This window comes from Rhamphochromis sp. 'chilingali' (genome assembly GCF_963969265.1).
Source record: "Rhamphochromis sp. 'chilingali' genome assembly, chromosome: 1".
Taxonomy (NCBI): domain Eukaryota; kingdom Metazoa; phylum Chordata; class Actinopteri; order Cichliformes; family Cichlidae; genus Rhamphochromis; species Rhamphochromis sp. 'chilingali'.
The window spans coordinates 52,940,223-53,012,311 of record NC_137929.1 but is presented as its reverse complement, the minus strand read 5'-3'; the positions used below and the strand labels follow the sequence as shown (position 1 = coordinate 53,012,311).

At 39.9% G+C, this 72,089-nt stretch overlaps 3 protein-coding genes and 2 long non-coding RNA genes across 6 annotated transcripts in view; 1 reads left to right on the top strand and 4 right to left on the bottom strand.

Moving 5' to 3' along the window:
* LOC308408641 (Fc receptor-like protein 5) overlaps window positions 1–20,626 on the bottom strand; it is a gene marked incomplete at its 5' end in the record, with an annotated part of 26,392 nt that extends 5,766 nt beyond the window's left edge. The window contains 9 exons of the mRNA XM_080901008.1: window positions 677–925; window positions 1,094–1,348; window positions 2,036–2,098; window positions 2,488–2,603; window positions 8,043–8,232; window positions 14,727–15,002; window positions 17,359–17,403; window positions 19,568–19,810; window positions 20,524–20,626. Coding sequence (XP_080757134.1) covers window positions 677–925; window positions 1,094–1,348; window positions 2,036–2,098; window positions 2,488–2,603; window positions 8,043–8,232; window positions 14,727–15,002; window positions 17,359–17,403; window positions 19,568–19,810; window positions 20,524–20,626 — 1,540 coding nt within the window. The remainder of the gene's footprint in view (window positions 1–676; window positions 926–1,093; window positions 1,349–2,035; window positions 2,099–2,487; window positions 2,604–8,042; window positions 8,233–14,726; window positions 15,003–17,358; window positions 17,404–19,567; window positions 19,811–20,523) is intronic.
* A 5,401-nt stretch (window positions 20,627–26,027) lies between these two features.
* LOC308411696 (uncharacterized protein) lies at window positions 26,028–60,357 on the bottom strand. 2 transcript variants are annotated; one of them, XR_013974442.1, is made up of 5 exons: window positions 60,221–60,357; window positions 37,161–37,334; window positions 35,574–35,911; window positions 29,058–29,117; window positions 26,028–28,126 (listed from the first exon to the last, which is right to left on the bottom strand). XR_013974442.1 is itself a non-coding variant. In XM_080905680.1 (3 exons), the coding sequence occupies exons 2-3, from the start codon at window positions 37,236–37,238 to the stop codon at window positions 35,588–35,590; spliced, it is 402 nt and encodes a 133-aa protein (XP_080761806.1). In that variant the 5' UTR covers window positions 37,239–37,334; window positions 60,221–60,357; the 3' UTR covers window positions 31,011–35,587. The 2 variants fall into 2 exon arrangements, 1 of the variants encoding a protein (XP_080761806.1); XM_080905680.1 differs by lacking the exons at window positions 26,028–28,126; window positions 29,058–29,117 and having other exon boundaries at window positions 31,011–35,911.
* Window positions 49,705–53,260, bottom strand: LOC308407373. The gene is made up of 8 exons (XR_013973664.1): window positions 52,963–53,260; window positions 52,447–52,486; window positions 52,255–52,301; window positions 51,898–51,942; window positions 51,023–51,052; window positions 50,493–50,561; window positions 50,212–50,286; window positions 49,705–49,832 (listed from the first exon to the last, which is right to left on the bottom strand). It is a non-coding gene; the product is annotated as an uncharacterized lncRNA (long non-coding RNA).
* On the top strand, window positions 53,261–55,000 carry LOC308407376. The gene is made up of 2 exons (XR_013973665.1): window positions 53,261–53,840; window positions 54,468–55,000. It is a non-coding gene; the product is annotated as an uncharacterized lncRNA (long non-coding RNA).
* Window positions 60,358–69,222: 8,865 nt separating the features above from the next.
* LOC308408634 (caspase-8-like) lies at window positions 69,223–70,362 on the bottom strand (the record flags this gene model as incomplete). Its single annotated transcript, XM_080900995.1, has 1 exon — window positions 69,223–70,362. The coding sequence occupies one exon, from the start codon at window positions 70,360–70,362 to the stop codon at window positions 69,223–69,225; it is 1,140 nt and encodes a 379-aa protein (XP_080757121.1).
* Between the last annotated feature and the right edge of the window lie 1,727 nt (window positions 70,363–72,089).

Genomic DNA, 72,089 nt, shown 5'->3' with positions numbered 1-72,089 from the left:
GTTTAGGTTGGGGAGACAGCCTCTCTACTTTTAAGATTAGACTTAAGATTTGGGCTGGATCAGTTGCTCCTGAATCCACCTTTATTTACACTACAATAGGTCTACACTACTGGGGGATTCCCATGATGCATTGAGTATTTCTTCTTTACTCACCTTTTCCACCCTCTATGTGCTAAATACACCTTTCTTCGAGTTAACATTGTCCTGGTTACATTAGTTATCTAACTTATGTTAAAAAAAATAATAATAATGATGAAATATTATCTCCACTTACTCAATCATAATCTATGCTAAATCTGAACATTATATAGTAGGACATGAAAGAGTGAAAATTATAATTATGGTTGAAGGCTGATGTTGATGTTGCACAAAGCAACACTGTGCCTTACAAAACTAGAGCTTTACAAACCCCAAAGTGTGGCTTTATTCTTGAATAAAATTCAGTTCAAGCATTTCCTTAGTATGCCTGATATTTTATATTCTTACATGCAAGCAGAGACTGCAGAGACCTGTTTTAAAACTTTAATTTTCTTCTAGCACCACTACACAAAGTTTAGAATATAGCAAAGAGACTATTGCGTGTATATTTGTGCATTGCATTTGCTCAAATGCAGAACTGTATAGTTTATTTGAAAATATTATGCATCCATTGTGCTAAAAAAATGTCATAGCTCACCTGTCACAGCCATCCAACTCTCTGGTGATTTCCCTTGAGATTCAGAAAAGCTGCACTTGTACAGTCCTTCATTAGACTTGGAAACATGGGGAATGGTTATCTTTCCTGCATATCCAGTTTCCAAGTAGTGACCGTCCTTGTAAAAATCAGGTGGAAGACTGGAAGGCATTCCTTTTTTTCTACAGCCCAAAGTGACAAAATCTCCCTCCATAAAAGGAAAAGCGGGAATCTCCAGGATCACATCTCCTCCTCAAAAAACAAGAAGATTTATAATAAAAATGAATACATTGACATCCCCCCTGACTAAAGTTAAGATGGCTGTAAAAACACATTTAACTCAAGTCCATCTTGATTTTTGAGTCTTAGTAGCATGTTGAAATTTTGGAAAAATGTGAAGTTAGTGGTTAGTAAACATACCAGTGATGGTGATGCTGACAGTCATGCTTTTCTCTCCATCTTCATTTTCACACCAGTATTCTCCACCGTGTGACTTAAAGGCAGGTTTAATGTACAAGAATTTTTTTGATGTTTCCCACTGAGTAGAATTTAAGCCAAGCTTTTTGATCACTCTCCATTCTGCTGGGCCATGAAACCCTGAGCAGTTTAATGAGATGGAGTCATATTCAAAGAACTGCAGTCTATTTGGATGAACATGAAGATAAGCTCCTTCTGCTGCACACACACAAAAATAAGTAAATGGATAAAATTAAATAAAAAAATGACTAGATGAAGAGATTGATATCTACTCTGCAAAAAAAGTGAATTTAATAGGGACCACCCACTTGCAAGTACAGTACAATAAAAGTACAATATACTTTTTTTTTCCAAATCATTTTCTTAGGAAATAGAAAGATAAGCCATGTCTAGTATTTGTAATTGTTATATACACTAACCGGTCACTTTATTAGGGACATATGTTCAACTGCTCTTTAACAAAATGGCTAATCAGTCAAATCAACAATTAGAATAGAAAACAAAATGATCTGAGAGACTTTGAATGTGGCATGGTGCCAAATGGGTTGTTGTGAGTCACAGATTTATCATAGATAGACATTTTTTTCAAGCACCCCTTGATTTCATGATAGCACCCTTAAAGTAACAATACAAATAGTATAATAGCAATTTATGTTGGTATTGTTTTTCTGACCGTTACATTTTCCCAGCTTGAAGGGAGTAAAGGTTGGAATGAAAATCGGGTTTAATGTGCAGTGTCATGATGGCACTCACACCGAGGCATCACTGATTCAACAACAGGTTTGTCATTACATTCAACCAGGCACAAGCAAAGTGTACCTAATAAAGTCACCAGTAAGTGTATTCTTACAGACATTTGTCTCTGTTAACAAAAGTTTGTCTTACATTCTTTAGCATACATACAATATTTATGGTCTTGAGCTATAAGCAGCAACAGCATTTTCACCACTGTAGAGACAAAAAAAATGACACATTACAGATGTCTTTATATGTAAGACATGGAATCTCAACAGCAAAAAATACTAATACTACTGCTGCTAATAATAATAGCAATAATACTAGTCTGGCTTTTATATACTTTTAGTTCAGTGTCCAGCTGACAGCGATCAGCAGAAGCAATTTAAAGTTACCAAATGATCTGGTTTCTTTAAGGCAACAGAATTAACACTTGCATCATATAAAAATCGTATTAATCACTCAGTTTAAATTCACATGCACTGTGCTTTATAAATAAATGTGACTTCTGAAAAAAGCATTAACAAACCGCTTAATAGACACACACATCCATGGATTTTATTTGAATGTTGATTCAGATGCAAATGAGGATCAGTACTCACTCAGTTTGATGCAGAGCTCCATATTGTACCTCACATGGGCCTCACTATTTAACTGAATACAAGTAAAACGTGACAGGGTAGTACTTCCCTTTTTCTGTGCAGCATAGAAGCCACAGCTACATGTGGGGGATTTTGTTTTTTGTCAACCTATCTCTTGAACTGTCAGAAGGAAGAGCCACTGTTACTTCACACAAGACATACAACAACAACAATCTTTATTTATAGAGCACATTTAAAAACCAGCGGTATACCAAAGTGCTTAACATAAGAGACAGAGCAGTAACATGAGTATTATAAGGCCTTAGCAAAGTCACCTCTAGACTTCAGCTGAGATCTAAGCTGCACCAAGAGTAACTGAGTAGATGATCTTAATGCTCTGGCAGGAACATACGATTTAAGGAGTTCCTTAAGGTGGCTCGGTGCTGTGTTGTTGGTAATTTTAAACGTAAGCAGCAGTATTTTAAATTGGATGCGGTATTTTATGGGTAGCCAATGCAGGTCAGCTAGAACAGGAGTGATACAGGCAAACTTCCCAGTTCTGGTCAGAATGCGTGCTGCAGCATTTTGGACTGTCTGCAGTCTATGAAGGAGGGCAGAATGAAGACCAAAATAAAGTGAGTTGCAGTAATCCAGCCTTGAGGTCACAAAGGCGTGGATGAGCTTTTCCAGGTCCTTATGCAGAACATACTGCCTAGCCTTAGAGATGAGACGGAGTTGGTAGAAACTAGATCTAACTACAGCAGACACTTGTTTATCGAGTTTGAACGAGCTGTCAAGCAACACGCCCAGATTGCTAACAGTGTCAGAAAGGGAGCTGGTAAGGGAACCAAAGGCATCACGAAGTTAGCCACGAGGAATGTTGCTGCCAAATACCACGATTTCAGTTTTCTTATCATTTAGGATAAGAGAGTTTCCTAGGAGCCATTCTTTGACCTCGCGCATGCACTCCATAATGCGGCAAATCTCCGTTAACGAGCTACCGCGGATCGCCCCGTGCGTGGGGCTGGACAGCGTCAACACGTTAACGAGCAAACTGTGCTAACGCACTAGTTCCCACCAATGTAATTGAGCATCGCGTGGCACATCTGATATACTGTTTTACTTTTTTCCATGACGCGCTTACCTTCAGGGTCATACGTCACATGAAAACCAAAATAGTTCCAAACGCCAGATCTGAATGAGGGTGGGGGAGGTTCAATTTCGGGTAGCGTTGAGGCAGTTGCCATGTTGCAACGAGCTTAACTTCTGTCTTGCTAGCTTGCGCTGCGCTCAGTGGATCTGCGCTCGACAGTGCAGGCTAGGCGGAGTAGTCGAACGCAGATCCACTGAGCTCTCAACACAGACAGCATCGTCAGAATAAAAGTTGATAAAATAAATTAAAAAATTTTGTATTGTTCGATACATATGCGTACCGAACCGAAAGCACTGTATTGAACAGCTCAATACCGATACATGTATTGTTGCACCCCTAATATATATATCTATAGATAGATAGATAGATAGATAGATAGATAGATAGATAGATAGATAGATAGATAGATAGATGTTCCTGGGATCTGCCGGAGCCACACTCACTTATATATAACGTAGGGTTGGTTAGCATGGTGGCCTAGCCTAGGGACGCTTAGTGGTGATGATGTAGTAAGTAATGATGCGAAGAATCATGAACGAATGGTTCAATACTCGAGAATCACTTTTGAATCATTCATGAGTCAGTAACTCAACTCCAACTGACTCACTGACTCATCCCTCTTGCTGTTAGTTTCATTATTAGAAATATATCTAGCTTATAATTAAAATTGTGGAGAAAAACACAACATCCAGTATCTTAACAAAAACATTTCTGCTCTGAAATGGAAGAAAAAACCCTGAGTAGAATCTCACATCAAGACAATAGCTCCTCGGTTCACAGTAGCATCGCTCTGCTAACATGCTAACAACACATTTGAGCTACTCACCCCCTCCCTTCCTGTGCTGATTTGTAGGGTACGCGAATCACTCAGGACTCACTAACTCATTCCCTTCCCGTGCTGAATCATAGTGCGAAGGAATCACTCAGGACGCGCTCACCCCCTCCCTCCTGTGCTGAATCATTGCACGAATGAATCACTCACTCACTCACCCCCTCCCTCCTGGCTCACAGCTTCTTCTTCTTCTTGGTTGGCACCAATGTTAAGGCGCATTACCGCTCCCTGGCTCACAGCTCAGTGGACATTTAGATGAGAAAATATATATTTGACACATTTAAGGAAAATACTAATAAAATAAAAATAAACAAAATAAATGTTCCCTATAGAATTTTTTTTGCTCTTTTTTGTTCTATAAAATAGTTGTTTTCTTTTAGAATCACTCATCTTAGCAGTAGGATATACATGAAAAGAGAAACAAATTAAGTTTGAGTGAAAATGTACATTTTTTGGATTCTCTGGTCAACTGACTCAGTGACTCAAAAAGTCCGATTCACTTTGGTAAGTGACTCATTAAAACCTGATTCAGTAAAAAAAAACAAATTTACCATCACTACTGGATACAGATGACTTGCTGAGGATTCAAGTATGGGTTTGACTATCTATCTATCTATCTATCTATCTATCTATATAGTTACAGTTAAAAGCTTATATACATGATCATGGGCATGAATGTATTGGTAATGTGGGTTTAAGGCTTTTAATCATAACAACTGGTCTTTTTTCAGGATGTATACAGCATAAGGCTGCAAGGGCTTTAAAAACATTTATATGGCTGATTTTTTATCTATGAGTGTAATTTCTGGTCTAGAGCTGAGTTTCCCACAGTGAAGGAGTCCCACCAAAAGCAGCAGCAGAGCCACCATCACAATAGTGAAAACAACCCTTAAGAGGAGGAGGAGATCACGAAAGTTGTCAGAAAAGAGATTAGTATCTCTGTGAAGCCCTGCAAAGAGACCAGAAATTTGCATATTAAGAAGAAACATTTGCAATTTTTCTTTTTGCATCGTCTTTCACACCATGGTGTCTCTTCTAACATCATGATACCCTAAATTTAAAAAAATATTTCTATCCCATTGTAAGATTACTTAAAAAATATATAAATAAAACCTTGCCATGCAAAATGCACTTTTTAAAAGAATCTAGTTATGTTGGTTAAATAATGGTACATAATAATATTGAATGATAAAGCGTGCTTTTCAGAATTCATGAGCATTTATCTCCGAATGTAGGTTTTGCTAATCCTTTAATTTAAAATACAACCAGCCTACGTGTTATTTTGAGCAATGCTTGGATGGCTGGACAGAACAGTGACACAGTAGTGTGTGTGAGAGCGTTTCAGTAGTGTGTGTGAGAGCATTTCAGTAGTGTGTGTGAGAGCGTTTCAGTAGTGTGTGTGAGAGCGTTTCAGTAGTGTGTGTGAGAGCATTTCAGTAGTGTGTGTGAGAGGTAAAATTTCAGTAGTGTGTGTGAGAGCGTTTCAGTAGTGTGTGTGAGAGCGTTTCAGTAGTGTGTGTGAGAGCGTTTCAGTAGTGTGTGTGAGAGGTAAAATTTCAGTAGTGTGTGTGAGAGCGTTTCAGTAGTGTGTGTGAGAGCATTTCAGTAGTGTGTGTGAGAGCGTTTCAGTAGTGTGTGTGAGAGCGTTTCAGTAGTGTGTGTGAGAGGTAAAATTTCAGTAGTGTGTGTGAGAGCGTTTCAGTAGTGTGTGTGAGAGCTAAAATTTCAGTAGTGTGTGTGAGAGCGTTTCAGTAGTGTGTGTGAGAGGTAAAATTTCAGTAGTGTGTGTGAGAGCGTTTCAGTAGTGTGTGTGAGAGCGTTTCAGTAATAATGTCCCTTACGGCATGTTGGGTCTGTGTTTCCACAAACCCCGCTAATTCTAGAGACTTATTCATCATGAAGAAAACAAGACAGTCGATCGATCCATTACTTGCACAAGGGAGGCCTCGTCTGTGTCCAGCACGACAAAGAACCCCAAAATGGTGGCCTCCTCTCGCTGCCTTTTATTGACAAACTTCAAACAATAGTTTACAAAGCACCTCCCCTTGCAACCCCCCTTTGGTTACAAAGACAAGGCACTGTATGTAAATGTGTGTGTGTGTGTGTGTGTGACCTCCTGCTGACCAAAGGGTCATAAACCCAGGAAGCTTACATCAAAAGAAACAGATCTTTCAGATAGGATGTATCTACAATAAAACCTCCCCCAGCACAGAGTGGCTGGAGAGGTGGTCAGAATCAAAGGAATGGCTTTGATCCTACTGCTTAAACTAAGACTGTACAAATTTAAGAAACACAATGGCAACATTCAACAATTAGACTTAACATTTCCCTCCTTTTTGTCATTGTTCTTAAATTTCAACTTATGCACCCTTTGTTCAGACAGTGTCAGTGTAGATTTCATTCATGCACAGTAAACTACATCCTGTACATAAGCAAATCAATGTCAACAGTTCAAAAACAGGAATTAATATTTTCAAAAGAAGATGCCACCAAGGACCAGACGGTAACCAAGCTATCCAGCCTTGTGGCGGATCTACTCCTGTCGTGCAATTCATTATGTATTTCTTCAAGTAAACAACTGAATGTCAAAGGTCAAACAAGAAGAATCATCATTCTCAAAAATCATGTGTCACTACAATCCAACTGTATATAGACATAGGTATTTAAATGCATCAGTTGACTTTATTGTTTGTCCATGTGGCTCTCAGCTAACTTCAAAGCTGCAGCAAGTCAACACCCTTCTTTATGACTCCTATCAACCCCCCAAATCTTCTCACTGTAGGCATCCTGTGGGGGTTAGAGTCAACTTGTGAATTATCTGCATTTACAACTCTTCTCCTGTCCTGTTGTCACCGCAGAAAAAGCTTTGTAAAGGAAATTGGATCAAGCTGTTTTGATCTTCTTGGCTCAAAACCTCAAGTGTTCATGATGTAAATGTAGACAAAAGGCTTCTCTGTTTACATCCTTCTTGCAGAAGACAAAAGAATAGGTGATGTTGCCATGTTCCATGGTTAATCTCCAACTTGGGCTAATCCATTGTCCTTCATACACATAGGCATTTGGCCTGTTTCCAGTTCGTTTAACTGTATAATGTCCTGCAACAAGTCATATTCTTTGAGTCAGACGAGCAGGTCTGTCCTACCAGAGCAGTTCACCTTCCCAGCTACTGGTGAATCAACCTTCCATTCAGGTTCAGAGCAGTTGAAAAGTTGGCAGTGTTCCTGGATGTGTTGCTAAAGCAACCAAACAAACTGTCTCGCTCTCAGTGATGCTACAGGGCCACAGTCCAGAAGAATGTGTAGCCAGTGGCATCACAAGCATAACCATTGGTCTCGTTGTTTATGTGAGCGGTTGTGTTCTTAAACTGCCACCAGTAGTTGTTGAAAACCCATGCGGGTACCTGGTGTGGTTCGCTCTGTCCCAGTGCGCTCCCTGTCATCCCACTCAGGGTCCACAGGCACAAGAAGATGCACAGCACATTCCCAGCCATTCTGATGAGTACCTGTGGCTCAGTTGGTTTCTTCACCGGATTGAGACGAGGGGCCCTGGAGGCTTTCCCCCCCCTTTGTTCCCGGTCTTCCTGCCACTTACTCCGAGCTGGCCTGAATGTTCGTCACCTTCTTGCAGTGCGCTTGATATATCCAAGTGTTCCTTCCAGCAATCTTCACTGCTGTGGTCGTCGTCAGCAGCATCCGATATGGACCTTCCCACCATGGACTGGACCAGCACTTCCTCTCCATGGCCTTATCATCATCCAATCTCCAGACTTCAGGCTCTGCTCCTGCGAAGAAACAGAATCATCTGGCAGATCATTTGTTCTCATGACTACTTTACTTTTAAACATTTTCAAGCATCTAATCTGCTAATATGCTCTCTCTTCTGCTTTTCTATCATCACTACAGAAGACTGGAACTCTAACTCTAAATCCTCTAACATGTGTAATCTCAAAGAGTCAGACCATTCTCTGTTGGAGTAATCCTCGTGTACTTATTCTATACAGTCTAACCATGTCCTGCCTGTCTTCCTAAATCTTAACTTTACTGTTCCATTAGTTCTCTCTGCAAAAAAGTTTTTTTTTAAAAGTATTTAATAATCCTAGAGTGAGTATAACGACTGCTCATCTCCCTCCTGTTTGAGACATGGTATAGCCAATGGCTCAAAATAGCAGCAGTCTTATACAAATTATTAGGCAGTACTGGTTTATCACACAGATAAAAAATCATCCTGCAAGCTTGCTCCCTCTGTAAGTCACAACTATTGTCCTGCAGTAGGTGAGTGGGCCTGCATGTCTGCTAATGCTGTACTGATAAAAGGTTAACACCATGTTTAACTAAAGCTGCCTCTTTTGCGATCTTATCTGCAAAAACTTTCCCTAATGCAACCGGATCTTTCCCTCACATGTGTGCTGCACATTTACAAACGGCAATTCCACTGGTTAATAACGCTGCCTCCAGCAGATTTTGCAAGAGTTTGGTGTGTTCTGCAGGTTTCCCTGTAGAGGTTGTCACCCCTCGTCTCACTCACTGCACTACAAAGAAATGTACAGTAGCAAATGTATACTGCCTATCAGTGTATATTGTCTCTCTACAGCTTTACACGCTTCCGTTAAAGCTAGCATCTCTGCTGCTCAAGCAAACATGAAACATGCTAGTTGTCCTACATAGATAACTCTCTCTCACTGTCAGCTACAGTAAAACGTGTTCTAGTCTGTCCCTCTGCTGTTGTAAAACTCAAATCATCAACAAACCAAACCTTTCCCTCAACGAGTGGCACATCTATTAAGTCATCCCTCAGCTTACACTTCTTCTCCTCGCGCTCTCTACTCTCATGAGAAGTGCCCTCCTCCGTTGGCAAAAAGGGTTTGGCAGATTCAGAATTCTGCACCACTTTATGGTAATATGTGTGGTTGTGAGAGTAACAGTAACATTAAAGACAAGTGTCTTGTAGGTGACAGAAATGTAAGTTTAGTCTGCAATAGTAAACATCTACCTCGTGTGGAACTAACAGTGTCAAAGGGTGAAATAAACTATTGAAACATTGTACAGCTTAAGCTGCTGCACATACTGGTCTCACGCATGGAGGTAAAGCACGAGCAACTAGAGCTAATCTTTTAGGATAGTAAGTTACTGGCTTCACTTGTGGAAAAAGTGCTGTTAGTTATTTTACAGTCACCTGGCATTTGTGCTGTTCACAGAACCACAAGTCCATCGCTGGACCTCCTCTGCGCTGTCACTTTTTGGAGCTTGGCACGCTCCCTCAGGTTCCATTTTGTGGGCGATCCTCTCAGTCACTCCTTCTCATCATGGCACCTCATGACATCTACAAATTGAAAAAATGACACTCCTCTCGCCACACGGCTTTCGCCATGTGTCAACTCCCCAATGAGACATGTACAAGAGTGTTGCACAGTCTCCCTAAAACAATCTCCAGGGTTTGTCCCTTGGAGCAGCTTCACTCCAAGCTGTAACCCTGTGTAAGAACATTAATCAGCACTTAAATGTTCAGCTTGTTTAACTCCCAGCTCCTGTATCACAGAAGACAAAGTCTTAAATTTAAACAACTTCACATTTGCAACCAACTGTAGATCATAAGAGTAATAAAGTATTCAGCATCACAGAGACAAGTATCATTGCGGGTTTATTCTAAACTCATTAAACTTCTACTTTTTCCCATAATTTGTTCCAAATTATTTAACATCTCAACGTCATTCCACATTATAATCAGTGAACTTCACTTATAGGCCATCAAAGCCTCATCTGAACATGGATGCACCACTTGCATAGGTTTAATACTTGTAAATAAACAGCTAATCACACAAATCACTGCAACAATAATAGTAAACATTGTTTAATATTAATTCTGGACCTCACCTCTTGACGCATGGACACTTCTCATGCGTCAACTCACCAAACCTGGATCCCTGTCTTAAAAACTGGCTCCACCAGGAGCCTGCATACACAAAATCTGGAATAAAATCAAACTTCACACGTATAAACAATTATATCAAAAAAGTAATACGCATTCAGCACGGGCGAGACAAGTGTCATGTGCAGGTTTTCTCAAATCATTAAATCACTATCATTACCATAATTCGCCTCAAACATGGATCATCCCATGTGCTCAGTTAACATTAATGTAATCGGTGACTTCTCTTAAGCAAAGTCACTCCACTCATATATTTATTATGGGTCCAAAAGTGGCCAGCAAATGAGCCCATAATAAACTATTCCATAAATATCGTAATCTCTTATTTGTTTTACTCATGTCACTTGTCCGCTTCTGCCGAATCCTCCACAGCATTCTCAGAGAAACAAACATTAGCAATACCCATTGACTGTGGTCAAACGGAGGTCAGACACAGGTCAACAGGTTCCAGAGGTGCCATAAAAACACCATAAAGTTAGCTAACCCTAGCCGTGGAAAGAATGTCATTCACATATAAACCCAGAAATCCTGTAGTGGGAAAGAACATCAACCAGTTGTCCTGGTATAAATCGCATCATCAATTCACATGAAGAACTGGCATGCTGTAAGAAAAGAAAATGCAAATATTAGCGCTGCGCAGGTGTGTGCATACTTTGTCACAGTTATCTCTGTGAGCAACACAAGCCTATGAATAACACACACATGGTAAATTCACAGACACAGAAAAATATAAACTAAAAGGTTAAATTTTCAGAGTTCACATAGTCATGTGACCCAAGTTTCCTCCTGTGGTCTCCTGCTCCTGCAACAGAGACGCACACAGAGATACATCCACACCTTTGTCAGGTGGGGGTTAACTTCACACAATGGTGTTAAGTCAGTCAGTCTTGTCAGCTTTTGTCAGTCAGTCAGTTCCCCATTTATTTTAAAATTCTTACTCATTCACTCAGTGATTCCTTCTTTTGCTAATTGTGGAAATTATCGTCGCATTCGTTTCCACGCTCAGCAAAACAACGTCATTTCAAAAAGAAAAATAATTTAGACTGGATTTCCTCGTTGAATCCTTTTGGACAGGAATTTGTTTCCTGATTGTCCCAAATAAGAGCCCATTTTAATTTTGGAGAAGCTCACTTTGCAACAGTTTTCTTGATGACGCTTCGATTCTAATCGTGCAGATCTGCTCAAACAGAGATCATCAAACAAAACTTTCAGTGCACCATGAAAGTAACAAAATAAAAGAAAGAAAATAAGAGAAATCAAAGAAAATAAAGGAAAGATAGGCCTTGTTTAAATCATGACACGTGTTCTTCATGCCAGGGGGATAAATCGTAACAACCCAATTGGCAGGTTCAACTTTAGTAATAAAAGACAAATCAAACAGCCAGTTTAATCTCAAACATTCATCCAATCAGCCATACACACAACATACAGCATAACCCTGTTGTCTTAGCACATAATAAGTTTTAGTTCTCATGTAACTAAATGTGTGCCATGGTAAAACTTCTTCACACACCAGAAACTCACAATCAGCTCACTCAACTCACTCATTTAAGACCTCTCATCAGCATTCTGTTTCCTCCTCTATGATGCAACCATCTGTCCTCCTATAATATTCAGTCCACTAGTCTATGTATCACTTTCATCTTACTAGTGACTTGGACAAGATGACAAACAGAATCTCATGCTTAAGATGCTGTCTGGTCTCATGAGTATCATTGTATGTGTATATGCATGTGGGGTTAGTATAGTTAATGCATTTTCAGTATGTTTTTGTGTTCATCTCTCACCACACTTCCATTATTCTCATCACTGCTTAAAACAACACACATCTCTCTCTGTTTTTTTTCTTTAACTGTACTTTTCTCCAAAACAGAAAATAGCATTACAGCTGTTTCAGACTGAGAAACACCAAACACTCTTCGTGCCATCATTCATCCACACAACTATTTTATTTCTTTTTGTCCACTGGGCAGGTGACCTGCAGAATCACGTCTGCCCCAGCTGGATACCTTTCACACACACCATGACGTCAGACACTCTCACACTCGCGGAATTGATCAGGAGAAAAACTTTCTTCATCTTCACTCTGTTACAGAAACACCATATGTTTTGTTTTTTTGTGTTGTGTCAGGGATGGATATGTAGTTGTAACGTTTGTGTTCACTTTCTTTCCTTTCTGTCTCCTCTCTTGCCTAGTCTGTCTTCGACTCAATGCTGCTCCTAATATGCCTCTAATCTCTCCTCCACTTCTACCTCTGCTCTCTCACGCTCTTCTCTGACTCTACTTTCTGCTAACATTCTTGCTCTTCCTAATGCTTTTCTACGGTGTTGTTCTAGAGTAGTTGCAGTGGATTGAGCTGTAGTTTCATCCTCAGGTTTCACAACTACTTCTTGCAATATTGCTCTTTTAACATTCTGTGCTTCTCTCCTCTTCTGAGCCTGCTCCAGCCACAACTTAGCAACTGCTAACTGCAATTCCTTCCTCTGCTTCGCTTTACCTGTTTTACCTGCTACACTTACAGATATTCTTTCTACCAGCATTTTACACTTAACTTCCACTAATGTCCCTTCAAATCCACATTTCTTACGCCAACAACCTACATACTGCGTGCTGCCTGGTAAAAATTTCTCCATAAATTTTACATCTCCTTCTAAGGCAGACTTACACATTTTATTCTCCATTACAAGACAACAATCAGCCACACTCACGCAGACCACGTCTGGCCCGCACACACACACAACATAGGCCTATCGCTTGCGTCTGCACGCACAGCTAGCGCTCTCTGTTGAAAACTCTCAAACGCCCCATATGGCGGAGAATTCAACCTTCGGACACTCTCTAACGCCCCAAATGGCGGAGATTCCGGACTCCTTCACGGCGGAGACGCCGAACCTAGGTTATCTCCACGCCCCAAATGGCAGAGAACTCTCTACGCCCCAAATGGCGGAGAAGCCTGCGTCTCTCTCACGCGGCTAGCGCGCTCCCGGACTCACGTTTAACGCACAGCCCGTAGCCGCTCTCTAAGGCCTTCTGTACTCACGGTTTGTTTACGTTCATGGGAAGAGCCTCTGGATCCCGTCAATCGTCATCCATCCCGAGGGGCGGTCAGGAGCAAACTTCCCGGCCTGGTGGCAAGCCAAAAACACCAGGGCTTTACGTCAATCATCCCAGACGTTGCGGTGGCGTCCTCTCCCTCTCCTCGGTGGATGCAATGTGTTAGGCTCCGGCTCCGAAGGACCAAATAAATGTTGGGTCTGTGTTTCCACAAACCCCGCTAATTCTAGAGACTTATTCATCATGAAGAAAACAAGACAGTCGATCGATCCATTACTTGCACAAGGGAGGCCTCGTCTGTGTCCAGCACGACAAAGAACCCCAAAATGGTGGCCTCCTCTCGCTGCCTTTTATTGACAAACTTCAAACAATAGTTTACAAAGCACCTCCCCTTGCAACCCCCCTTTGGTTACAAAGACAAGGCACTGTATGTAAATGTGTGTGTGTGTGTGTGTGTGACCTCCTGCTGACCAAAGGGTCATAAACCCAGGAAGCTTACATCAAAAGAAACAGATCTTTCAGATAGGATGTATCTACAATAAAACCTCCCCCAGCACAGAGTGGCTGGAGAGGTGGTCAGAATCAAAGGAATGGCTTTGATCCTACTGCTTAAACTAAGACTGTACAAATTTAAGAAACACAATGGCAACATTCAACAATTAGACTTAACACGGCACCTCATAGAAAATGCCATCCTTATAGAAGAGAGCTGGAAGGCTGGCAGACAGTGTCTTGTTTCTACAATGCAGAGTTACAGCTTCACCCTCCAGCACATGAGCAGGGCCCTCCAGGATTACTGAAACAACTAGAAAACATTTTACCACATTTTTAAAGTGTAAATGTTTACTTAATCTCTTTATCAATTTGTTGGTGATCCATCAAACTTGAGGGTAATTATTATAAACACTGAAAAAATGATTTTGCAATGCCATTTATACTCAACAGTTTCTTTTATGTCCAAGTGGAAGGAAGCCTTGGGCTGGACCCAGGACACATTAAAGAGATTATACATCTCGGCTGCCTTGGGAGGTAGGGAGAGAGGGAAGTCTGGGCATATCTGCTCATACTGCAGGCCTCAAAACCCTCATGAGTGGTCAAAAATACATGGGCAGAGTTGCATTTTTTATTTATTTTTTTGTATTTAACTTTAGGGTATTTCTATTTGTGTTGTGGCTATGCCACAAATTAATTAAATAACCTAAAAAAAAAACCCCACAATGTTCCACTGCTAAATGGTTAGATCTAACAGAGTTTCATGTATAATTTAAAGGATACATGAACTTGAAAGCAAATACCTTCTCCATTTTGATTTTCCAAACTGCTGTTTATCACCACCAGGGAGGTCTCTGGTGATTCTCCAGCTCCAGAGATTATACACTTGTAGAGTCCTTCATCAGACTTGGAAACATTGTGAAGGACCATCTTCCCAGAATAGCCAGTTCCAATTTTCAGGTCATCTTTATAGAAATCAGCTATGTGGTTTAGAAGAGCTCCTTTCTTTTTACAACGCAGGCTGATAGTTTCGCCCTCCATGACAGGGAAAGGTGGACTCTCCAGGATCACAGAACCAACTGAAACATTTAATAAATGTACAATAAAAGTTCAGTCCTGAATTCAGATTATACAAAATTGCATTTAATGTGAATTATACATAAAATATTAGATAATGATATGCCATGTGGGGGGTTACAAAAATAGTTCATACATATGGTAAGAAACAAGGGGGAGATTCAAATTCATGTGACAAACTACTTAAAAAAACACACGCACAGGAAAAACATTCCCAGACATCACTGTGGCCATATTAACCTAACATGTATTAGACAAGAAAGTGGCAAAAGATAATTCATCATCACAAATATCTAATACTACGGCTACTTGTTCAGTTATTATACACAGCAAATTCAAAAGTGTTAAATTTTTTGGTGTTAATAGTCTTCTTGCAAAAGTAGAGTTAATTTTACTCTAAGCAGAGTCACATTCTTTTAATGTAACTCTGAGGTGTAAAATGATAGTAGTTAAAATCGAGTGTTAAAAATGAGTGTTTCTCTGTCAAATCTGGAGGTGTTAAAATGGAAACATTAACTCTTGACCTCTTAACTCTGAACTCCTAGAGGGGCTATGACACCAACAGAGTAAATTCACAGACTCCGCCCCCAGCACGGCTCCAATCGAAGCTGAAGTGAAGCCGTTTCAGAACATTTTGCTCTACATATTTGAGTTGTTTGCCATGCTTGGTAAGTCATTTTTTCAAAGATTGTTTCAATTATTATTATGAGCTTTTACTTCTGTGGCTCTTTGGAGTTGAGACAAAGCTGTGTGAAAGGCATTAGCCATGTTGCTCGCTGATAGCATAATATTCTGTTTTAGCTAGCTGAAAGGTATTGTTTGCGGGCAAATACCACAGCCTTGAAAAAAAGCTTGCATGTGAATTTTCAGTCAAACTTTTGGTCAAATACACCTAAAACAATGTCTAGAATGTGAAATGTTGGTATAATGGTGCTACTTGAAGCCTGAAAACGATCGCCCATAAAAAAAAAAACAAAATAAAAAAAAAACGAGCAAACAGCAGTAGCAGACGTCCTGACTGGGTTCTACGTTAGCATAGATCCCTCCAGAGTTTTGTGCACACGGTTTAGGTAAAAATTAAAAAGGTTGAGGTTTTACATTTAGTTCAGTATTACCTGTTGCCTGTGTCTTTGTCTTTTGGGAAAATACTTTACACAAGTAATGGCTCAAAGAGGATTCCTTTTTTTTTTTTTTTTTACTGTGCTGCAATTGATTACTGGATTATTTGTGCCATTAATTAGTGTCAACTAATTTTTATTCAATCTCCACACAGGATATGCTTGTGAAGATGGAATATGGGGGAGAGCAGAAGTGCATTGAAGTTCCACAAAGGGATGAATGAAGGACATGCATATTGTATTGAAGAAATAAGTGATGAGATGCTGTTATTTGCATTTACCATGTCAGACCTTTTGATAAACACAATTCTAATGAAAGTGAGAACATGTACACTGTTACATCTTTCAGAAAATGTTTTGAAATTGTGGTGCACAGTTCAGAATAAATGTTTTTCAAAAACCATTGCATCTTTTTAGTAAATGTTTATTTCCAAAAGAAATTTCTAGAAGTTCAGAACAGTAAAATTCCCGCTTTTTAGAATGAATTAGAAGATAACTCTTACGTAGTTAAACTAAAATACTCTTTGAGAGTTAATATATAAACTCTTAACACCAAGTGTTAAATTATCAACTCCAGACAGATTTGGTGTTTAACACTAAATCAGAGTTAACGTACCAACTCTCCAAAAAGAGTTAAATTAACACTCTCTGGTGTGGACCCATATAGACACTTTAATAGTGTTGAAATCAAATCCGACAGTGTTAATTTGGACATGCTGGATTTGCTGTGTACCTGCAGTGCAGGTTATTCAGTTTTGTAACTGTACAATCGAACAATATGCTGGGTTGGCTTCCAAATGGTCTAAAAATATTAATAATACTACTATAATCAAAAGATACATTCCAAGGCTCTTGCCACAATACTACATGAAAACTACACAAACTTGCAAATTTAACAGCTACTATAGCTCCACATAGTGTAATAAACAAAGTTATATCTGTAACTGTTTAGTTAACCTAGGAAAAACTGCATTACCCTTGATGTTAGAATTAGTTTTTGTGGCCACGATAGAGTTGTTACTGTAATTGTTTTAAATTACTTGTATCAGAACCTGAGTCATACTTAACTCGAATTTCTTGGATAATGAATGTATTTAAGCACTTATAAGACATTTAACTGTATCAGGGATATTGAATGACAGACTTCCCAAAAGAGAATATTTTAGATATAATGGCATATGTATTATGTGATCATCTTCATGTAATTAAGCTATAAGGTCAACCAGACTTAAATTCTCACCTTCAGTCATAGGATGAGAAAGATGCTCCTGTGACACAGCTTCACCTGTATATAACAGAAAATATTCTGTAACCATATAATTTAGTACCGTATTTTTCGGACCATAAGGCGCACTGAATTATAAGGTGCACTGTCTGTGTTCATACATAAGGCACACCAGATTGTAAAGCGCATTACGCGGGAAACAGTCTAATAAGTCAAACTTTATTCAACTCATTCTTCTTGCTTCCTCCACTTCCATACAATTGATTCATGAATTCTCTCGCAGCTGCCCTATTCCGATGTTGTTGCAGTATATTAATGACTAACCTCGTATTGTGGATGGATTATCTCAGTTGCTCTCCTGTCTGAAGTTTGATCTATTTACAGCATCCTGCCATGCGATTGCGTTTGACCATAACCACTCGATGTGCCTCTAGCGATCACGTAGCACCAGTGTTGGGGAGTAACGGAATACATGTACCGGCGTCATGTATTTAAAATACAAAATATGAGTAACTGTATTCCGTTACAGTTACCGTTTAAAAAGGTGGTATTCAGAATACAGTTACTTTGTTGAAATAAAGGGATTACACGGCTGTAATGCCCGTGTCTCAATCTCTCCTTGTGGCCTGCATAATGATGTGACGAAATATTTATTATTGTTCAAAAAATTATTTAATATGAAGGCAATAGACAGAGTTTTACAGGCATAGCCCTAAAGAATATAGTCTCATGGGGAGTGTAGCCCAGTTGTAAGTAAGCTATTAAGACTCGACTGTATACTGTGTTCGTGTTTTCCTCCAAAACAATAAGTTCCGTTGGAGCAGCAAAGTTGACCCAGACAACAAAGTAAAGCTAGTTTTTGGTTACGAACCCAACACGGAACCCAACGCATTAGCCAGAGGTCCTTTTACTACGGTTCAGAGCCGCGGACCTGTTTCATATACGCGCGGAATAGTTTTCTATACGAGACCGCTGCAAAAATTGCAGCGTTAGGTCCAACCTACTGTTACTCATTTTATATTAAGATTTAAAATTCTAGTTGGTATCGGTATGGCGAATAGCCTTCAGTAATAGTAATAAATCACACAGCAATAGTACATTCATGTAGTTGTAAAAAGCATGATAATATATTAAGTAATCCAAAGTATTCCGTTAAGTTACTCTATTTGAGTAATGTAACGGAAAACGTTACAAAATGGATTTTGGGGCATGTGTTCTGTAATCTGTAGTGGAATACATTTTATAAGTAACCTTCCAAACACTGCGTAGCACATTATTAAATACCAGCTAGCCCAACTTCAGTAACCCTACAAACATCACTGCTGTTTAGTTTTCTGTCTTCATTTATGTTGGAAGTGATAGCAGAGCTGTACGTTTTAATTTTTTCAAAAATCTCTCAGTCAGAACATGTTATATCATGTTTGGGTGGAAACTAGCGAGCTAACTTCTAACTCTGTTAAATTTAATACATTCTGTTTTCATGGATGCCTGGATGTTAAACTTAATTATTACACCAAGTAAAGCAGCAACTCTGATCATTTTATTAAGGATGAAAGAATTTAGACCGTCTTTAACTTTCAGCATTGCGACAGTGTTTGTTTGACTTTGGGACCTGAATGAGACGGAGTATTGCACCCAGATTACTCTGCAAGGGTCCTGACTATGGTAGCCGTAATGCTACGACAATCTATTTTTTGAGAGATTTTTGAGTGCCGTGTACCACACAAAATCCGTTCGAGGTCAGTGAGCACAACCAGAATTCATACATAAGGCACACTGGATTATTGGCGATTTTTGTGAAGATTTAAGGATTTTAAATGCACCTTAGAGTGCGGAAAATACGGTAAATAAATCAAACAGTGTAAACCTGTGTTAGCTCCTCAAAGCTGAGGCAACATAGTTACTGGAAACATTCCTGGTTGCCAAAATGTGCCCCTTAATCCTTAAATTCTCCTTGATAGAGTCAAAAATACCCTAAAGTTCATCCTTGCATCCATCCTAAAGTTTGATTACTTTTGTTAAAGTGACATAAAAATAAACAACATTGAACATTTTTTTAAACTGCTGTATAAGTGCTGCAAATTTCTTGTTTGATCTTGCTAAAATTTGACACATATTTATTAAGATACGTTTTAAATCCTAGAACAACTAATTAATCTATTCTTATACACTTTTATATGTAACAAACTTGAGGCTTTTATTTTGAAATATGTTTATGTCTCACCTCTGACTGACAGCCAGTTTTCAGGGGATTCTCCAACTCCAGATATCCTGCACTTGTAGAGCCCTTCGTGAGACTTGTAAACTCTGTTGATGGTCATGTACCCTGTAGAACTGGTCCCAATGAAGATGCCATCTTTATAGAAGACAGCTGGGAGACTGGCGGACATTCTTTTTCTGCAGCACAAAGTTACGGTCTCTCCCTCCATCACAGGATGTGTAGGACTCTCTAGCATAACAGGAACAGCTGAAATAGATCATTGACATCCACATATTATCAAAAATACCTTCTGCCCCACTGAAAATCTGCATGACAATCACATCTTGATGGTTTCATTTAACAGATGAAAGATTACAGAAGCTTTGTCAAATGTATCAACCTAACTGTATATTTTGACATATAAGACAATAATTCGTATATTTTTTTTACCCCTACAGTACATCAAAAATGTATCATGCATCCTGATAAGCACACAAATCCTGATGCGCATAGGTTGGTATCCAATTTGGAACCAAGAATATTTCCAGCAGTGTTACATTACGAATGGTATGCATACACCATAAACAAAATATACAATAAAACAAAATGACGACATATCCTTTGTGCTGTGCTTACTTTTGATAGCTAGCCAGCTCTCTGGTGATTCTCCAACTCCATGTATTTTGCATTTGTAAAATCCTTTGTGAGACTTGGAAACATTTTGGACTGTCACCTCTCCTTCAAAGCTGGTGCCAATGAGTAAGTTGTCTTTGTAAAAATAAGCCGTAAAATTGGAGGAAGTCGTCTTGTTTCTACAGTACAGATTCACAACTTCTCCCTCCATCACAGGATGGACGGGACTCTCCAGTATGACAGAACCAGCTGAAAAATGTGTAGTACGTTTTTTTTCTTCTTCTGACTTTATAAAAGATGGATTGTATAATTTTCACATTTCAGATTTTAACTTTGAGAAAACATACTTGACACAGTGATATTGATGGTGTTACTTCGCTCCGTTCCACTCTCACACCAGTATTCTCCACTGTCTGATACAAAAGCATAGTCGATCGTGCAGGTCTTCATCGTAGTGTTAGTGGAACATTTCGAAACGATTTGCTCAATGTTCCTTACTTTCCATTCCGCTGAAATATTAAACCCATTACAAGTGAAATAGACTGACTCATATTCAAAGAGCTGCAGCCTCGATGGAAGGATTTGAAATGCTGAATCTGAGAAGAAAGCATGTCATAAATGTAAAATTCAGTTTAATGCAGAAATTAGGGGAAAAAAGAAGAAGGTTAAGCAAAGCCCATCAAAAGAGTGTGAAAGAAATGTGTGTGCGTGATTTTTTTTGTTAAGATTAACGTTAAGTTGACTACTACTTACCAGATACAACAAATGCAACCAGCAGCATCGACCCTTAAAAAAACAGCAAGGACAGTTTTGTATAATGTTGATTGTATAACGATATATATAAATATACACTAATTTTTATAATCTACTTTGGAGAGTGACAGAGCACCATACATATACTGTACATGCACTGCACATTAAACCATGGTTACCTGGTGATGCTGTCATAGTCTGGCTATACTCAGTATGTTTTTACTTCAAGTTCTGAAACAATTTTGTAATTTTCTTATTAGTATTGTGCTGTGTGGAAGGAGCTCCCTTTTTATTCAATCCTAATCTCAGGCTAACACGGTTCTTGCTCTTATAAATGAACAAGAGGGGTGTTGTCTAGTACTTTTGTGTCATGAATTCACAAAAAATAAATGTAAAAAAATATATAAACAATAACGGTTTAGCATATCTTATTTTATTTTCTTGAAATATTATTTTAGCTGATAGTTTATACTATGAGACTTTTCGATGTCTATTATTTTACACTTCACAATTCCGTGTTGTAGAGATTACATGAACAAATGTTAAGAACCTAAAGTAAAACTAAAACTAAAAGAAAAGTCTTGCATTTAGATGCTACTACTATGGTGTCCCATATTTGAGCATAGGCTAATAAAAAGTAAAAACATATATTGTTGATTTTAATGCCTCTTACAATATTATAAATTTTACTTGAATTATATGACTGCTCGAGGGGAGTAGGTGTTAAAACAGCAGGTAGAGTAAGATTTTAAAAAATGTCTAACAAATCAATTTTCTCAGTTATAATTAGAGTATCATCTGAAAATGATAAAACATTTAAAATAAAATCTGTATTTATGTTTTTGTTTTTATGGTTAATAAAAAAAATAGCATTTTTGTCATTTTGTGTTCATCTTAAAAAAAAGCATTTGAAATGTTTTGTTTGCCTTTTTGTGAAATTCAACTATAAACCATCAGAAATTGCCACTAACATTTGACATTTGTGACATTTTAGTTAGTCAAATCTGGGCGTCTGCAGGAGTGCTGGCCTTCTTTCCACATTTTTTACTTGCTAGCTCTAAAATCCAAATCCTGGTAAATTACAATGATAAAAAAAAAAATCACAGGAACATTTCAGGCTCCTTTCTTCAATAGTTTTTGCCTCATTTTTCAAAAAAGTGATGATTTTTCCCAAAAAAGTGTCTAAACAAATATATAAGTTAAAATTTACAGCAATCATTCTCTGTGTCCTCATTATAGACCATATAATTGTATGCAAATCAAAGACAAACAAGAAGAAGGCCCAAATAAATTTGATAGGATGAACCAATAGTAACTTACAGGTTAAAAATTACACCAGCTGATTACTTATTGATAACTTATTGGGACACACATTGCACATATTGCATTGCAAGTCTTGCGTTTAAATGTTTGACATCATCTCATTGATCATATAATAACCTGCAGAAATGTCCAATAAATAAATAAAAAAGACATTAACTTTGCATTATGCCGAAAGAAGAATGGTGGAAGTAGAATAATTTCAAAATCTTAAAACTAGCCAGTGAATGAAAAACAGCAACATAGTTTGCAACCTGTCATGCCTTACTTATGTGAAAGAAAATTTATGAGGACTACAGAATAATACACTACTCACAGATTGTGCTCCAGAAAGCTGTGACCATCATGCTGTCTTGATGTTGTCTTGGCTGTGACAATGAGACAACAATAAAGCTCGAAGTATTTGAGGTCTTGCACTTCCTTTGCTGTTTTTTTTGGTTGTTTGTGTGTTTACGCTAATATTCATGAACTAAGATACAACTTTCATTTTTAAACCGTATGACCATTTATTTCTGTGTCTAGTAGGGTGTTTCTTCTGTTTGTTGTCTTCATGTGTGGTTTGCTTTTGATATGCTGCAGCTACTAAATAAAACTTTGAAGACATGCTGTAAAAACTCAATACATGTCTCTAAATGTCTACATGTACCTTCAGACTTGGTTATTAATATTCTACAACCAGTTAACTGTCAACACAGCAGAACTAAAAAGCTTTTGATCAGTAGCACACTCAGGCCTCCATCAAGTGATAAATAGGTTGTAAAAGGTAATTTTGCAGGAATTCTTTCTTTTACTCATTTAATGTATTTCAGTGCAAATGTATTAAATTTAAGTAGTAATTTTAGATGATGTAATATGCATTTTTATTATATAACCATGATGCATTTCATGTGTGACTCTTTTCTTATACTTTTTATGTAATATTATTAAGAGAAACTTATAAAGTAAAACAGCTCCAGGTTTTAATTTATAAAGATTTCAATATGAGCCACCACTGTGGTAGTGGCAGGAATAGTTATAAGTGAGGGGCTCCTCTACTCTGATGGATGTGACTTTCAACAAGTAAAAGTCATAAACTATGTATTATTTCTTACTTTATTTCTTGTCTGACTTCTCTGTTACATTTCTCTGCAGCTTTGAGTGATGTCTGTAATCACTGCTCTTTTTTTCTTGTATTTTGCATCTAATCTTTTGCATTTTTTTCTTCCACTTTCTTCATCATTCTTACATGATTTTTTCATAGTGTTTCTCTCATTTTTCTGCTGCTCTAACTTTTAGAATAGAATAGAATTCAATTTTATTGTCATTGCACATGTCACAGGTACAGAGCAACGAAATGCAGTTTGCATCCATCCAGAAGTGCTTAAGCCATGATATAGATATATTACAATATATATTAGCAATAATATAGATATGTAAGTATATTACAGAAATGGGTCTATTGTGGTATGTAATATGTACACGGTATGTTATGAATATGCTATAACTATAAGTATGTACAGGCTGTAGTGAGTACAAGCTATGTACAGGATATAAATATGAAAAAAAAACTATACAGAATATGAAATAAAGAACTATACAGAAATATGAGATATACAGCTATACAGAAATGGGAACTATGCAAGTTAAGGGTTAAAAATTATCGTATTGTACAGAATGATTATTTACACAGAGCTATACAGTAGTGCAGTTAAGAGGCTATATAAAGTGCTAGTGGTTGTGAGTGGTGGTTCAGTCCATGTTATTATTGTGTGTTTGAGGGTACAGTTGTCCATTGTGGGTGTGTGTATGTCCAGTCCATGTGTTAATGTGGATCAGATGTCAGGAGGCAGAGTTCAGGACTCTGACAGCTGTGGGGAAGAAGCTGTTCCGGTACCTGGTGGTCTTTGTCCGGAGGCTCCTGTAGCGCCTCCCAGAGGGCAGGAGGGTGAAGAGTCCATGTGATGGGTGACTGGGGTCTTTGATGATTTTCCCAGCCCTTTTCAGACACCGCTTCCTGTAGATGTCCTTTGTGGCAGGAAGTGGTGCTCCGGCAATGCGCTGGGCAGTTTTCACGATCCTCTGCAACGCCTTCCGGTCCGAGGCAGAGCAGTGCCAGTTGGAACAAACATGGTCTAAAGTCTTGTCTCCTCTGGTGTGGCAGGAGACATGTTGGTGGAATCTGGGGAGGACTGTCTTTAAGTTGGTGTGGTTGAAGTCGCCAGCAACAATAATCTTGATCTCTTGATTTGTTGGTAAATCACACATTGTCAATCAGCAGCAATGGCAAAAACTGTTTCAGTAGTACATCTATAATATGAAGTTTAATATCATAGATGCATCTACTAATCATATTGAACAAGTTCAAATCTTGGTGAGTCAGAGATGAGGTTTTCTGAAAATTTTGTGAATGCAATGAATTGAGAAATATGTCCCAAAGGATTTTCTAAATGATACCATAGCTGCACTAAGTCTTGGACAAATAAATCCTGGTGACCTTGACCTTGAGGTTAGAGGTCAAGTTTTCTGAAAATCTTTCTGAAAATGAGTTAACTTGGGATTTGCAAATTCATACTATAAGTGCACGTTATCAAACAAATCAGGGACTGCAAAAATTCAAATTTTGTCAAACAAGAAATTCTGATGCTTACCAAATTTGTGAAGTTATTTCACATTTACTTACATAACCATAAACAAGAATTATCGTGTGGCTACATGACATTTAGTTATTTCATCCATATTTTGAAAATTTGATGTTTCCATTACAACATAATATTTTCACTATAACACTATAACACAACCATGCTCAGACAATCAAGAAAAAATTTTATAAAGAATTTTTTGGAAATTTACACACATTTAACTCAAGTCACCTTATTCCAAAAACACACACTAAAACAAAAACATTAGAAGAATATCTAATAAATGTGGCCCAATCCTAGCAAGTGAATGGGTTGGACAATCTCCTTGATTTAGCTGACATTCCTTTTAGTGATCTGTAAGGAGGGACAAGATGATTTCTCCCAGCTGTGTTTCCCTCTTGTCTCCCATTCCCTGATTACTCCAGTGTGTATTTTCTTGTGTTTTCCTTGCCCTCTGTTGCGTAGCTTTCTATTGTCGTAGTGTTTGGATTTGAGTTTGTAGTTCTATGATTTTGTTTTGTGTTCGGATTTTTTCTTTTTATCCAGCAATAAAAGCTGTGCTTTAAGGTTAACCTCCCGTCTCTGAGAGTCCTGCTTTAGAGTCCAATCCTGCCTGCCACATAGTGCATCATGACAGTAACATTGTTTTGTTTCAATCTCTACACTAAAACCCCATTCCATTTTTTAAAATATGCATTTGGCTACAAAATCAAAATTTTGGCAATTAAAGTGAGCAGGAAAATTGCTCTGTAGTTTTTGCAGCATTAACCTAGCCTGGCACATCTTTTAACTAGCTGCATAAAGCTGATACCAAGGAAAACAAACATAATCTGGACAAGTAAAACCAACAATTTATGTCAGTTTCAGGTGACATTTGACCATGTTGAAATTTGGAGTTAGTAAATAGTCTGTCTGGAACAAAAGAGAAATTGTATTTGACAATTTCTCGTATCAGTCAGCTATAATTACATTTTTAAACTTGCCTAGTCTTGTATTTAAAAATATATATATAAATAATTTAATTAAAAAAAAAAAAAAAACTTGTGAAGGAAACAGCAATGCTACCTATGCCAGAAGCCCCAAAGACAGGCTACCAAAAATCCAGTGGGTTCTTCACACTTGTGTCAAGCCAGCCTCAACTTTGTTTTGTGTTCCCTGTGTATTCCATGTACTACGGGAAGAGATGTTGAAAACTGATTTCAAAATAAAGCCTGTGAGGTAGCATAACATAAGCAGCATGGAAAGTGATAGGAAAAAAGCATCTGCAGACTGTTCAAGTTTCTTTTAATTGTCCTTTGTTTTCTGCCGTCGCCTTTCAACAATTATTTCACAAAACATCAGAACCTGGCAGTTTCATATCTCACCTGCTTTATATAGAATTCCACTCACATCTGAACCTCATTAACCTCTTCCATTGAGATAACAGGGTAGACTAAATAACACAGTATAGACAAAGAAAAAGTAAACTCAATCTTCCACTTAACAAACTCATTCACCAAGCTGAATGGTTTGAAAAGTCAATCTCTTCACAAAATCTGACTCATGAGGTTATTTTAAAGAAAATAAACAATTTTACACAAAAGAAACTTCCTTCATTTGGTTACACCCAATTGACATGATCAATGACATCATATCCTATAAAAACAGGAAGTACTGGGGCAGCCCTTCACAAATACCGGTTTCACAAATAGGACCTGCACAAAGGAACACACAATGGTAAGTATAACCAAACTGCATAAACAAATGAAAGATTCAAATCAACTAATGATGAAGTGACCTTTAGCTTTAAGAACACTTGCACAGATGTAATGAATGTAACCAATACTACCACAAACTACCACAGACCCAGGATAGTATGCAAGGTTACATGTGCTGTGTTTACATTAAAGCACTATGACTGACTATAAGATAACAGAACACAAAAGAACAATATATGCAAGTAACAAATGGTAAATTAATTCAGTCCTAGCCACTTTGTCACAAAGCCCAACCTTGGGTGAATTTAGCTTCAACATTTACCCTGATTTCAAAATAAAAGCCCACTTTGAGTGAATTAATAGACATATGTTAAGTACATAATAACAAATATAACTTAGTCCTGTTAAAAAACTAATATTAGATCCGCATGACGTACCCTTCCACCCTAGTAGCACCCTGTCAACATCAAGGCCATCTTCTTTTACATTTCAAAGGAAAAGCCTTGTGAATTTTCATTTTCTAGACTTTCAATGTATTCAGAATGCTCTTGAAAGGAAATCTCATGTTTCCGCATACTAGTTGTACATTATACAACCACACAGTGATACCATGTCAATTTCAAGTCAGTCGGATTCATCCATTCATCCATCCATCCATCCATTCGCTTCCGCTTATCCTTTTCAGGGTCGCGGGGGGTGCTGGAGCCTATCCCAGCTGTCGTAGGGCGAGAGGCGGGGTACACCCTGGACAGGTCACCAGTCTGTCGCAGGGCTAACACACAGGGACAGACAACCAGTCACACTCACATTCACACCTAGTGACAATTTGGATTTTCCAATTAACCTATCCCCACAAACTGCATGTCTTTGGACGGTGGGAGGAAGCCGGAGTACCCGGAGGGAACCCACGCAAACACGGGGAGAACATGCAAAGTCCACACAGAAAGACCCCGGCCTGATGTTGGAATTGAACTCAGGACCTTCTTGCTGTGCAGCAACAGTGCTAACTACCGTGCCGCCAGTCAGTCGGATTTTGCTTTTTAAAATAAAAGCCCTTTCCAATTGCCCATATATCGTTGTGACTTTAGAATGCTCTATAAAGGAAACTTGCCATCTCCACAGGATAATTACAGTCTATATTGACTGTAGAAAACCTCACACTTGTCAAGGGGTTTAAAACTGACTCAAGCGCAGACCAGAAATCCTTTGCAAAGAAGACAGTGCATTTATTTACAGTGGAAAACACCAGGTGATAATATATACAGAATGTGGCAGGGGAAAAGGGTCCGAGGGTCCAGGGAAAAGGGAATTAGTCCAACAGAAACTTCCTCAGCAGTTCGTTCACACACACTCATTTGGTTTACGCTGCATTGCAGTGATTCGATTTGTTACATAGAATTTTACCGCTGTCCAGCTTCTTTTTTTAAGTGCTTTTGGTGAAGCCTCAATACAGGCAACGCACTCTGACTTTCCTGGTATTTTACCAGACTCAATGAAGGACATTGGTGTCTTTTCCACAGCATTGACCTCAGCTGATGTCCAAGTCATCTTCTTTGATGTTCCTAAAATAGAAAAGAAAGTAACTTAATACAGTTCTAATAATTAATTTAAGATAAATTAACACAAACTAAAAGGGTAGAAACTGCAGTTTTAGGGTAATTGTTGGGTTTGCAAATGTAAACTTCTGCAAACTAAACCACTCAACTATGACCTTTGATAGCAACTTTATGGATGAGAAAAAGAAAACTTAATGCAAGTCAGCCAGTTCAGATACAACAGAAGCAGGAGAGGAGTCAAAGAAATCCTGCAGGTTAGGTTTACAGGGTCTGTACCCCAGTATCTGACTCCATCCTCACTCTGAAATGGAAAACCCGGATTATACCTCATCACCAAGTTAAACTCAGAATTTTATCCAAACATGTTTTCTGGCACAGAGCCCTGATTCCTGGAATCCTCTTGTCCAGAATTAAGAAAGTGTACTTTATTGATCCCCGTGGGGAAATTCCTCTCTGCATTTAACTCATTCACTCAGTGAAGCAGTGGGCGAGCCATTGGGCGCCCAGGGAGCAGTGTGTAGGGATACCTCAGGGTAGCTGTTCAGGGGAATCGAACCCCCGACCTTCCGATCATGGGGCCACCACTCTACCTACTGAGCTATCCCTGCCCACAATATAATATGAGATAAAGACTTCTGTCTGTATTCACCCACCCAAGGAGTATGACTTTGGTTGCTTCAGGTTAAAGTATTCACATACAGGAACTCTCAAAAAAGAGCTGACAGATGAAGAAGTGTTTTTCTGTTAAGTAACAAAAGTAAATTCTTTGACCAGTAACAGTCTTTTTGGACAAGAGCATAATAACCAGCTAATCAACGAGATAGTTAGCCTTAATTAAGAAATTTGGCACACATTTTATCCACTGTAACGCCTCTAAGTTTGCTTAGAGGTTAAATTAAGACAGGTATCTCAGATGTGCGGTAGGTGTGAGAAGTACCTGTTTTAGGGTCATCAATGTCAGATCCAGTCTCCATTCTTCTCTTAGGTGTTGAGGATGCTGTTTAAAAAAAAAAAAATCAAATAATGATATATATATATATATATATATATATATATATATATATATATATATATATATATTACATTTCTGTGTTTATAAAAACCACAAAAGAATAAAAACAGGTACCATCTAGTTAGTCTGCTGGATACCTGTGGGTGTTTCATCAAACTCATTGGAAGTTGGCTGGCTTTTCGATCTTTGGGATCATTTGACAAAAAAGAAAAAGTCAGTAATGGTATATGGTTGAACTCAGTGCCCATTCAGCCTTCACACTATGCAATGTATTTTTTGTTAGACGTATTAACTGTATGTAAAGATGACTGGTATGTCTCCACATCTTTGCACTATTCAAACATTAAGCCATAACAACAAGCGCAGACATCTTTTGCTTGTCGTTTGGACCAAGAGTCTGCACAATAGTGATGGGGCAATGCAGCAAGGGATGTAGTTCTTGTCCATCCACCTGCCAGAAACAAACTGAAATCAGCTGTCAATAATGACAACTCACAGCCTTTTTATAACATTGAAGTACACTTCAAACCAAACTGATAAGAAAATTTAACAACTGAACATACATTCACGTGATAAGAACTAAGTAAAAAGAGAGAAACTCTTTCGGAACAATTTATTTGGGATGCACTTTGAGGTTTTAGTTTATCCCCTTTGTTAACTAGTGATGGGATTTCCGGCTCTTTTTAGAGATCCGGCACTTTCGGTTCGGCTCACTAAAAAGAGCCGGCTCTTTCGGCTCCGAACCGGCTCTTCAGGTTGTTTTGTTGCTTTAATTAATTTATTATTAACAATAATATAAAATTATGCACAAAAGGAATTACTAACGTAAAAACAAGTGGTTTTATTTATATATGTTTATATATAAATATATGCGGTGGCCCCTAGAGACAAAACACGTACAAACTCCAAAATACATTCCTCTGTTGGTCTTCCATGGTCTCTTGTGTTCTGGGGGCCTCTGGATGTCTGGAGTTTTGATCTCCTCCATACCCGCTTCACACCCTGGAGGACGGGGCTGTGGCCCCCCCCACACTCCCTAGCAGATCATTACATGGAGAAACCTTTGGAATGCAAGCATGCTGATCCACACAGGTATGCACACATGGGTATTCACAGACGCGGACTAAAGCTTTCTTGGCTGCTGCCTCAAAGCACACTGTGCGCTGTCTATCTTGCGTGCTGCACAATATCGTTTATTACTTAGTAAATACTGATATCTATGACTAGCTAGTTTATTGTGATGGTGCTTTGTTTTCTCTATTATTATGTTGCTCTTTGTTGTTTGCTGTCTCCTCTGTTTGTTTTTGTTTGTTTGGTTTTTTTTTTTTTTTTTTTTTTCTCCATACAGGTGACCCAGGAGTTTTTTTTTTTTTTTCTCTCTCTTCCCCCCCCTTCTCACCGTCTCTTCTCCCCTTTGGTTTTCTTTCTTTCTCTCCCCCTCTCTCTCTCATTCATTCCCCCTGTCCTATTTATTAAAAAAAAAAAAAAATGACAAAGGATGAACTGAAGCTCTGCCATCACGTAATGTCGCATACTGCTGTTTCTGATGTCATTTAAAAAAACAAAAAAAAAAAACAAAAAACAAAATACATTTCTAGCATGAACTGAACTTCCAAAGCAGAGCTACTAGATCACTTAAATTACACAATTGAAAGCATGTGTGTATTGTTTGTGTATTTATACACAGGCACTCATATATATATTCAAATAATTTTAAAAAAAAAAGTTCATTTACCTGTTATTACCACACACCAAATCCGGTCGTTGGTACTTGCTGGCTTGTGTAGCCACAAGATAACAAAGGCTCAACACTGCGCCTAGCATCCTGGAGCACTTCTGTTGTCTTTTGTACGTGTTTTGGAGTTTTTACGTGTTTTGGAGTTTTTACGTGTTTTGGAGTTTGTACGTGTTTTTACGTGTTTTGGAGTTTGTACATGCTTCAGAGTTCGTACGTGATTTGAAGTTTGTATGTGCTTTGTCTCTAGGGGCCACCGTAAATATACTTTTATTTATTCACTCCACATAAAATGTAATAAATAAATCATATAATACAAAAATCAACTATTCACATTTCAAGTTTTAACTATTTAAATTTTCAGCTTTTTCCTTTTAAACCAATTTAAAGTGAAAAGAACACAAAACACTGCAAACCACAACACAATTAAATATAAATTATAATATGAAAACAAACAGAAGATGCACATTCTCTGTCATATGGACCTGCATGAATAAATTTTCTCAATCCTTTATCATCTGCAACCTAAAATAGTTGTGGATGATCACTATACCTTTCTAATGTTGTTGTCCCTGGCTCTTTCTCTCTCTCTGGCTCTGTTCCTGTGCTACTGAGTGTAACTACCGCCCCTTCCCCCCTCTGCCCAGCGTAAAGCACAGAGTGAAGCGGAAAAAAAGTGCGAGAGAGAGGCTGAGAGAAAGAAAAAAACAAACAAACAAACCACGTGACGGCTCGCGATAAGGAGCCGGCTCGCGTCGTTCACGTCTAAGAGCCGGCTCTAAGAGCCATTTCGTTCGCGAACGACCCATCACTATTGTTAACAGCCTGCCACCATAAGATTCCACATTTTAGCTACAAGTTTAAAAACTATCATGTCATCTAGTTTTATACACAGTAAGTGGCTGGATGCTAAAAACATTTAAACCTGACACCTACTCAGTGTTGAGGAACTGAAAGAAAGTCCTTTGATGCATTAGTCTCTGAAAGATCACTGTCCACATCTTCCTGCATTTTTTCTTTAAATTAATTTGGAAGTCTGATAGTCTGCCTTGTTCTAGAGCAATGAGCACTTTGGTGACTTTAGCCAACTCAAGTGTTCCTTCAGGCAGTCTATAGTACTCCCTATGAACTCTGATATCATGGCCTAGAAAATCTGCGAGGATGTCCATCTCATTGTCTCTCAGTTTTAGGACTGTGGACAGTGTGTGGACACATGCCTTCCCAACTTAGTTGAGGACAGCATTTCTGGTTGCTTCGCTCCACATTCCTTTGCAATCTGTCTGATGGTTTTCGATCCCCTGAAGTGAGTGTCTGCTTCAGGTCCAGAGAAGAAAAAGGGATTTTCATCAGACACACCACAGGCCCACCGATGTGAAACCAAGGCTTCCATTGAAGACATCGATGGCTTATTTCGATGCGCTGGAAATGCAGACAAAGTTTTGTTCACACTCTAAAAGTCCTACTGCCAAATCCGAACTCCTGAAGTGTCTCGCAGGGTGAATGCAGTTAGTGGCATTTTTGATACCTCACTTTATCTCCTGCGGTTAAACAGTATCACTTCACGAAGAGTCAAATTGGTCAGCATGGACCAGTTCTTCTTATTGAGATCACTGGCAAGTCTGGTTTGGTATTCTTTTCTGTTTTTGTCTTCATCAAAGCCAGCCACATCCTTGACTGCTTCAACCACAAAGTTGAAGTTGGAAGGTACATTGAAAAAAAAATTGAGGATTTCTGTCTCCCTGCAGAAGTAATCATGCTATGTCTCGCATTTTTTGTCCGATGTACTTATGTTTGGTCTTGTCATGTCCATGTTTTGAATACAAGTGTCCTCAGAGTCTCAAGATACTTTTCTCCTCTGATGATGTTTCTGACTTCATCCTAATACATAGCATTCACCAGTTCCCAAACCGTTCTGCTGACACAATCTAGGACAGACTGTGCAAAGTGACTGGATCCAACTTTTGCCTGGTTTTGCTGTGCTGCAATTCTGTGAAAGCTTGCATCTTGAACTATGTCTCGATAATGCCTGGCAATGTTGGGTCTACGCTTCCACAGGCCCCGCTGGTTTAGAAACGTATTCCCGTTAACGACAAGGAAGCAAGACAGTCAGCGATCGTTCGATTTTACTTGAGCAAGGGAAGCCCCGGTCGGAGTCTCAGAGGAGCACTCTGAATCCAACTGCAAAATGACTCCGACTTAGGCCTCCGCTTGCCACCTTTTATTGAAAACAATTACAGTACACACAAGCACCTCCCATTGTAAAATCCCCCTATGGTTACCAGTGATGGGAATAACGGCGTTACAAGTAACGGCGTTACTTTTTTCAGTAACGAATAATCTACCTAATTACTATTCCTGTCGTTACAACGCTGTTACAGTTACAAACAAGAAAATGCGGTCCGTTACTATTTTTCATCAAACAGACGGTTGAAGTTGTGTTCAGGTTACCGCATTTTATATTAGTTGCACGGAAGTAGCTGTAAGTAATCTGGGTGCTACAGCTTTAAGCAGCTGTGCGCGCTCCCGCGGATGGTAATCATGATTACTGTCTAGCACAACACCTGGAGCTAAGGGGGCAAAACAATCGCATGAGTGCTGCTGTTTGACTGAGGAAGAATAAAGTAGTCGTGGTAATCCAGTCACATGGCCACTTAAAGACAAAGCAACAAGGTGATATATACCAGTTTATAAATTGTGTTGATAGGCCACGTAAAACCAGAGTCATGATAAACAATATATACGCGTGTTTTTCCTCAATAGTTTCGTCACGTTTACTGTCTAAGGACAGCGCAGCAAGCACTCTCTGCTTATGGGCGCAAAATAAAAATAAAAAAAGGGAAGTTTTAGGAGTGACGGCGAGAGAGAGAGAGAGCAGAAAGAGAGAGAGAGCGAGTTTTGAGATGTGAGAGATTTGTTACATTTAGTGTGTTTGGAGTGTGTAGTTAATGTGTTGTCTTGTGTAGTGTTGTGGATAGTTTTGTGTTGTGTCAGAACAATGAGGCGACTGCTGTCTCCAGGTAGAAACAGGAGTGATACACCTGCTGCTGTCAGACCTGCAGGTATCAGGCTGTGATGTTCTCCTTTAAAGTGGACAGAAATTATTTTTTTGGAGTGGCACAAATAATTTGTGTGGCATCTTATTGAATGCAGAACAGCTGATTGTTCTGTAAATAGTTTGAAATGGTTATTTAAAAAATCAAGGTAAAAGGTAAATGGCTGCAAATAACTTTGTTGTTTGGAAAACTTGTGCATAGGATTTTAAAATTGACAATTTATATTTGCATTTAAACATGTTTGTGGTTGTTACAGTAAAAAATATAACTTTTTCGACTCTGATTTTATGTTTTGTCTGATTTTAGATCAATTGTGTTAATACAGTATGTCAAAACGAAAACATAACTGTAAATTCAGACACGTGAGGTTGTGCTGAAAAGGATGATACCAAACAAGGCAAAGTAAATAGTTTTTAAAGGTAAAATGTGGAGGGAAAATCAAGTAGTTAAAAATGGCCAATTATACCCTGGAACCCAGAGGGTTAAACTTTTTTTTAAAGTAACGCAATAGTTACTTTTCAAGTAATTAATTACTTTTAGAATATTGTAACCCAGTTACTTTTTTGAAGAAGTAACTAGTAACTGTAATTAATTACTTTTTCAAAGTAACTTACCCAACGCTGATGGTTACAAAAGACAAGGCACTATGTGTGTATGTGTGTGCACGTGTAAGTGCGTCTATGCATGTGCGAGAGTGTGTGTATGTGTTTGTGTTTGGGGGTGCGTTTGTGTGACCTCCTGCTCACCAAAGGGTCATAAAGGCAGGAAGTTTACTAAGCAACAAAACAGAACCCTCACATAGATGTCCCTATAATAAAACACTACAGCCTCCCCCACCAACAGACTGGCTGGGGAAGGAGTCAGAAACAAAGGAATGTCTTTGATCATAAATTTGTAAGTCGTGGGTCAAACTGTAAGTAACACAATGACAACACTTAACAATTCGACTCCAACAGGCAGTTTATGCAATGTAATCATTTGCCTTCACCGGTTTCTGAGTTTGCTGACTTAAAATTAGTGTCCCACAGCCAGCTTTCAGAATCTCAATATTACGTGCACGGTTCCCCTTGTTTCTAATGAAGTCAAAAAGTAGTTTTCGCTCCTTTGATTTCAAAGGAAAACTCATTGCTTCTGCTACAGCTAGTTCACTGCTGTGCTTGTGTATTAAGCAAAAAAAAACCCAAAAAAATCCCCGCTTATTTATCCCAGTTTTATTATTTCATAAGTTGACCATTTATTCATTTAAAAGTAATAAGTATTATACACGTTAATTATTTGATATTGTCTCCTTAAATGATATCAGTTGTGTAACAAAAAAAAAAAAACAAAAAAAAAATCAAAAGGAAAATAAATGAGCTCCTCTTTGCTTCATCCAGTTTGGTGAGCACGAATGCGTGATCCTGCGGCAATATATTCATGTTCCCCTTGTTTTGTATCACGGTCTTATGCAGCGTGGGTCTGCTAAGGTCCTCCAGTGGAAGGGTTTTTAGTATCTCAACAAATTCTGTCAAGCCGCCATTAACAAGGTCCACCGTGTGCCTTGTTAAGTAGCCAGGCATTTGAAAGGCTGTCTACCACCACAAGGGACTTGGGAATTACTATTACCTCTAACTTGAATCCCCTGTCCAGGTTGGCAAAATCAAAGCCTCTTACCTTGTGCAAGACCTTTAAGCCTCCACAGACAAGTTACTACGGTCAAAGTGTTTCTTGATCATATGCCAAGAGCTTTTCAGCTGGTGCATCTTGAAGGGTGCCATGTTCAACCTAGAAAAAGGTATTCTCAGGCCTTCCAAGGCTTTTAGTTCCACCACCTCTCTGTCGTAGTCAAACTCAACTGTCAGTAGTTTCCTGGTGTCCTCAACGGTCGTCACCTGCAGCGGAATGATAATGTCAGGGTCCAGGAGTAAATCTTCAATACTTTGCGATCTCGCGAAAGTGTCCGCCAATCCCTTCATGTTTTCCACACCAACGACCTCCGTGGCTGTTGTGTTCTGGAAAGAACAGAAAGTGAAATAAGGTAATTAAAAAAACCTGTCAAACGAGGAAACGCAAAAACAGTGTAATTAGGTAAGTAAAGAACAGGAAATTGCAATTTGCAACAGTTAGGGATATGCAAAAATATTACCTGTACTGTAAATACAGTCTTTAAATCCAGCAGAGAAAAAAGTTGTGCGTGTTATCCGAGATGCTGTTGTCAGAAATCCAGAGACGCTGCTCCTGTGAGTTTCAGGGCCCGAATGACTGAGCTGAGCACTCCTCCCCTTATATAGGGTCTGTTTGGTAAGTGTAAGAAATAACTTTTTAAAAAACGTGTTTTTAAAATTGTTTTAAACAGCAAGGCCTTTAGGTTTTCCAGGTAAGTATGAATGTTTTTTTTAAATGGTTTTTACACTTTGTAGGCAAGTATAAACTGCTTTTTAATTGTGTAAGTATGAATTTTATTTGGATGTTTTCTTACATTTAGTGTTAGGGGAAGGGGACTGAGCCTGCCATCTACATGAAGCAGAAAAGGGTTAGGGTCATCCCTCCGGTAGGAAACCTAACTTGCTAGTTGTTTCGGTTACGGGAAGCCCTTCGTCTTTTCCCATAAAGGACCACGGTCAAGCCTTCTGAGGCCATCGGGTCCTCGGGTGTGTTGGTGTTGTTGTTTTTAGTGTTGTACTTGTTGTGTTTGGGTTCACCTTTGCTATATAAATAAATCACAATTAATTTTTTTAAAATAACTCTAATAGGAGTCTTTATCTGGCAAAAAAAAAGTATATAATATTAAAAAATACAAAAACAAAAAAATGAAATAAAAAAACCTTTTATTTAATAAAAAGTTAAAAAATGGTGTGCCATATGCGCAACGTTCTGACCCTTCAAGGGTCCTCCTCAGGCCCTTGGCACGCACACGCACGCACGCACGCACACACACAGATCCAGAAAATGTGGCTCTATTGCACACTGTTGTGGCTTCTGTGAGAGATGTGTACTGGTCAAATGTTTTTTTACATTTAGGGTAAGGGGTTATGGGTTCGGTTGAGAAACGAAAGCCTGTCCCCATCATAGGGTAGGAACACGGAATGCACGAGCCGTCAACCCCCATGGCCTCGAGTCCCACATTCTTCTCCAAATTGAGGCCCCAGGTAAGTATGAATGTGTTTCCGTGACTGCAATCTCAGGCCATAGTTTCCAGGAAGATAGAAAAGTGTACACATACACACACGTCCAGTTAGTAAATGGTCTCACAAAACTCACAGATTCTGACTTGCAGATTTCAGAGGGACTGACGCTGATGGCACAACGATCCAGCGAAGAATAGCACAGGTCCACCATCTTAAATAGTGCTTCAATCTGCTGGAATCAGCCGCAGGTGTTATGGTGAGCGCAGGTGCGTGGGCTAGGGGTGGGAGCCCGTAATGAGCACCACCCCTGGCAGAGAGGAGAGAGAGCGACAGTGTTGGGAAGGTTACTTTTAAAATGCATTTCAATACAGATTACAGAATACATGCCCCAAAATGTATTTTGTAACGTAACGGAATACTTTGGATTACTTAATATATTATCATGCTTTTTACAACTACATGAATGTACTATTGCTGTGTGATTTATTACTATTACTGAAGGTTACTCGCCATACCAATACCAACTTTATTTTTTAATCTTAATATAAAATGAGTAACAGTCGGTAGGGTAGGGTAAGGCTGCACTTTTTGCAGCGATCTCGTATAGAAAAATATTCCAGGGGTATATAAAACTGGCTGTGAACCGTAGTAAAGGGACCTCTGGCTAATACGTCGGGTTCGTGTCGGGCTCGTAGCCAAAACTAGCTTTACTTTGTTGTCTGGGTCAAGTTTGCTAGCGAGAGACAGAGAGAGGCGTTGAAAGTCTGCTCCAACTGAACTTATTGTTTCGGAGGAAAACACGAACACAGTGTACAGTCGAGTCTTAACCCTTTAAGACCTACCATAGAACCAAGTCCGCCAGAGCTTATATTATATTTTTACATGCTGTGGAGCCATGTTTGGGAGCATTTCAAGTTGCTATACATCAATGCAACCATTATAGCCCAGATTTTAATAATATGTATTCATTAAGTGCATAGTAATTTCATAAATTGCAAAAAAGTGCAATAAACTATAAAACAATTGAAAATCGTTTTTGATTTTTTAACATATATTTGTAGTTAGAGAAATTTAAGAGGCTTATCCCTCAAAACTGTAAATACAAAAAAGTTGCACAAAATAGTTTCCCACCACAGGAAATTTATTTTGAGTGTCTTCATAGTTTTATTTTTGAAATACAACAATTTTTATACACTGCAGGAAAAACGAAAATAAATATTATACTGCAAATTTGTAAAAAAATGCAGCATATGCATCAAAATAAACTATTTCCAGCAGTGCAATATGAGTCCTAAGCATCCCAGAAACGACACAGAAAGTCATAAAGTCAAAGATAACTTTTAAAAACACCAGTATAGGCCCTGAGGCCCTGATGGTAAAAAAGACTACATTTCCACGAAAATGACGTCACTTCCGGTTTCAGGCAGGTAATGGCGGAAATGCAAAAGTTCGCGTTGATGTCTATTCCAACGTAGGAAGTGTTATGAACAGCTGATCGGATCGGCAAAGCAAGTTTCTGGAATATTATGTTTTTGTTGCTGCAAGTGCTTTTTATGCAGTTTTTGCAAAGCTTTATGTGGAAGGAAACCGTGACCTAGGACAAGCTGATGGCATAAGATGGAAGGACAACTCCTCCGGTTTCATATGCAGAAAAAAATTTTGCGCTAGTGTAACACTTATGTGCGTGTCTCAAATACTCCCAGATCAAAACAAGAGTATATCACCCAAATTTGACACCAAAGAGCTCAAAGATTTGGACCAGTAGGTTCGGCTACGTACAGGAGAGGCGAAATGAATGAGACTCAGACAATCACGAGTTTTGAAAAATAGCCGGAATTGTATTTTTCTTTTTTCAATTAGAAATAACAGGACATTATGACAAACACATAAAACACTTACAAATGAAATTATTCCCTTTCGGTACCGGTACTCTCTTAATAATACCTTTTGGCAAAATCACAGTGATCACTCGATGAAAACAAAAAAAAAAAAAGAAATCTTACCTGGGTGCACCCTTTCTAGAGGTACAGTTCACATCTAACAATGAACCACAATGTCAATCATCAGCATATAAATGTTAACACTTATTTGCATTTTCACAGACTTCGTTTACAAATAGCAACAGTTAATCAGCTGGAGGGTTATTTCCGACCGCTCACACTCACTTTTGTCCACATTCATGGAATGTACAGAGTCCGTAAAACGTGTCCTTAAAACAACCCGCCCGTGAGTCCAGGGGGATGTGTGTGGAAAAGGGGGACTACGAGTACAAAATGGCGTGGTGTGTCTCTGTTTTGTTGCATCTGGCCTACCACACTCTGATGTGCAGGACAGAACAAAGTCATTTGGTCCTTCAACGGGGTTGGCTCGCCATCAATTTCAGGATCCGTTGGAATGCACCAGGAAGATACAAACCAAAGAAACAAAAAAAAACAAAACCAAACAAAAGGAAAAAAAAAAAAAACCTGACCTGTCAACGACAGTGTCATGGGACATATTGAGTTCCTCATAAAAATCACAATTCACACATTCACTTCAACTGCTGGGTTTCAGTAAATTGAACAAAGTTTCCTACAGAACATTCCTAAACAATTATCATTAAACACTGGAACATTTTACTTGCAAGGCATTCATGAAACACATAAATAATGAACAAGTAAAACACTTTGCTCACCGATCTCAGAATTAGAAAGACGGAGCAGCGCGAGATGGCGCACGACCGATGAAATGGCGTCGTCTCTAACTCCCGACCTTTCTCGACTAAGCAATGTAAAAAGAACCAGCTAATTACTCGTCTTAGCAATATACATACAGTAAAACAATCTTTCGTAAACGGCGAGTGCTAGCTCTCCGTCCATATTACTCTTTTTCATACCTCGTCTCAGTAAATCGCTGTCTCGTTTCCTCACTAGCTTGCTCATGGAAGGTTCGCGAGCGGAAGAGAGAAAAGAAAAATCTGTGTCCTCCTAGGCAGGGGCGGCAGGCGGAGCCTGTACCACGTTTCAGCAGCTCATTGGCCTAGAGTAGCACGTGTCTAAACCAGAACAGTTAACTCCTTAACTGCTGCACCTATGGTTTATTCATTACAAATGAAGTGTGCTGCTTAGATTAATGATTCTTTTATTCTGGTGTATTCTAGTTAAGCCATACTCAAATATGGGTTACACCCTCCCCACTTGATGGTATGCACGTCCCTGTGCGTCCAAATGGTTAGACTGCATAGAGCTTGAAATGGCTTCGTTTAGGCTATTAAATACTGCATTAACAACATACAGTAAGGGGTTACCTAAGGTAGAATACTGCAACCTTTCTGGTGTCTGACGTGACCTTTGAGACCGACGAAGAACGTCATGTTCTTCCCGAGAGCTGTTCTGTGAACCAAATGAACTGGGCTGCTCAGTTATGACTCTTTCTTGGTCATTAGGACGCTCTAGCATCGTCTCATCCACTTCGGGCAGGACTTGCTCACTAGGTTGCTGGGTCCTTTCCACAGGATTTTCAACTTGAACGTTGATTTCCCGCAAACTAGGCTCAGGTAAGTCCACATGTTCGGGTAAGTTCTCAGTTGCAGTTTCAGGTAAGTTCACAACTTCCGTTTCCTCAATTTCCTCGGATTGTCTGTCACGTTCGGCGGGGTTGTCACGTTCGGCTTCATCATAAGCTGGAAATTGTCTTTGCACACTTTCAGTGCGGGGCACAACGAGAGTTGGCTTGACAGAGCTGGTAATGGAGATTGGTATCCAGGTAGGTACTGGTAAATACTCGGAGTCGAGGTCGTCGTCGTCTTCCTGAACAACAGTTTGCCTTGTGTTCCGCCGAGCCTGGGGCTTTTTGGGACTGTTTTCAGTTGACTCTGTGACCGGTATGAAGCTACAAGGAAGGAGCAGGTCTCTGTGCAATGTTCGGACTGGTCTTTCTTTCGCTTCCGGTTTGACCGTATAGACTGGTAGTTCGCCTGCTCTTCTCAGAACTACGTACACATCATCTTCCCATCTGTCTGCCAACTTATGCTTTCCCCTCAGTTTAACATTACGCACGAGAACCCTGTCACCCACGTTGAGAGTTGAGTCAACCACTTGCTTGTCAAAGCGAGTTTTATTGCGCTCAGCATTCTTTTGTGCGTTTGAGGTTGCGATCTTAAAACTCTCCTCCAACCTATGTTTTAGATCACTGACGTACTGGGAGTGTGACTTCTTCTGAGCATTCACAGGCAACCCAAATACTAGATCAATGGGAAGCCTTGGTTGTCTCCCAAACATCAGCACATAAGGCGAATAGCCCGTCACATCATTCTTGGTACAATTATATGCATGTACTAGAGGTTTTACATACTCTTTCCAATGCAACTTCTCATTGTCATTCAAGGTACCAAGCATTTGGAGAAGTGTTCTGTTGAACCTCTCAACTGGATTGGCTCTGGGGTGGTATGGCGTTGTGTGTATCTTTTTCATGCCAATAATTTCGCAGAGTTGTTTTATTGTCTTCGATTCGAAATCGGGGCCTTGATCACTTAAAAGTCTCTCTGGGACACCATAATGAACAATGAAGTTCTCCCAGAGGGCCTTTGCAACAGTGCGCGCTCGTTGGTTGGGTGTAGGGACAGCTACTGCGAACTTAGTGAAGTGATCAGTCATAACTAATACATCCTTAGTGTTAGACTGATCTGGCTCAATAGATAGATAATCTATACAGACCAGTTCAAGGGGCCTGCTTGTCTTGATGTTCATGAGGGGAGCTGCCCTCTCTGGCCTACACTTCCGGCGAACACACCGTTCACACGTGTTGATCATTTTTTCAACTGACGTCTGCATTTTTGGCCAGTAAAACCGAGTTCTGACCAGGTCAATAGTGCGGTCAGTTCCTAGGTGGCCCATGTTACTGTGGAGGTGTTGGAAGACTACTGACCTCAACTCCTCGGGTAACACGAGTTGAAAGGAGATGTCTGGACCGGTTTGCCTCTTTCGGTAAAGAACTCCATTCTGCAGTTCAAGACGACAGAGCTCACGCAGCAACAAGGGAAGCTCAGGTAGTTCTGCTCTAAGACTGGGAGGTGGGGTCTGACCAGTTTCTAACAGAGTGACTATAGCATCGAGAGCTGGGTCTAGCCTCTGTTTCTGTCTGAGCTCATCCTCTGCCATAGGCGGGGGAAGAGGAGAACCATTCAACAGCTCCCCTGCAAAGCTATCAGGGACAGCTGTAGCATGTAAGGCTAAGGACTCAACTAAAGCCAAACCTGGGCAAGTGAATGACCCTGAATCCAGGCCTGCAGAATTAACTGAATGCCTTTCGCAGATGGCCTGTACAACCTCCCTAGAAACCATTTCTTTGTCATCGCCACTGAGGTGAGTGAGGGCGAATTGCCGGATCCTTTCACTTTCCTTCTGTGAGACAGGATCATCACCTGGGCTACCATGGGGACGACGAGACAGTGCATCCGCGTCTACGTTTTGTTTGCCAGCCCTGTACTGGAGTTGGAATGAAAAAGTAGACAAGGCTGAGAGCCAACGGTAACTCGTTGCATCCAGCTTCGCTGATGTTAGGATGTACGTTAACGGATTACTGTCTGTCACTACTGTGAATTCTGTACCATATAGGTAGTCTGAGAACTTTTCGGTGACAGCCCACTTAAGGGCCAAGAACTCCAGCTTGTGGGCTGGATATCTCATCTCACTTCTTGAAAGTCCTCTGCTAGCAAAGGCTATGGCCCTCAACTGTCCATCCTGGAGTTGGTACAGAGCGGCACCAAGGCCAATGGTACTAGCATCCGTATGGAGGATATATGGGAGTCTGGGGTCGGCAAAGCCCAACACTGGGGCTGAGGTTAGCCTACCAATGACTTGTTCAAAAGCCTCTTGACACTTTTGAGTCCACCTGTCACCAAATAGCTCTTTCGGGCTATGGTACATGGAGCTTTGTTGCTTCGTGGGTCTTTTCTTTCCTTTTCTCAATGGTGGGTAACCAGCGGTTAACTCATTCAACGGCCTTACAATATTAGAAAAACCCTGGATGAATCGCCGGTAGTACCCAGCAAAGCCCAAAAATGACCTTAACTCTTTAAGGTTGGTGGGGACGGGCCAACTCGTGAGGGCTTTGATCTTCTCTGCATCAGTCTCGACTCCACGCTCTGACACCACGTGGCCGAGATACTTAACAGAGGTTTGGAAAAATTTACACTTCTCGGGTGCTAATTTTAACCCAAACTCTTTCAGCCGCAACAGGACCTTCTTCAGGCGTTGCTCGTGTTCTTCAAGAGATGATGAAAAGATGATGAGGTCATCAATAAAGACAAGGACCTCCTTAAGATTCATCGGACCCATACACCGCTCCATGAGCCTTTGAAAAGTGGAGGGTGCGTTGGTGATCCCTTGGGGCATCCTATTGAATTCCCAAAATCCTAAGGGACATACGAAGGCTGTTTTCTGCTTGTCTGACTCTGACATCTCAATCTGATAATATCCCGACTTGAGATCTAGGACCGAGAACCATTTCGACCCTGCTAGAGCGGAAAAAGCCTCTTCCAGATTCGGGAGTGCATATGCATCTTTGATGGTTTGGAGGTTTAACCTCCGATAGTCAATGCACAAGCGAACTGAACCATCTTTCTTTTTGACTACTACGATTGGGGAAGCGAATGGTGATTCAGATTCCCGTATCACTCCCACGTCGAGCAGTTCCCGCAGGTGCTTCCTCACGGCCTCCACATCGTGTGGATGTATTGGTCGGGGTCTGGACTTGAATGGGGTTTCATCACTAAGCTTGATGTGATGTTGCACCTTCTCTGTGTGTCCAAAATCCAATGCATGCTGTGAAAACACTTCAGGCATTGAATTTAGCAACTTTGTGACACGATTTCTCCATTCATCAGGTAGGTCATTTCCAAAGTCGAAACTGATTTCTTCAGGTTGAGAAGAATTTCCTGAGTGGTCTGAAGAGTTTGACATCTTCTCTGTCTGTTCTTTACATATGACTCTGGTCACAGCATTAATGTCAGCTAGCACACGGCCTGACGGGACAACAATGTCGTGATCGGTTTCATTTTTCACTACAACCGGCAGCTTACAAGGCCGCTTGGCTGGCAGGTTGACAAGACCAGTTAACACAAGCAAACCACTGGGCAAGGGAAAATCTGATGACGATTCGACAACTGCACATTTCTCATTAATGGAGTTGGGAATGTACACCGAAGCTTCTAAAACTGCCGTCTGCCCTGCCGCCACCACAGCTTGCTCTTTACCCGTTAACTTTGCACACCCAAGGCTGCAATTGCTAGCGGCTTTTCGACGTACTCCAAGGATTTTGAGGAGCGCTCTGAAACCATGGGGGACGGGCTGAAAGTTCGCACTGGACTCATGGAAGTCAGCATAAAGGGCATCTAAGGTATTTGTACCTATCAAGATCTGTTCTCGCGCCTCGGCTCGCAGAGGGGGGATAACTAATGCTAGGGTATTAACACTAATATCCGAACCCACAAAGTTCTTGGGAAAGGTGATTGAGAGTTCTACATAACCTAGGTAAGGGACGGATTGGCCGTTTGCACACTCTACATCCAGGAGATCGCCCAACGGGTTTATAGGCAAGTCTGAGAGATGCTTCTCATAAAAACTCTGAGGCACGGTTGTCACTTGTGACCCTGTATCAAGAAGACAGTTCGTTTCTCTGCCAGCGATAATGACAGCAGCAGAAGTTTTGGTTCCGACCAAACCCTTTGGAAGGTGTATAGACGGCGCTTTTGACTGAACTTCCCTTGAAAAGGCACGTTGAGGCTTGGGACGAGAATTGTCTCCGGCAGCCCCCACTTGTCCCACACTGGAGGCTGGGATTAGTTTAAAGGCAGCTCATCACTGGCCCTAGTTGATGCTTCCCAACTAGATTGCCTTTCTCTCAGCTGTTTTCGCTTCATGGCCACTAAGGATGGATTTGGTTCGCTTTCACATGATGAGGCAATATGACCGTCCTCACCACAGTGAAAGCAATACCAAGGACGCGGCTTTGCATTGGCTTTTGCAAAGTTCTGTGCGGTCGAAGCCTTTCTTTTCGTGGGGTAGACTTCGACTTTGGCATTAACTGTGTGGCACTCTGACTTTGAGTGCTTGGGCTGATTCTGCTTTTGGCTTTCTATTTTCCAACTGTTAAGTTGTGCACTCAAATCAGCAATTTGTTTCTTTAACACATTGAGGTTGGACTCACAGCTACTTGCTGTTTGTACATTTGACATGGCCCGGTGCTTTGGATTGCTAGGGCCAGGTTTGCTCTGACCAAGATGTTGTCTCATACGATGGACTTTTGAGGCTTGCTTGTCCTCTTCCGTGCGTAGGAGCAAGAGTAGCTCAGAGAACGAAGGTGGGCTCTCTTTTCTTTGTCCTAGCTGGAGGTCGCTGATGAGACTGTCCTCCCAACAGCCACGAAGGAATTGCTTTAACAATTGCTTGTCAAAATCCGACACATTGACACCTCCTCGTCGCATTGCTTTGGTCAAACAGACATGTAACCTTTGCAAATAGGCTGATGGTCTTTCTCCTTCATTCTGAAGTGTGTTCATGAATCGCGCATAGAGCTCATCGCCATCTTCGACGGCTCCAAACGCAGAATCGAGTACTCTCAGGTACTCAGAGGGTCTAGCATTTGGACCTAAATGCTTAGTGACGTCTGTGGCAGGCGACAGAAGACTGTCAAGGATCCTCTGTGTGCAGTTCAAGTCAGAAACGGCTGGATCACTCATGAGGACTTCAACACTTGTGCGCCAGGCGTCGTAATCAGCTTCACTGTTAGGGCGAGGAATACGCCCAGAGAAAGCTCTAATCCTACTCGGCATGGGCGAGTGTGAAGAAACTTCACTACTGCGCACCACATGTTCAACTACCACCCGCCGGACATTGGGCGGGTTAAGCTCAAGTGTGGGATGGAACTGGGTCGGTGAGTCAGGATCGATCAGGTTTTGATTTAAGGTTGGAATCGAATCCGTAGACTGTGAAAAATCAGCAGCAGGTTGACTGGGGGAATGGTCACCCTGTGCATGCAAACTTGTCTCGCCTCTGTCAACAGGGGGAGAAACTGTAGGCTGAGGAGATAGGGGGGGCACGTTTAAGTTAGCCAGTCCCTCTTTGAGCATGTTTTCTAGTGAATGGCCACTAAGATTGGCCATTTCAGACAGTTGTCTCATGTATGCTCTTGTGACATTCCTCGCATTCGCTGCATACGCCTCAGTTAAACTCCTAATTTCAAACGTGACTTCAGGCTGAGCAGAGCTTTGAATAGTCTGCGGCAAAAGAGGATTCAAAGTATCCATTGCACTGGCATGATTGAACTCAGCTATCATCTGCCTGTGAAACTCAGAATGCGGATCATCTATACGGATGTGGCGGTTAACTGAACCGTGTTTCCCCAGGTAAATAGCTACTTCTTCATCGAGGTCGCTGTTAGTAAGCCCTTTTATGATTACTGCGTTTGGGATTTTAATTGCCTCTTTAAGTACTACGTCCATTTTGTCAAACTAGGTTTTGATTGTTTCTTATCGTTGTAATACTTAATAAGATGAGTCTCATGCAGTTTCACAATAACTCCTGGCTGCTGGCTCGCCAACTTGTAACACTTATGTGCGTGTCTCAAATACTCCCAGATCAAAACAAGAGTATATCACCCAAATTTGACACCAAAGAGCTCAAAGATTTGGACCAGTAGGTTCGGCTACGTACAGGAGAGGCGAAATGAATGAGACTCAGACAATCACGAGTTTTGAAAAATAGCCGGAATTGTATTTTTCTTTTTTCAATTAGAAATAACAGGACATTATGACAAACACATAAAACACTTACAAATGAAATTATTCCCTTTCGGTACCGGTACTCTCTTAATAATACCTTTTGGCAAAATCACAGTGATCACTCGATGAAAACAAAAAAAAAAAAAGAAATCTTACCTGGGTGCACCCTTTCTAGAGGTACAGTTCACATCTAACAATGAACCACAATGTCAATCATCAGCATATAAATGTTAACACTTATTTGCATTTTCACAGACTTCGTTTACAAATAGCAACAGTTAATCAGCTGGAGGGTTATTTCCGACCGCTCACACTCACTTTTGTCCACATTCATGGAATGTACAGAGTCCGTAAAACGTGTCCTTAAAACAACCCGCCCGTGAGTCCAGGGGGATGTGTGTGGAAAAGGGGGACTACGAGTACAAAATGGCGTGGTGTGTCTCTGTTTTGTTGCATCTGGCCTACCACACTCTGATGTGCAGGACAGAACAAAGTCATTTGGTCCTTCAACGGGGTTGGCTCGCCATCAATTTCAGGATCCGTTGGAATGCACCAGGAAGATACAAACCAAAGAAACAAAAAAAAACAAAACCAAACAAAAGGAAAAAAAAAAAAAACCTGACCTGTCAACGACAGTGTCATGGGACATATTGAGTTCCTCATAAAAATCACAATTCACACATTCACTTCAACTGCTGGGTTTCAGTAAATTGAACAAAGTTTCCTACAGAACATTCCTAAACAATTATCATTAAACACTGGAACATTTTACTTGCAAGGCATTCATGAAACACATAAATAATGAACAAGTAAAACACTTTGCTCACCGATCTCAGAATTAGAAAGACGGAGCAGCGCGAGATGGCGCACGACCGATGAAATGGCGTCGTCTCTAACTCCCGACCTTTCTCGACTAAGCAATGTAAAAAGAACCAGCTAATTACTCGTCTTAGCAATATACATACAGTAAAACAATCTTTCGTAAACGGCGAGTGCTAGCTCTCCGTCCATATTACTCTTTTTCATACCTCGTCTCAGTAAATCGCTGTCTCGTTTCCTCACTAGCTTGCTCATGGAAGGTTCGCGAGCGGAAGAGAGAAAAGAAAAATCTGTGTCCTCCTAGGCAGGGGCGGCAGGCGGAGCCTGTACCACGTTTCAGCAGCTCATTGGCCTAGAGTAGCACGTGTCTAAACCAGAACAGTTAACTCCTTAACTGCTGCACCTATGGTTTATTCATTACAAATGAAGTGTGCTGCTTAGATTAATGATTCTTTTATTCTGGTGTATTCTAGTTAAGCCATACTCAAATATGGGTTACACTAGCTTACGTGGTTGCAGTGCTACCGGGATTTAAAAATAGTTACGCAAAACAGAGCATGTCCGCTCCGATCGGCTCTAAAGGGTTAATAGCTTACTTAGTATGTAAGTAGAGGTGACATAGGGCACAAGATTGAGACACAGGAATTAGAGCCTTTTAATGTGTGTTTTATTTGGGTTTCCACCAGTGGGGAATTACCAAAAAACAAAGAGCATAGGCTTAACATATGAAACAGAAAAAGGCCGCCGTGTATTCCCTTTATTTCAGTCCACCTTTTTAAACTGTAACAGAATACAGTTACTCATATTTTGTATTTTAAATACGTAACGCCGGTACATGTATTCCGTTACTCCCCAACACTGTATGCAGATGACACCCAACTCTATGCAGTGGTTTGTATCATATCTATCTAATAGACTCCAATTTGTACATGTAAATGGAGAGTCCTCTTCACACACTAAGGTCAATTATGGAGTTCCACAGGGTTCAGTGCTAGGACCAATTCTGTTTACATTATACATGCTTCCCCTAGGCAGCATCATTAGAAGACATAGCATAAATTTTCACTGCTATGCAGATGACACCCAGCTCTATCTATCCATGAAGCCAGATAACGCACACCAATTAGTTAAATTGCAGGAATGTCTTAAAGACATAAAGACCTAACTTTCTGCTTCTTGATTCAGATAAAACTGAGGTTATTGTACTTGGCCCTGAAAATCTTAGAAATATGGTATCTAACCAGATTCTTACTCTGGATGGCATTACCTTGGCCTCCAGTAACGCTGTGAGGAACCTTGGAGTCATTTTTGACCAAGACATATTAAACAAATATGTAAGACTGCTTTCTTCCATTTGTGCAACATCTCTAAAATTAGAAATATCCTGTCTGGGCCTTTAGGGCTGGGCCATATTATACCGTTCACGGTAATACCGGTATAATGTTAGGCAATGACAGGAAAATGAAATATCGCGATAGAATGAGTAAAACGCGCATGCACAGTTCCTTTGTTTTCATACGCACATGCCGATTGTTGAGTGAAACAAATGAACCAGAATTGGTTTGTAAAAATGGTGCAACTTCAGTGATGTCCCATACGGTAAAAAAATATATTTTAAAATACATTTTGAAATATATTTCAAAATATACAAAAAATGGCCAAAAAATATATGTGCTAAAATACATTTTAAAATATATTTATATATTTAAAATGTATTTTAGCACATATATTTTTTGGCCATTTTTTGTATATTTTGAAATATATTAATAAAATATATTTCAAAATACAATTTAAATTTATTTAAAATCATTCAAAAAAATATAAATTTAACCCTTCATATATTTCTAAGAAAACACATTCACATGTAACATCTGAAAGAAATCTTTATTTGATGTTTAAAACATACATATAGCATATCAATCAAGCAAGGAATATTCATTTTATAAGTTTATTCTCATTACATACTCAAACATTCTAAAAGAAACACACACACATATACATATATGTGTGTGTGTGTGTGTATATATATATATATATATATATATATATATACACACACACACATATGTGTGTGTATGTGTATATGTGTGTGTGATTTTATGAACATAAGTCAGCATACTTAAAATGTAATTTCTTTTCCTTTTCCAGCAGTCTCAGTTCCCCCAGCTTTCACGGCAATCCTCAAAGCCCTTCTGGACACGCTGGGAAACCCCTTCCTTACCGCCACTGTAACAAACAAAAGTCACAGTTCTATTACTTTTATCAGAGTTAAAATAAAAATGTGATTTATGTTAGCTGGCTTCATTTAGCAAACAGATATTTCTGTTTATATAGATACAGATATTAATACAGATATATTTTACGCATAATTTTACCTCTTTTTTTTCCTAGATGGGAAGTCTATCCAGTTCACATTACAGTAATGCTAACACCCCTTACCTTCCAGCATTCATAAATCTGTTGACCTTCTTTGTCTGAGACCAACCACTACAATGCATCATCACCTATTTGTATTGGTAACTTACTTTACAACCTATTTTAATGGTTGCAAAGTAAGTTACTTGTGCTGTATGCAATTTTAGATACACAGAAAGTCTTCACTTACTATATATGGCTGTCATAGTGTCCTTATCAAGGGCAGTTCTTCACTCTGCGCCGATGTCCGTTTTGCTCTGTCCTCCTATAAAAAGCATGAACATTTGAGTGTTTGACTAGTTTTAGATTTCCAAAAATTTGATATTTGTACAACTAAACATTTGAACTACAATATATGCTATTGAGCGATACTTTTATGGGTAATTTTTGGTAAAGAAACTGGTGACAGAGTTGTAGGCTTTTTAAAGTACTATTAGCTAACCATTTGAACTGACTTTCAAAGCTGATTACCTTTTAAATTGCTGTGGATCAAAACCTCCAGTGGGAAGGCGGCCATTAGAAGAACACGCACCATTGAACCTGAAAATAACAAAAACAAACAAAAAACAGAACAATATATAAGAGTCCGGTAGGGTAATAAATCTCTTCTGAAGCAATATAGTTCATTTTGGGTGAAAAACAAAACATTCCTCTAAAATATATATACTGACATCAGCAATCAACATCATGATTGTAATTATTTCCTTTTTAGTACATCTACTGCTGTTTGCATGTGTCAAGCACTACGACTGTATCTATGCATATAAATTCACCATATATATCCAGCAAAAATGTTTTGTTATAGTCAAAAGGAAAACAAACAAAGGCATTCAATCAGAGGTGAGAAATTAATTGGGAATATGAATTATAGGTGAACTATTCTTTACCTACTAGCAATCAAGCTTCTTTAACCAAGAAGCTTGAAATATTTGAATGTAAAATAAAATAAATAAATAAATAATAATAAAAATAACATGATGTAATTAAAATGCACAACTTACATTAAGGAAATCTGCATTTGTATCCACAGGCTAAAAGTAAAACAGTAAATGTGTTAGTGATAGTACAGGTATTTGTAAAAAAAAAAAAAAAAAAAAGAGGCAGTAACTGTGACGCTTCTAGTGGGATGCTAAATGCAGAGATTTATATTTACAGTATAATACTGCATGTACGGTTAACTGTGTTGTGAACTGTAACTGAATATTAGAGAATCTCAGAGAAATTAAATGTATTTATTTTTTGAATTTATCAATCATAAAACCGTCTGTTTTGAAGGCCTGTTACGGTAGCGACTTTTTGTTGGTCGGTATATTGCCCCATAAACAATTGCGACAAGTTATGTCATTGTCATTTTAAGACCATTTTATGTCTTTGAATGTATAATCATAATATAACACCATAATAATGCAAGATCTACACACTTTCAATTGACAAACCAACATCTAATTCTTAAAGTATTTAGATCATTGAAATTAGGAATCAAAATATTAGATACCTTAAAAACTTGAATAAATAGTAAATTTTCTAACAAATAGAAAACAATGTTATTTAATGTTATTGTTTTGTTATCATTATATTTTATTTTTGTAAATATAATGGCGAATAAATTACATCATCAACAATTATTGAGGTCATGTACATGTATTGTGTGTTAAGTCGATATATCGATTATTGTGATAGGCCTACTGTTTTGGTATCATAACGAGCTTGTCAAACATGCATGACCACTAAACAATGTCTAAGCAGTAGTATTGGTCTGAATGACAACAAACATAACTAGTGTTTTGGAAAATCTGTTAGAAAACAGTTATTTCAATAATTATGATTAGCATGTGACACAGACACCGCATAAAAAACTACAACAACAAATACTTACTTTAGGAGGATGGGGGAGGGCAGCATGAGGTTGAGACTTTGACATCTGTAAAAAACAAATTCATGTATTACAAACAAGTCACTTAAAAATACATTAATGTGGCAGACTGTTCCCTGTTCAGATGCAGTGTATAAGTACAATCAGGGCTGTCACAACAATGGGGTGGGGCCAAGTGGCTGCAACCCTAGGTACAATGTGCAGGTATATATAATTACATATAATATATGTGAATAAAGCAAGAATCTGTTTAGGTTAGTCACTGTGCTGACTGATGCTTGCTAGGTTTATATGATTGCAAACTGCACAAAAACAACAACAGCAACAACATTAATGACAATGACAAACAAAATTACTTACATTTATGTAAATCTCACATTAGGAAGATCTGCATTCGATTTCATGGGCTGAAATAAATAGGCAGAAACATTACTGCTAAAAAAATAAAAAACAAAAACTCTAAAAAGCCTAAAAATGACTTAAAAAGCAAGGAAATGTGGAACATTGTAATTAGCGAACATTAATAAAGCATAACTGTTCTTTGTTTCTAACCTTGGTAAGTACTCTGTAGCCAGAAGGAGAGGTAGGATTTCTGTGAAAGCCAAATTAAATGTGAATAGGCTTTGATAGTTATTGAGAAGGCAGAATAATAAGAAAAGGCAAAAGTACGTCACAATATAATTAATTAAGTTACATATTTTGATTACCAAATTATGGAAGCGTGGAGCTGCCACCCAGGCAAAAGAAAAATAGAGCTGTATCACGTTATGACGTGAAATGTTTATTGTTCTAACATTATGCTTTTCATGTTTGTATAATATAATATCACGTTATTATAATATACATAATTGTCACGTTCGCACAATATTGTACGGACGTGATAATTATGTACATTTTTCGTACAATGTTGTTCAAACATGTTGTTCAAACATGATAGTATATTGTTAGAACGATAAACTTTTCACGTTATAACGTGATATACTTATATTTCTCTTTTGCCTGGGTGGCAGCTCTACGCTTCCGTTCCAAATACACGAGAATAAAGTAATATTATATGGGAAAAGGCACCTGCTAGCTTGATGATGGAGGCTTCTTAGACTGGCCACCCGCCTTGGCTTCTTGTCGCCACTCCACGAAATAAAGGTCCGTTTCCTCCATGCCGGCTAATTATTCATCCTCATTAAAATCTCGTATATGTTCAGTTGGCAGAATTGAGAATTTTACATCTTCCAACCACTTAATTAACGCGAACATAATCGGCTTGTTTCTTCCCGTCTCCTGTATCCGGCCGTTCCTCTCGCTGTCAGATTTCGCGCCTCAGAGACGTCGTTATTTTTCAAAAAAAAAAAAAAGAAGAAAGAAAGAAAGAAAGAAAGAAAGAAAGAAAGAAACAGCAACAACTACTAAAGAGAGTTTTTGCACGTTCATTGCACATTTGTGGGAATGTTTAAATATTTAATTTTTATTAATTACTTTTCATTATATCTTTATTTTTTAAACCACCGTGGCAATGCGCATGCGCATACACTCCTGCACGCAAAGGGCTTTGGAGTTGACGTAATGTCGCAATGCATTGTGGGAGCGCAGCACCATCTTGGCAGGTCACGAATCAAAACAAGATTGCTACGAACCATTCTGAAACGTAGCTCAAAAGAAAATGACGGTATAGAGACAGATTCTGTCCAGATGCAAAGAGACGGTACTTGATTGTTGAAATGTGGACCCGTATGAAATATAGCCGTGGAGTAGAAACCCTGAAGACCAAACCGCTATTGACTTAGCATGATCTACTCTCATACCTTGTCTGTGGAGTCAGAGCATACACGGCGCACCAATTTCGCAATTATAAATCTCTGGAGGCGCACATCCAATTCACCAAGGACTGGGTACAAGATTTGGCTATTTTTAAGCCTCCACGTTGTGAGTACGCCGTCATTCAAGCAAAGGTAAGTCAGCTTGAGTACTGCGAGTAAAATGCGTTTGATTCCCCCCAGCATTCAAATTAGTGCTAGCAAAAATTCATTCGTGAGGGGGAAATTACAGTGAGAACATGTAGAGGCTCTGTTAGAGGGATAACATAGTGAGTTCAGTGCATTGATGTGACATTGTCCTGAAGGATTTAGTTATTCTTTATGGTTAAAGAAATTGCCCTAATTAATTCATATTTATTATAAATAATCCTAATTACACATCTTGCTTCCTTGTTTGTGTCCTGTGTCACTAAAAATACATTCTGTTTTAGTTTTATACATTGATTAATGACCTGCAGAATCTGCTTGTCATATTAGGTGTCCATAGTTGTCACTTAAAGTCGAACTTTATGTTTTCTCCCTCTTGAAAGTGATTACATCCTTGCATTACATACTTTAGGTTCATTTTTTGCTGATAGGTTTCTAAAAAGAAACATGCAGATTTAGAATATAACATGCAGCGTTCTATAGATGGATACATAAAAACACTTTATTTGTTACATTTATGATAAATGGATTTGAAAGTAAATAAAACACATTTGTGTCGGACTTGGCTTATTAAAGTTCTTGTCTTTAAATGAACTTTGTCTGTGTGTGTTTTAGGTCCTGCACTCTTAAAGACTGAATTGCAGCATTGCAGCCACAGGTCATTGTGAGCATCACAGGGAAGGTTGAAGCCGCCCACTGCAGCTGTATGGCTAGAGTCGTGGAGACTTGCAGCCATGTCACTGCTCTTCTGTTTAATGTAGAAGCAACAGTGAGGATCTGTGGCACAAGGACTGTTACAGATGAACCTGCATACTGGGGTTTTCTGGGTAATATGACCAAGATACAGCCAGAGGTTGGCCATAAGATGGACTTCTCCTCTTCAGCTGCCCAAAAAAAAGGTTCTTGATCAAAACATAAACAGACCATTCGTTGTGACAGGTAAAAGAAGCCATCCTCAAAAAAGAAAAGTTCCACCTGCTACTGTGGAGGAGTTGGATCAACTGATGGGACAATATTTTTCCAAGCATAGTTCTGTTCTGAATAACCCATAATGTTTTAATTTAGGGGGCCATGTAAATACTTTGCATTTACTGAATATGTACTTACTAAATACCACTGTTCAAAAGTTGAATAAAGAAACAAAGAAATGTTTGCCTATTTTTAATTAAAAGCACTTTGTCGAACATCACATCAGTTACAATGTAGAAAAAATGTTATGTATAGTTTACAAATGACAAAATGTTCACATAAAATCATGACAGCATTTGTATAATATCACCCACTACTAGCATTCTGTAATTTACTGTCTCTTTTGAAAACTTATCACTACATAAACAGCACAAGACTTAAAAGTATTTAACAAGAGCATTTTTCCCTGGTTTTACTACCACACTGGGGCACATGTTCACCAAAACGCAGCAAACCTTTGCCATCTTATCCAGGAAGGTCACCTTTTTACCCTCACATGGAAGAAGTAATCTGATTGGCATGGTGGTATGTAGCATGTAGTTTGAAGCAGGGATTTCGTAGTGCCCCATGTGTAGTGTTGGAACCCAGTCAGGATTTGTTTCATTCATTTCATAGGCTGGTTTGTTGCAATAATGCCAAATAATTAGCAACTCTATAAATAGAAGGTAGTTCTGCATGTTTGTTCTAAGTTTGTGCTATTGAAAATAAAATTAACAGGCTATAAATAATAATATGAACTTATTTAGAACTTACCTGAATGAAAATACTGGAGCACACCAACAGATATCTGTGGCTGGTAGAGAACTGAATATCAGCTCGTCTCGCAGCTGCTATCCAGGCTAGACGCCTTCTTTTGGTAACATCCAACACATAAGCTCCCTCATGATGTTTCCAGGTGAGGAAACAATGAAAAGAGAGCCTGTTTTCAAGCTTATTCCTTTGTCGGTAGTGCAATCTAACATTACAACCGACCACACAGCAAGCATTTGTTTGGCCTGCTAATATGGCGCCTTGACCAAAAATCCTGGCTACGCCCCATCCCGTAAGATCACGCTCCAGAGCCCTATTAACGTACGGATCTAGAAAGAAGACGCTGCATTTTTAACTCTGAGGGAGATGGAGAATGAGCCTATTTCCAAAACAGTGGAGTGTGTTCCTTTAAGTACTAAATTGTATATATTGTCAAAAACTAAAGTGTACATAGCAGTTGTTGTATCTTGTTTACTGTATCACTGACAGATAATTTCAAAGTCAATGAACGCTACATTAAAGTGAGATATTGTGTAATGTGAAATACTGTAAGCAAATGAATAAACAACCTAATTCGTGATAGACCTTTGACTCTGTTTTGTTTGAATCCAACTGTTTTTTGCAGATGTGCATAAAACATGTTACTTTTAGTATTGTTATCATTATCATCATTATTGCACTAAATATATTTTAAATAAAGGATACTTTGATATACATTCTACTGTAAGGTTGGAAATGTATTTTCTTCACCCTAAAATATGTTTTGAAATGTATTTTGGTTTGAAAGAAATATATTTTCAATTTCAAAAATATATTTTTTTGGAGCATCACAAATACAAAATATATTTACCATATATTTGAAATATATTTTGGCCAGGAAAAATGTATTTTTTTACCGTATGGGGTGGAACTGGTTTGGTGTTTGTCCGTCAGATACACGACAAAGCACATTTTTTGCAGAACATGCAAGGGGCCGTCGTTATTGTCGTATTTGTCGGACTAAGATGCTCTTAAATCTGGGAGTAATCTGGGTCCTAAACTCCGTATTCTTCAGGTCAAACGAACACTGCAGCATCACTGAGAGTTAAAAACTGTCTAAATTCTTTCATCTTTAATAAAACGATCAGCATTGCTGCTTTACCAGGTGTAACTATGAAGTTTAACTTCTAGGCATCCATGAAAACAAAATTTATTACATTTAACGGAGTTAGAAGTTAGCAGAAAGCTAGCGGAAGTTAGCTAGCTAGTTTCGCTAGTTACCTAAGCATGATATTGCTATCATGATATCATTATATATGATATAGTATGTTCTGACTGAGAGATTTCTGAAAAAAATCAAACGTACAGCTCTGCTATCACTTCCAACATAAATGAAGACAGGAAACTAAACAGCAGTGACGTTTGTAGGGTTACTGAAGTTGGGCTAGCTGCTATATAATGATGTGCTACGTGATCGCTAGCAACACAGCTATGTTAGCATAACATAAACAGTGAAGCTGGAGGATGAACACTAACACTTTTCCACTTATAAAAGTTAACGTGAAGGTTCCTGATGGTTAGAGACAAATGTATTGTGGATGAATAATCTCAATTGTTCTCCTGACTGAAGTTTGCCCCGTGTATAGCATCCTGCTATGCGATTGCATTTGTCCCTGACCACCAGAATCCCTCACATTAACTTTTAGACCGTTTTCAACTCTGTGTTTGTTTGACTTTGGGACCTGAAACAGATGGAGTTTTGGACCCAGATTACTCTGTGAAGCTCCTCACTACGGCAGCCGTAATACTCTGACAATCCATCAAAACATTTTTTAACAGATTTCTGCACGCCAAAATCGGTTTGAGGTCAGTAAGCACAACCAGAATTCATACATAAGGCACACTCTCGATTTTTGAGAAAAAGGATTTTAAGTGTGCCTTATAATGTGGAAAATACGTTATTCAGAAGAAAAGAATATATCGCGATATATATCGTTACCGCATGTGCTTCAAATTATATCACGATATGGATTTTAGGCCATATCGCCCAGCCCTATATACATCTTTTCCATATGGGCCAGTTTGGATTCGGGAGACAGACACTATCTCTACTTTTAAGATTAGGCTTAAAACTTTCCTTTTTTCTAAAGCATATAATTAGGGCTGGACCAGGTGACCCTGAATCCTCCCTTAGTTATGCTGCAATAGACGTAGGCTGCCGGGGGATTCCCATGATGCATTGAGTTTTTCCTTTCCAGTCACCTTTCTCACTCACTATGTGTTAATAGACCTCTCTGCATTGAATCATATCTGTTATTAACCTCTGTCTCTCTTCCCCAGCATGTCTTTATCCTGTTTTCCTTCTTTCACCCCAACCGGTCGCACCATCGGCCACCTCTCCCTGAGCCTGGTTCTGCCGGAGGTTTCTTCCTGTTAAAAGTGCTTGCTAATAGGGGGTCATATGCTTGTTGTTACTACTGTTATTGTGATTTGGCACTATAGAAATAAAATTGAATTGAATTGAATACAGCAAAAACAAAACATATCGCCTAACACTAGGGATGGGTATCGTTTATCCGATACCGGTGCCAAACCGGTACTTTTGAAATGGTGCCGGTGCTTAAAGAATGGAGACCACAAAATTGGTCCAAAAACCTCTCATGTTCAGCTGTTTTTTTTTGTAAAAAGATAACAATGTTAGCCTTTTCTGCAGCTATGGGGCATATATGGTATCACTCTTGGCTGGAAGCAGTGCTTAAACAATGGAAAAAACACAAACTTTGTCCAAAAACTTCTCATGTTTAACTGTTTTCCACTTTTTCTTTGGTCATTTTAGCCTTTTTGGCCAGGGTGAAGGGAGCATCTGCCATCAAACAAGAAGACAGCCGCATGTAGCTATGATGGTGTTTGCTAGTTCACCTTACATGCATTAATTTAATAACGTGGCTAGCCTACTCAACGTAAGTTACACACGAACAACATTAAGCTACTCACGCAGAGAAGAACGGCTGCTGCTGCCGTCATCATTTCTGCTACACTGGCAGGGCTAGGGGCCAAGACTCTCCTCTTCGGGTTCTCGGGGGATGTTGCAAACTCCGAATCCGATAACAGGCACCACACCCGCAGTAGATGTGCTCGGTGTGAGGTCTCGCAGCAAGCTATCAAATATGGCGCATTTCTCGGCTTTTAAAAAAAAACGCTATGCGTAGCCAGGTGTTTCATCGGATTTGAGGTGTTACCTCCTTTGACAGTATTACAGTATCAGCTTAAAGCACTTGTTGCAGGCTGCTGAGTTTGCATCTTTTGCTGTGAAGTACAGATAGACTTTGACCGCTTCGCCTTGGGCATTTTTAATCTGTAGCTATGCTCTAAAAGAACGTACATACCTGGACCCGCCTACTATCCTCGGAAACGTAAAATGATTGGCTAGAATCTAAAGTGTATCACAGCTCGGGAAAAAAAGCACCGAAATAAAGCACCGAAATGTTCGCTGCTTTTCGGTCTGGTTACTACCGTTTATGTCAGAACACCGGTACCCATCCCTACCTAACACAGAGTCAGCCAGCAAGGCACGGGGACCATGACAACACTGATATCATGTCAATTTCAAGTCAGTCTGATTTTGGTTATTAAAATTTACCGAAATAGTATTGTCTTAAAAGAATCAAGACACAATGTTTTCAAAAATTTTTCCTTGTATTTCTCCTGTTATGAAATATAATAATTTTAATTTTAACACCGGTAACTCCACTTAACTTGGAAAACCAAAAAAAGTAACAGCTCAATAGCAGGAGAGTACATTACTTTTAAAGTCCCAAAGGTGCAGTGACGATAACATTAAAGGTGCACATAGGGTAAATGAAAATGTCACGGAAATTTGCAGTAGTGTTAAAACGTTATACCATACTATGCTGTTCAAATTATTACGTTGCTGGAGACAACAGAGTACATCTTCAGAGATTATGATGCAAACATCCGTCTCTGGTTTAACAGCACAGGAGAATTCCACGCTTCATCCCTTGCTTTCTTAAAGTCATCGTTAGTTGTGTCAAGGCACTGTTCATTATACCACCTTTGACATGTGTCATATTGTATCTATTAAAAAACCCCACAAAAAATACAAACAAAGCAAAAACAACAGTTATATTCAAAGACTAATGCACATTTTTCAGAAATTCAAATACTGTCCAACTCACCCAGTTCATTATTAAATGTTGATCATTGAATGTCCTGATCCTCAGAACAGAATTTTGGAATAGTAGCTGGTGGCTTTGTCATTTAACACAGTTGCTACTTGTGTCAAAAACTAAACTACAGGATCAAAATAAATCAGGCAGATACTTGTTCGAGGGCCAATTCGTGCATATGTCAGACTGTATACAACTTTCTATAGATTAGACCACAGCATAAAGTGCAATTGTGCCTTATAAAACGCCCTCCAAAAAAAAAAAAAAAAAAAATCACTAATAATAGTACTAACAAAATAATACATTTCAGGCTTCATACACACTACTGTGACAGCAACATGATGAACTTAGTCACCCCATACAGTTGAGTTATTCATTTCTAGACACATTGCAGAATCCCACAGTGCAAATGTCCATAAAAGGTGAACAGATAAGTGGCTGCTTGTAAAAAAAAAAAAAAAAAAAAAAAAACCTGTTCCCCACCGTGGCTCAGCTCCGTGAAAAACACACTCCGCTCCAGATTCCTGGTGAAACACCAGAACACAAATGTCAAAGGGAATCCCAAGTCAGTGAAGTTACTTTCACAACACCAATGATAATCCACAGCTGTACTGATTAGTTTTGACTCAAGGATCTGGTGCTAACTGGAGCTCAGCCACACTCTTAACCCTTGGTGAGTGTAATCTGCTGCAGATAACTAGCAGCAGGTGTGGCTGCCTCCAGCGCAGGAACATTCCCGGGGTCGTGATCCCCTTAGCTGACCCAAAACATCTGAGAAGAACAACAACAAAATACTACCCACAGAAAATAAACATACAGTTGCTATAACTTTTTTTGGGTGTGTGTGTGTTAATGTGCTGCCGTGGCCTACGGGTGTCTGTGGTGTATAATGCAGTTTTATCATAAATAGAAACCAAAAGTCTAATCCGAAGACTGATTTTGAGAATCTAATTTTAATGTATTTTAATGTGTTTTAATGAGTGTGGCTGACTTTTATTTTATTTCACAATAAAACACTACACTACATACCCAGGTACACAAATTAGTGATAGGGCTTGTCATTTTTTTTTTAAATGTGTAATTATTCTTTATTTTGCTTGTAGACGTTTCACCTCTCATCCGAGAAGCTTCTTCAGTTCTAGGATCAAATGGTGGAGAGTCCCAGATTTAAGCTCTGTGGGAGTAACCCCCCAGGAGGCACAATGGACCCCCTAATGATCCTCTACCTAATCACACGAGCCAAGGTGTGAAAACAGATGTAGGTCACAATCAGCCAAGCCATCAGCAAATTTTAGAAAGATATCAGAAGAAAAGAGAGGAAAAGGCAAAAAAAAGGGACCCATGGGGGAAAAAAGACAATAATGGGGGTGTTGGGAAAAAACGAAGTATATGTATCAATCAATCAATCAATCAGTCTTTATTTATAAAGCACTTTTCATACAAAAAATGTAGCACAAAGTGCTTTACATAGTTAAAAGCAGCCCACCCCACCCTCCAACTCACTCCCCACACTCTCATGAACAATCTGCAATGTATCTGCATCTGTAACAAAACACTCAAATTATATCCAGCACCAAAAGGACAAAACAGACGTTGGTACACAAAAACAAACCAAGTTTTGCTGTGTGTGTGTCTGTGAGAGAGAGAGTGTCACGGTTCTGGGTATTTGTGATCTAGCATTTTGAGCTCTTGTGTTTTGGTATTATTTTATATTATGGTTTATGTTCTGCGTACTTTGTGCTGTTTTGATTATTGTTTTGTAATCATTATTATCCTAGGGTTCAGCTATGGCTGTTAAGGTTTTAGTTCTTAGGTTTTGTCAAATGTTCCATCTCATGTCTACTCTGTGCCTCTCGGTCCCACGTTTCATGTCTCTATATTTTGTCTCCCCGGTCTCTGTTAAGTTTACATGTCTAGAGTTCAGTTGGTGTGTTTTCTGTTTTACTTTGAAGGTCCGTGTCAGGGTATGTAGTTTTGCTTTTCTTGTCTCATCTGGCCTAATTACTCCCAGCTGTGCTCTCCTTCTGTGTCTCATTCCCTCATTATCCCTCAGTTTATTTAAGCCCCATGTTTCTCTTTGTCAGTGCTGCACTCTCCCTCATACAAGTCTGTGTGTTCTACCTGCCTAGTTTATGTTTGTAGTCCAGTCCAGTCCAGTCCAGTCTAGTTCTTTCTTGTGTCCAGCAATAAAACTGCCATTTTGAGTTCAAGTTTTACCGCTACATTGAGTCTGCATTTTGGGTCCTTTCCTGACTTCCATAACAGCTCTGACAGAGAGAGAATATGTGAGCGTCTGTGCCTGTGGGTTGTGTTTTTTTTTTTTTTGTTGTTTTTTTTAAGTTAAACTAGCTTGAAAGATGAGTGTTAAACCATAGCATAAACCTGAGGTTGATGCAGCCCAAGCCACCCCGGACTACAACCCCCAAATGAGCAGGCTAGCAAACATGATTCTCTTGTTAACAAATAAAACAGACTACCATGAACATCAACAATGGATGTCCGCCTCCATAACTGCAGGTTGTGAAAATGTTTTTCAGCATTCTCACCAATATACGGACTTGCAAAAACAGCTACAGCACTTTGAACCATGTCAGTGAGGTCTTTTAAGGAAGTCGCAGTAGTGAAGAGTCCAACAGTGTGTATTGTGAGATGGTAGTTCAGTTTAAGAAGAAATTATCTTTAAGCTTTTCCAAAACTGTAATAATAATGTGAAAAGTTTCCCCAAATTGAAAAATGAGATGCCATGTCACATATCAAGAGCCAAAAAAAACCCACGCAAACACTAATAACAGGATTATACTTACTACTTTTTACAAATCTCCTTGGCATTCTTCATGACATGACTAAGACATCTATGAAGAATTGGAGCCTCAAAGTCTTGTTTCCTTTCCCAGAAGCGGTGTTGTAATAATGATTTATTGTGTCTGACAGATTTTTTTTTTTGGGGGGGGGAATGCTAAACAGCTATTAGGGCCATTGATCCATCACAAATGAGCATTACAGGTGACTGCATGGCTTTGTGCCCAGAGGCCCTTGTAACATCGGTCATAAGTGCCTCCAGAAAATATGTGACAGAGGCAGTGATATGGTCGCTTGTCAAATATTTAGCCACTGGTAGGGGAGAGCATGTTTTCTGTGGATTCCTTACTATAAGTTCATGAACATAGAAAGGAGGCGAACCCTTCCTTTTTTGATGATACTGCCTGTAGCATCCAAATAAACTATGTCCTCCTGACATCGGCTCTGAAAAATTTCAATGCTCCTTTAAAACCATAAAAGAACACCTTTTGGGTGTAACATCACTTTTTGCAATACGTCATTTGGGTTGTTTTTCTTGTTTTCTACCATTACCTGGAGACAAATAATGTCATTGTGATGAAGCTGACTTTTCTTTCGTATTTCCAATGATATGATTCTCAAGACTTGAGCAAATTTGGATGATGATGTTGCACAATCGGGGTGCAGTAATGAAGTTCCAACTCACAGCCAATCTGGTCTCTCTTATCAACTCTTACTGGTCTTCTTTTCAGTTCGTAGTGGTTGTACACACATTCCAGATCTTAGCAATTGACTGTCGCCTTCAGATCTTCCTCATCAACAGTGTCTGGACAATCCTCGAACCTGCATAACCCAGACACTAGAAGAGAGGGCCCTTTCTTTTTGAGTCTAAAGCCTTGACTCTATGCCTTTTTGAAAGCAAAATAACAATATGGAAACACTGTCCACAGTCCATCTGAAATAAGACTGGTCCACTAGTCCCATGTATCCTCTTTGTGATCTCTCTTTTTTTATTTTTTTTATTATTTTTTTTTTTTTTTAGATTTGTCCATTCTTTCCTTTCTTAAAAAAAAAAAAGTAGGTTTAAGTGGGACATCATCAGACAAGTTGCTGTTAGACTAAAAAAGAGAAATTTGTGAAGAGACTTTTTTTTTCTTTCTTTTTGCATATATACTATAATATCTGTAAATATGCTTGAAATACCAAGGTATTTTAAGCAAGCGATTTTAGTTAGGAATATATTGCAATAATTTATGTTGAGAACTGTCATTAAATATCAGTTATGTCTGAGTTCCCAGGCCGCATCCTTCGGAGGGCCCGACCTTTGGTCTACGTGGTCCGGGTGCTTCTATGATGATGATGTTACGTTCACACTGCAGGCAAAAGCGCATCAAATCCGACTTTTTTGACCCTATGCGACCCATATTCGATCATGGTATGAAAGTGTGAACGGCTCAAATCCGATTTGGGACACTTTAGTATGTGGTACTGAATCCGATACATATCTGATGTTTTAGAAAGTGATTGCTGTTTGAATGGTCATGTCGCATTAAATCAGTCTTTTACGTCACTGACACAAGACAGACGCCACGTGCATGCGGGCCGCTTTGAGGGTTCACACTAGAGCGCGCTTGCTGTCACATTTTATTTTAAGTGTGAACAAGCAGACAAAAAAATCGGATTTGATCAAAAAATCGTAATTGAGCATTAAGACCTGCAGTGTGAACGTAGCCTAAGACTGAGAAGGCCAAAAGTGCGAGGCTGTGAAATGGGACGGTCTAGCCTTCAGATTTGTGTCACCAGCTGTCACGGTGGAATTCAATTAGGGCTGTTCGATATGATGAGATAGATAGATAGAGATATATATAGATATATAAAACACCCAGCACGCCCCTGCGGGCGGTTTATCCTTCAAGCTCGGGTCCTCTACCAGAGGCCTGGGAGCTTGAGGGTCCTGCGCAGTATCTTAGCTGTTCCCAGGACTGCGCTCTTCTGGACAGAGATCTCCGATGTTATTCCCGGGATCTGCTGGAGCCACTCGCCTAGCTTGGGAGTCACCGCACCTAGTGCTCCGATTACCACGGGGACCACCGTTACCTTCACCCTCCACATCCTCTCGAGCTCTTCTCTGAGCCCTTGGTATTTCTCCAGCTTCTCGTGTTCCTTCTTCCTGATATTGCTGTCATTCGGAACCGCTACATCGATCACTACGGCCGTCTTCTTCTGTTTGTCTACCACCACTATGTCCGGTTGGTTAGCCACCACCATTTTGTCCGTCTGTATCTGGAAGTCCCACAGGATCTTAGCTCGGTCATTCTCCACCACCCTTGGGGGCATCTCCCATTTTGACCTCGGGACTTCTAGGTTATACTCGGCACAGATGTTCCTGTACACTATGCCGGCCACTTGGTTATGGCGTTCCATGTATGCCTTGCCTGCTAGCATCTTGCACCCTGCTGTTATGTGCTGGATTGTCTCTGGGGCATCTTTACACAGCCTGCACCTGGAGTCTTGCCTGGTGTGATAGACCCCAGCCTCTATGGATCTTGTACTCAGAGCTTGTTCTTGTGCTGCCATGATTAGTGCCTCTGTGCTGTCTTTCAGTCCAGCTTTGTCCAGCCACTGGTAGGATTTCTGGATATCAGCCACCTCCTCTATCTGCCGGTGGTACATACCGTGCAGGGGCCTGTCCTTCCATGATGGTTCCTCGTCTCCCTCCTCTTTCTTGGGTTTCTGCTGCCTGAGGTATTCACTGAGCACTCGGTCAGTTGGGGCCATCTTCCCAATGTATTCTTGGATGTTCCTTGTCTCATCCTGGACTGTGGTGCTGACACTCACCAGTCCCCGGCCCCCTTCCTTCCGCTTAGCGTACAGCCTCAGGGTGCTGGACTTGGGGTGAAACCCTCCATGCATGGTCAGGAGCTTTCTTGTCTTTATGTCAGTGGCTTCTATCTCCTCCTTTGGCCAGCCTATTACCCCAGCAGGGTACCTGATCACGGGCAGGGCGTATGTGTTGATGGCCCGGATCTTGTTCTTACCATTCAGCTGACTCCTCAGGACTTGCCTGACCCTCTGCAGGTACTTGGTGGTTGCAGCCTTTCTAGCGGCCTCTTCATGGTTCCCATTTGCCTGCGGGATCCCCAGGTACTTGTAACTGTCCTCTATGTCTGCAATGTTGCCTTCTGGTAGTTCAATCCCCTCAGTTCTGACTACCTTCCCTCTCTTTGTTACCATCCGACTACACTTCTCCAGTCCGAACGACATTCCAATGTCATTGCTGTATAGCCTGGTAGTGTGGATCAGTGAATCGATGTCTCGTTCACTCTTGGCATACAGCTTGATGTCATCCATGTACAGGAGGTGGCTGACAACTGCTCCGTTCCGTAGTCGGTATCCGTAGCCAGTCTTGTTAATGATCTCACTGAGGGGGTTCCCAGTCTTGTTAATGATCTCACTGAGGGGGATATATATATATATATATATATATATATATATATATCGTTTGTTTCATGCAAAATAAACTGTTTACAGCAATATTGTTTTTCATCGGTTTGATGGCCACTGTAGTGACTATATTATTTTCATAAAGTTCTCTTTCTCATATATTTAAAACAACCACACTACGGACAGGCAAGCAACTGCTTTTATACGTTGTCGTTGGCAACAACAACAATCATGTGGCCCTGCCAACCTTTCACAATAAAGCTAAAGGTCCAGTTGAGATTTTTCAAAATAAAATGAAACACGTGAAATCCGTCAGGATGCTTGGCGTAACACTCTCTGAGCCAATCCTTCATTAGGCTCTCCATCATCCAGCCTTGCTTATTGACTTATCACCACGATTTATTTTGGGTATTTTTCCTTTGATATTGTCAGCCACTTAAAAATCACAGTTGGTGGAAGCTTTAGTCTGGATGCTGTGCAGCTCAGAACACACGTAAAATGCGTTTCTCACGGCCACTTGTTTTCAATGTGATGGACAAGTTTTTATTAACAGTCAGAGTGAGAGGCAGGTCAAACGTCAAAGGTACTCATCCATATTTATAATATCATTTGGCTCAATGGAATTCTCCACTGTCTTTGTTTGAGTCAATGTGCAGAAGTTAGCAAGTTTTTCCTCGTAGTCGGGACACAAAGCTGTGCGTGCCCCGACGGACAGGCCTTTTCGTCTCATATCAAAACACCACGATGGCCCACCTCTAAAATCTTCAATTTTCACTTCGCTAGCAATTGCTTTAGCCTTCAGTCTGATCTGCACTGTAACATCGCAGCCAACTTCTCTCTGAGTGTTCACCCAGCCTTCGTGAAAGTTTTCATGGTTGGGCTATCTGCTATGATTACCTGTGAAAGCTTTTGTTGTCTTCTTGCATTGACTCAGTTCTTCACGCTGGCGTCTCCACTGGCTCCCCATCGATTAATTTATGCCAAGACAACGTGCAGCAACTAGATTTCCTTCTTGAACCACCAGATTGATTGCCTTTAACTTAAAAGCTGCATGATGCTTTTCTTTGAGTGTTTTCCATGTTAAGGAGGACGAGTACAAATTACTGATTTACAAAAATTGTAAAAGTGCAATGGATTTATTGCACAATTTCCTTGGACCTCTGTGAACTACTTATCAGTTTTATTGGTCTGCAGTTACCAGACAATGTTTTGGGCGGCATGAAAAAAAACATGCATTAGCCGCCCCATAGTATAGGCCACAGTCTTCAGTGTGGAGAAAAAAGTAGTGGCTTATAGCCTGAAAAAGACAGTAAATGTAATGTCCAGTAGTGGGTGGTATAGGCTTGTGTACTTTCCCCCCCCCTGACCCGTTTGGCACTGTAGCAATCAGACTTCTTGTCTGAAGACGAAGAAAATGCCCAATGGAAGTATTTATTTAATAACTCTATTTTAATATTTACATTTTCAGCTATTATCAATGGAACAGCCATGAATGCTTGATAGGAAGGTAAAGACGTAGGCAAGAGGCGTTCAACAAGAGGAGAAAAAACAGAGGGGATGACGGACAGTGAGAAAACACAATGAAATTCCCTGGATTACCTGCTGGAAGAAAAAACAGAAAACAAGCAAAAGAGAGCAATGCAGTAGGGAGACCACAGCCACAACCTAGATAAGTATAAGTAACGGTAAATAATAAATATTGGTATCAGCACAGCCCCTCCCGAGAAACCTCAGTCTACATGTATTTAAAATTGAGGGGTGGGAACCGGCAACAGAGGTGAGGTTGAATACACAGACCATCCCTTGGATGCGGTTCAGTCTGCCCAGCCCCAAGGCTCTACGTGTATCTATTATGAGAGTGAGTAATGTTGATATCTAGGTTGGCACAGGTGGTCAGAAGGGGACATAGGAGGAATGCCTCCCCTGCACCCCAAGGCCCTGCATGTGTGGTGGTGGGAAGAGGGAGGCAGCTGGAGATGGGGAGGGATGTCAAGGCAAAGTACACTCTCCATGGGGCCAGCTCCCCGCTGACCCCAGTAGGCACCCCTGTTCCATAGAATCCACCAAGGGCAGGGGGCCCGGGCCCATCCAGACAGGAGCCCATATTAGCAGCACACCCAACCCCACCTCAGAGGAAAACACTCAATTATCTCCCTGACTACCTAAGACGATAGACTCCCAGGTTGGGTTTATTCTCCAAATCTGTACTAATTTTAAAGTTAATTATTTTTCTTTTTTGTGATTCTGGGGAATACTTTAACACAATAAAAATGAAAAACAAAAAACTTTAGAAATGAAAGGACCTTGAAGATGTGAGTCAAAATGATAAAATTGCACATCAAAACATATGTAGGTAACAGAAAGGGGGGGGGAATGGATTTAAAAGACTGGGTCTTATGTCGGCAACTTCAACAATTTGAAAGGGCCATTACTTAGTGATACCATGTCAATATCAAGGCAGTCTGATTTTGCCTTTCTGTGGTTGTATACTGTATACTGCAATTCTATGGAAATGGCAATTTACATTTTAAGAGCATTGTGAAGTCATTGAAAGAGTTCTTCAAAAAAGAAAATTCAGAGGGATTTTACTTTGAAATCCCCAAATAAGATGGCCTTGATATTGAGAGGGCACTATTAGATTACAAGGTTATGTCATTTGGAAGACTGAATGAATTTGCTATTATCTAATTAGCAGGCCTTAAAATTCATTTAAAGTTGGCTTTCATTTTGAAATCAGGTTTCTACGTCTCTTGCCATGAGACCAGTGTTCTCAGGTTGTTAAAGTACGAATGAAGTAGTCTCACAATGCTTTCCCGCCTGTCCAAATCAACCAAAACCCTTAAAGCCTCCTGAAAATTAGTGTGAAACTTCATATAATATAGTAAAGAATTAAAATATGAATAGTCACAATATTAAAGAGGCTAAAGAGTATTGTTGTCAGTGAAAGTAGAGTGTGTGGCAAGGGCTCATCGTTATCTGGAAAAGAAACAAACAATTTATTGAAGAGTGTTATTTTATTTTATTTATTTATTTATTTATTTTGTGTTCCCAGTCTGAGATTTATTCTTTGATATAAAACTGCTACAGTATAAAATGCAACACCTCAATGCGAGATTCAGATTTAGAAAAATAAAAGATTTAAAATGATGACAGAAAGATGGAAAATATAAAGGAAACATTTTAAGAAACATAATAAGTAACTCTGATAAGTAATCATGCATCCCTAGTTGCACAGTAAGATGTGCTGTATTTCCATGATGACTTCAGGTGCACTGAGGTGGCAGCACAAGTTTCTTTCTCAGGGTGAATCTCACTTCAGGCATCTGCTTGGCCAACGAGGAGGTCTCTCGATGTGCTACATCATCGTTCACGTAGTGGAGGATGGAGACGATGTCTTCGCCCCTGGGACAGCGCTCCTTCAGCTGCTCACAAAGAGACTGAACGAACCAGCTTCCATCGACTATATGTCTAAGTGAAGCATGATCTTCAACAGTGGCCATGGCAACCAGAACATCAGCTTCCTCGGGGATGGTCAATGGTGAAGTATCATCATCAATCTCCATATCGTTCATCTGCACTCCACGCTGTATGTTACTTCCTTGGCAGGCCTGGATCAGGAACACTTTGGGCTTACCGATGAGGACAGACTGGTCACACCCCCTGAACTTTCGGGTAATTTCTTTAATGGGGAGGGGGTTCCTGTCAGTTCCCAAAACTACACCCTTTTTTCCGTGACTCAGAATAGAGCAGATGAAAGCATCACCGTGCTCAAGGACCTGCTGAGGATCAACAAAGCTGCTGCCATCCCACTCTTTAAAGTTGAACTTCTGCAGCTGAGACATGTCTGCCAGGGAAGCAACAAACGTCAGTGCCTGATCCATCTGATCCTTGTTCAGGTCTTCAAACATCAGCACTCTGAAGCCCAGACACCTGAACACCTCTGCCAAGCTTTGGGCGTCTTTATCTGTCCCTCTTCTCTGTGAACCATCCTTGAAGTTGTTATTGTTTATGATCACGCAGAGGCCGACGGGCCGGCTAATGATTTGATAAACATCCTGTGACATATTCCCATCGTGCTGACATGAAGACACTTGGACAGGCTCGGATAAAAGGGGGGTACAACTCAGCTGTAAACTCGCCAGCTGAGGGAAAGTTTCTTTAATGGCGCCATCGGTTTGCAGGAGGTTCAGGAAGTCTTTGCATTTATCTTCTCCTTTATTCATGATCTTATCCACGAGCTCAATGACGTGTGTCTCCGCATTTGCACTGTTGATGCTTTTAAGATTGTCCCGCTGAGAGATCAGCTTATTCTCATAAACTTTGTTGAGAATTAGCCTGTGGTCTCCGGACAGAATCTCATGAATGGCTGTTTTATTGCTCCTTATTGCATTTTGGGCCGACATGCTGAATGGTCAGTTGGAACTTCTGCTGTCCTTGAAAACGAAGCCTCGTTCCTTTTTTTTTTTTTTTTTTTTTTTTTTTTTTTTTTTTTTTTTTTTGCCTGTCCCGTTTGGCTCTTTTGCCATCAGAATTGTTGTCTAAAGGTAAACAAAGAAGCCCAACGGATTTACTTTACCAAATTGACCATCCCAGCCTTGCCGTAATGGTCCATTTGATTCACCTTTTATTGTTTATTTTATTTTCACTTACTGAATACGGGACAGACTTGACTGGGGGAAAGAAGGGGAGAAAGAAAGAGGGAAAGAGAAACAGCTGAGAAGAGGGACGGGGGAGAAGGGCAAAAAACAAAAACCAACAGGACGGGCAGAAAAAAAATGCATATATCGATCACCTGGATCACCTGCTGAGAAAGAAAAAAAGAAAACAAGCAGAAGAGAACAAGAGTAATAGAATAAACAGCATCACAATGATATATGGGAATATGACAGTAAATACTAAATATTAAACATTATTGTGCAGCACATAAGATCAACAGAACACAGTGTGCTTTGAGGTAGGAGCCAAAAAGGGTGTAGTTTGTAGGTGTGATCACCCGTGTGTACACCTGTGAGCATGGACGCGCTTGTTTTTTGTTCTTTTTTTTTTTAAAGGTTCCTTCATGTAACGATCTGCTAGAGGGTGTGGGGGGGCCACAGCCCCGTCCTCCAGGGCATGAAGCAGGTATGGAGGAGATCAAAACTCCAGACATCCAGAGGCCCCCAGAACACAAGAGACCAAGGAAGACCAACAGAGGGGCAGCTGCGCCACTGTCCCAGAAAGAGCTGAGGAGAGTCCCAGATGAGGGCTCACTCAGCAGCCACGGAGCAGAAGCCAGGGGGAGTTGCAGTGACGCGCCCGTGAGCTCCGCCGGCGGCCAGCTGTGCCTGAGTGACCGAGCCCCAGGCCGAGAGGCCGGGGGCACCCCACCTCCGAAGTGGCCCGAGCGAGCCCCAGGCTCCAGGCCCCGATAAGCGGCCGCCAAGGAGTGAGCCGGTGTGTACCTGGACGCCCATCCCCGGACACAAAGAACCACCAACGCACCGATGTCTGAGGGAGTCCGCCACTGGCAGGGGAAGTGGTGGTAGGGGGAGATAGGCCTCCAAACCTTGGAGGGCCTGAGATGTCCCCAGAGAGGTGGCGCCTGACACCCAACCTGACATATAGACACAGACATACAGGCACACACAGACACAAACATCCATCCCCACCCTCATGCTCTCATATGCACTTACTCCACACTCAACCAACGTGGAGACAGACATAAAGAGACGCTGTACACACGATCACACTCCCCAAGCGTACTCTACAAACCGGGTCTAGGTACCCTTGAGAGTGTTATTTTAAGAATTATCATCTAGCTGTCACCACAGGTCAATTTTGGTCTAACGGCAGATTGCTCTTTAGGTATAAATACCACATGTAGCAGCCTCAGAGGACTGTTCACAGAACTCATCTTACCTTTTTGTGTCTGTGGGTTTGTGACTTTGTTTGTCTCAGGGCTCAAATTATTAGCGGCAGGTTCAGTGTCTAAAAGAAAATGCCAGAGATGATGTGAATTTCAAACGGAACAGCGGTCAAGCATTTCTTGTAACAACTACAAAATATGTTTTTACAACTGCTCCTTATTTACAAATTATCCCACTCAATGCTAATACTGTGCATACTACAGTAATATTATGTGTGATATGTA

Coding starts and splice junctions, on each gene's coding strand:
- LOC308411696 (XM_080905680.1), bottom strand. CDS start 37,238: ATGGTGGACCTGTGCTATTCTTCGCTGGATCGTTGTGCCATCAGCGTC. Junction 35,912..37,160: donor AAATCTGCAAGTCAGAATCT/GTGAGTTTTGTG, acceptor TGTTCTTTCCAG/AACACAACAGCCACGGAGGT.